Source organism: Somniosus microcephalus, chromosome 1 (assembly GCF_052327205.1).
Source record: "Somniosus microcephalus isolate GS21.2 chromosome 1, FLI_Smic_1.0, whole genome shotgun sequence".
Taxonomy (NCBI): domain Eukaryota; kingdom Metazoa; phylum Chordata; class Chondrichthyes; order Squaliformes; family Somniosidae; genus Somniosus; species Somniosus microcephalus.
In genome coordinates this window covers 124,377,709-124,449,797 of record NC_140987.1, presented here as the reverse complement: position 1 = coordinate 124,449,797, position 72,089 = coordinate 124,377,709, and the positions used below count along the sequence as shown (strand labels likewise).

Sequence of the window (72,089 nt, the reverse complement as noted above, 5' to 3'; positions counted from 1 at the left end):
TTACTCTAGTAGAGTATATACTGCTTCACCAAGGAGGTGTTCAAGAACTCTGCCACCTCCTGGAACCAGACCTGCAGCCTCAGAGCAGGATGATCACAGTGCAGCCAGTGGCCCTCAAGGTCACTGAGGCCCTCAGTTTTTTCACCACCGGATCCTTCTAGTCTGCAGCAGGCGACATAGCTAAAATCTCCCAGTTTGCCATCCATCACTACATCTGTGAGGTCACAGAGTCTCTGTACTCCAAGAGAAGGGACTTCATTGGCTTCTCTAGGAGAATAGACCAGATGAATGCGTGGCTGGAGAGATGGTGTAGGAGGGAGGGATTTAAATTCCTGAGGCATTGGGACCGATTCTGGGGAAGGTGGGACCTGTACAAGCTGGACGGATTACACCTCGGCAGAACTGGGACCAATATCCTCGCAGGGGGGATTGCTAGTGCTGTTGGGAAGGATTTAAACTAGTTTGTTAGGGGGCTGGGAACCTAAGTGTGGGCCCAGAATGGAGAGAAACAAAGCTGGAAGTGCAAGTTAGAAAAGTCATCAGCAAAACTAGTAGGGAGCAGAAACAAAGGCCAACAGTAAAGAGGGTCAAAGTGCAGAAAAATATTAAACAAGCAAAGATGAAGGCACTTTATCTAAATGCATGAAGCATTCGCAACAAGGTGGATGAATTAATGGCACAAATAGAAGTAAATGGGTATGATGTAATTGCCATTACAGAGACATGGGGCTGGATTTTCATTCAGGAGTCGGGTGGGAGGCGGGACTACAACTTTCGGGGTTGTAGTCCCGCCTCCATTGAGATGTGGCCAATCCACGTGATTTTAACTTGATTGATCTTGTTGAGCCCGCCCAGCGGGCTCAGCAGGCCAATTAAGGGCCACCCGGCAACAGGTGACGTCACAGACTGAAATTTCATCTGTCAAGAGGTTTTGACAGATGAAATATCAGCGTTTCACAGCTGTTTGAAGCTGTCAAACACTGACAGTCTTATTTCTAACCTGAGTCCTTCTCCATAGACTCAGTTAGAAATCTCTCCTGCGCAGAAAGCTGAAGGCTGTCACTTTTGACAGTTCGCAGCCATTCTGCTTTCTGTGCCGGTGAGATGAGGGACTCCCGAGACCTAAAGGAAGACTGAAAAGGTAGGAAAAGGTAATTTAAACTTCTTTAAACACTTTAGACACACCAAACACACTTACCTTTGCACTCATGCACACATCACTCACCTGAACACCGACAAGTCCTTCAACCCGACAGCCCGCTTCGCAAACTTGCCGTGGTTTGGAGCCATCGGGAATCCCACACTTCAGCATTAAAAATAGGGATTAGGCTAAAAACTGCCTGTTACCTACCTGTTAACAGGCAGTTAATTGGCACTAATCCCTTCCCGCCTCGGGTAGGCGGGTCCTAGTGCGGGGCGGGTACCCGCCTCCTTTGAAACTGGCATGGAGGCAGGTTGGGTGCGGGATGGGGTCGGGACCCCTGATTTCGGGATTTTAACCCCCCACACACCTCCAATCCCGACTCCACGGCCCAATGAAAATCCTGCCCATGGTTGCAGGATAACCAAAGCTGGGAACTGAATGTTCCAGGGTACTCAACATTTAGGAAGGACAGACAAAAAGGAAAATGAGGTGGCGTAGTGCTGTTAATAAGGGATGAGATCGGTACGGTAGAGATAAAAGATCTTGGCTCGGCAGATCGTGATGTAGAACTGGAATCAATTTGGGTGGAGCTAAGAAACAGCAAAGGGCGAAAACATTGGTGGGAGTTGTGTATAGGCCACCAAACAGTAGTGGTATTGTAGGGCACAGTATCAATCAAGAAATTAGAAGTGCATGTAACAAGGGCAATACGGTAATCATGGGGGACTTCAATCTACATATTGACTGGGCAAATCAAATTACCACTAATGGTGTGGAGGACGAATTCTTGGAATGCATGTGAGATGGTTTCCTGGATCATTATGTGGAGGAACCAACCAGGGAACAGGTGATTCTGGATCTGGTACTGTGTAATGAGAAAGGGCTAATCAATAATCATGTGGTAAGGGGGCCTTTAGAGACAAGTGACCATAATATGATTGAATGTTACATTAAGTTTGAGAGTGATGTAGTCCAATCTGAAACTAAGGTCTTCAATCTAAACAGAGGAAACTACAAGGGTATGAGGGACAAGTTGACCATGGTAGATTGGGAGACTACACTGAAAGGTATGAAGGTGGACATACAATGGCTAACATTCAAGGAAATAATGCATAATTTGCAACAAAGATATATTCCTCTAGGGCATAAAAACCCAAAAGGAAAAGTGATCCAGCCATGGCTAACAAAAGAAATTAAAGCTAGTATTAAGTCAAAGGAGGAAGCTTATAAAGTTGCCAGAAAAAGCGGTCAGCCTGAGGATTGGGATCTTTTTAGAAATCAGGAAAGGGGAACCAAGAAATTGATATAGAAAGGGAAAATGGAATATGAGCACAAACTAGCAAAAAATATAAAAATGGATTGTTAAAGCTTCTATAGGTATGTGAAAAGGAAAAGACTGGCGAAGATAAATGTAGGTCCTTTACAGACAGAGATGTGAGAATTTATAATGGGAAATGAGGAAATGGCAGCGAAATTAAATAAATACATTGTTTCTGTCTTCACGGAGGAAGACACAAAAACCTCCCAGAAATATGAGAAAACCAAGGGTGAGGCGAGAATGAGGAACTTAAAGAAATTACTGTTAATAAAAAAAACAGTACTAGCAAAATTAATGGGACTAAAACTCAATAAATCCCAAGGACCTACATCCTAGGGTTTTGAAAGAGGTGGCCATTGGGATAGGGGACGCATTGGTTGTCATCTTCCAAAATTCTACAGATTCTGGAACGGTTCCTGCAGATTGGAGGATAGCAAATGTAACCCCGCTATTTAAGAAAGGAGGGAGAGAGAAAACGGGGAACTACAGACCTGTTAGCCTCACATCAGTAGTTAGGAAAATGCTGGAATCTATTATAAAAGATGCAATTACTGGGCACTTAGAAACTAATATTAAGATTGGGCAGAGTCAACGTGGATTTATGAAAGGGAAATCCTGTTTAACAAACCTATTGGAGTTCTTTGAGGATGTAACTAATGGAGTAGACAAAGGGGAACCAGTAGATGTGGTGTATTTGGACACACTGACAGTCTGACTTCTAACCTGAGTCCTTCTACACAGACTCAGTTAGAAGTCTCACCGGCAATGAAAGCTGAAGGCTGTCACTTTTGACAGCTCGTGGCCATTTTGCTTTCAGTGCCGGCTGAGTGATGGACTCCTGAAACCTAGAGGAAGAAAGGCTGTTAAGGTAAGTACAGGTAATTTAAACTTCTTCACACACTTTAGACACACCAAACACTCTTACCTTTGCACTCATGCACCCATCACTCACCTGAACGCCGACATCGTGACCCCTCCAAGTCCTTCAACCCGACGGCCCGCCTGCTCTAACCTGGCGTGGTTTGGAGCCGTCGGGAATCCCACACGACACCCCTCAAAATAGGGATTAGGCTAAAAACTGCCTGTTAACTACCTGTTAACAGGCAGTTAATTGGCACTAATCCCTTCCTGCCTCGGGTCGGCGGGTCCCAGTGCGGGGCGGGTACCCGCCTCATTTGAAACTTGTGTGGAGGCGGGATGGTGTCGGGACCCCTGAATTTGGGATTTTTGCCCCCCCGCACGCCTAAAAGCCCACCTCACGGCACACTGAAAATCAACCCCATAGAGTCATAATGGCACAGAAGGAGGCCATTCAGCCCATCGAGTCTGTGCCAGCTCTCTGTAGAGCAATCCAGTCAGTCCCATTGCCCCACTCTATCCCCATAGCCCTGCAAGTTTATTTCCCTCAGGTGCCTATCCAGTCTCCCCTTGAAAACATTGAGTGTGTCCGCTTCCACCACTTCCGTTGGCAGTGAGTTCCAGGTCCTCACCACTCGCTGCGTAAAAAGGTTTTTCTTCACATCCCCCCCTGTATCTCTTGCCCAAAACCTTATATTTGTGTCCCCTAGTCCTTGTACCATCAACTAATGGGAACAGCCTTTCTCCGTCTAGACTATCCAAACCCGTCATAATCTTGTACAACTCTATCAAATCACCCCTCAACCTCCTTTGCTCTAATGAAAACAAATCCAGCTTCTCAAACCTGTCCTTGTAGCTAAGATCTCCCATCCCCGGAACCATTTGGGTAAATCTCCTCTGCACCCTCTCAAGTGCCTTCACATCTTTCCTAAAGTGTGGGGACCAGAACTGGATGTAATACTCCAGTTGTGGCCTAACCAGCGCTTTAGAAAGGTTCAGCATAACTTCTCTACTTTTGTACTCAATACCTCTATTTAGGAAGCCCAACTTCCCAAATACTTTGCTACCCACTCTCTCAACATGTCCCGCCACCTTCAGGGACCTATGCACATTAACTCCCAGGTCCCTCAGTCCCTGCACACTCTTTAAATCAGTGCCATTAAGTGTATATTGCCTCTCACTGTTCCTTCTGCCAAAATGCATCACCTCACACTTCTCTGTATTAAATTCCATCTGCCACTTGTCTGCCCAATCTACTAGCCTTTCTATGTCCTGTTGCAGTCGATTGGTATCAATCTCACTGCTTGCCACACCCCCAAGTTTGGTGTCATCGGCAAATTTAGAAATTCTACTCTGTATTCCAATATCCAGGTCATTTATATATATCACAAAAATCAGTGGCCCCAGCACTGACCCTTGGGGAACACCACTGTCTACCATCCTCCAGTCTGAAAAACAGCCATTTACCACAACTCACTGTTTTCTGTCCTTAAGCCAATTCCTTATCCAAGCTGCCACTGACCTACCTATTCCATGAGCCTCAATTTTGTTAACCAGCCTTCTATGTAATACTTTGTCAAATGCCTTCTGAAAATCCATGGAGACAACATCCATTGCATTCCCTTTATCAATCATCCCTGTTACTTCATCAAAAAATTCAATTAGATTAGTCAAACACGATCTGCCTTTTACAAATCCGTGTTGGCTCTCCTTAATTAACTTAAACCTCTCTCATTAATTTTATTCCTTGATTATTGTTTCTAAAACTTTACCCACCACTGATATTAAACTGACATGCCTGTAGTTACTAGGATTGTCCTTACACCCTTTTTTGAACAATGGTGTCACATTTGCCACTTTCCAATCCTCAGGCACCTCCCCCACATCTAGGTTTGAACTCACCTGTAGTACTGCATCACCTCACGGGGATCTTTCCCTGAAGAGAAGCTTCTTGGAGGTCGAAGTCAGAACGGCGGGCGTCGACCGCGGGCAACCGCCCAGGGATCCATCGGAGAGTTGCAGGGGAGGCTGTGGAGAGCTGGGCCTGGCTGCCCAGTCGAGGTGTTCCAGCAAGTCGTGCTGGTAGCAGGTAGTGCGCTGACCCTTCTGGACTGCAGCGGGCTCGGGCTCGATCGAGCGGCTCTGCAAAGGGGCCGTGCAGCGTCGTCGGGAGGAAAAGAGAGAGAGAGAGGGTGGAGCGCACAGGGCGCGGTCGGTGCTCAAGAACAGGGCAGCGTGGAGAGGATAGAACGCGGGGAAGGAAAAGTGAGACGCGCCGAAGCCGCGGGTCGCCGCCATTGCCCTGTAGAATGCTAGGAGCAGCAAGGGGAAGAAGGAAAAGCGCAGGAGGCACCATTTTATTCCATTGGGGAAGAAGGAAAAGCACGGGAGGCACCATTTTATTACATTGGGGAAGAAGAAAAAGCGCGGGAGGCGCCATTTTAAATCACCCAAGATGCCGAAGAGTGGCAGTGTCACTGCTTTCGACAACGAGGTAGAAGACTGGACCACGTATGTGGAAAGAATTGAAATGTACTGCAATGCCAATGAGGTGGCCAATGGAAAGAAGGCGTCAGTATTATTAAATTTGATGGGCGCGAGAACGTATGGCTTATTGCGGAATTTAATTACCCCAGCTAAACCAATGGAGAAAAGTTTTGAAGAGATTGTTAATATCTTACAGGAACACCTAAACCCTACACCGCTGCTGATAGCAGAAAGATTCAAGTTTCATAAAAGAAACCAACACAAAGATGAGAGCAATGCTGACTATCTTACGGAACTATGCAAGTTATCGAAGCACTGCCAGTTCGGAGCAGGACTGGCAGACACTTTACGGGATAAGTTTGTCTGCGGGCTCCAGAGTGAAGGAACCCAGAAACGACTACTTTCGGAAAAGGACCTGACGCTAGAACAGGCTTTCAGCGTGGCAGTATCCTACGAAGCAGCAGCACAGGGAGCTGCGGAAATACAACAGAAACCACTAGAATACAGCGCTAACGAAATGGCGTATGGAGCAGAAAAGTGCTATCGCTGCGGCAGAACAACCCATGATCAGAAGGACTGCTGGTTTAAGGACAAAGTATGCAGGCAATGTGGGAAAATGGGACACATAGCAAGAGTCTGCAGGTCGGGAAAGAAAACCAACGCTACAAGAACTACTAAGGAAAAGTACAAGAAAGTAAAGAAATTGACAGACAGTAGTTCGGAAGATCAGGAGAGTGATAAGGACTCCGGGAGCAGGAGACTAAGTTGTCTAAAGTTACACAACGTGATCGCAAAGGAGGATCACCGAACCATTTGGGTCACCCTCATGATAGCAGGGTCCCCAGTAAAGATGGAATTGGACACAGGATCAGCCCTAACTGTCATGAATCGATGAGACTATGAGCGGCTATTCCCATACATACCCTTGAAGGACACGTCCATTGTATTGAAGACATACACGGGGCAAAAAGTCTACCCCAGAGGAAAAATAAGGGTGCCAGTTGAATACAACGGTAAGGAAACACAGAAACTGTATCTATATATACTACCAGATGGAGGACCACCATTATTGGGACGTGAATGGATCCAAAAAATACAATTGGATTGGCATTCCATTCAGGCGCTAACTGTGACTGATAAAAAGGATGATGACGTCACACCTGGACGACTGTCAAAGATTCTAACTGACGCGAAAGAGGTGTTCCAACAAGGACTTGGGACTCTAAAAGGAGTAAAGGCAACGATAAAAATCGAAGATAATGCAAACCCAACATTTTTTAAGGCCAGACCGGTACCGTACGCGATCCGCCCAGCCGTTGAAGCAGAACTGGAGCGTCTGGAGCGTTCAGGTGTGCTGTCCAAGGTGGACTGGAGCGAGTGGGCCACACCAATCGTTCCTGTAATGAAGAAATCATTGAGCAGCACGCCAGGGGAGCCGAAGAAGGTTCGCATCTGTGGGGACTTCAAGGTAACTGTGAACCCAGTCCTGCACACAGTACAATATCCTCTTCCACGGATAGAAGATATTTTCGCCTCACTATCTGGAGGGAAACACTTTACGAAGATTGATCTGGCCCAAGCGTATCTACAAATGGAGGTGGAAGAAGCATCTAGGAAATACCTCACCATAAACACTCACAAAGGCCATTACCAGTACAATCGACTGGTATTCGGGGTAGCATCAGCCCCGGCTATTTGGCAGAGGGCGATGGAACAAGTCCTGCAAGGGATCCCGGGGACACAGTGTTATTTGGACGACATCCTGGTTACGGGCGAAAATGACAGTGAACACCTTGCCAACCTGGAGCAGGTGCTCACTAGATTACAGCAATATGGGCTATGAGCCAACCGCCCCAAATGCGAGTTCTTCAGGAGAGAAATCTCGTATTGTGGCCACATGATTGATGAGGGTTGCATAAGTCACCAGACAAGATTGAGGCTGTAGTCAAGGCTCCAGCACCGGAAAATGTGTCGCAACTGAGGTCGTTCCTCGGGTTGGTGAACTACTACCATAAGTTCTTGCCGAATTTATCTACAATTCTGCACCCACTGAACGCCCTGCTGCAAACTGGAGTAACATGGAAATGGAGTGATGAGTGTAAGCGTGCCTTTCAGAAATGTAAATGCCTAATCACTTCAAAAGAAGTATTGGCCCACTACAACCCAACACTACTGATTCGGTTGGCATGTGATGCGTCTCCCTACGGCATTGGAGCGCTGCTGTCACACAAATTCCTTGACGGTTCAGAGAGGCCAATAGCCTTTGCGTCGCGCTCGTTAACCTCAGCCAAGCGTAACTACGCCCAGATTGACAGGGAGGCCCTCAGCCTGGTGTGGGGGGTGAAGGAGTTCAATCACTATCTGCACGGGCAGAAATTCACCCTACCGACTGATCATCAGCCCCTGGTCTCCATTTTTAACCCAAAGAAGGGCGTTCCGGAGATGACGGCGCAACGGCTGCAAAGATGGTCACTTTTTCTAGGGGCACATCAGTACGACATAGAGTACAAGGGTACGAAACAGCATGGAAACGCTGATGGGCTGTCGCACCTACCGTTGCCTACGGTAGAGGAAGCACCTGCAGTGGACCCTGTTGAGATATTCCATGCGACCATAGTCGAATGTCTGCCCGTTACAAACTCAAGTATAGAGAAGGAAACCTGAAATGACCCGACACTCTCTCGGGTCTATGATTTGACGGTGAAGGGATGGCCAGCACATGGCGACTCACTGTTGCCAGCATTCTCGCCAAGAAGAGAACAGCTGTCAGTGTGCCGGGGGACCTTGATGTGTGGATCCCGAGTGGTAATTCCACCCAAGTTGAGAGATAGAGTGCTCAATGAGCTTCATGAGGGTCATCTGGGAGGGGTAAAAATGAAAAGCCTTGCCAGGGCGTTTGTGTGGTGGCCGGGAATCGATAAAGAAATCGAGGATATGACCAAGAGATGCACAGGATGCCAGAAGGTCCAAAACGCTCCACCACAGGCCCCGCTACACCCATGGGAGTGGCCCTCATCTCCATGGCAACGGGTACACATTGATTTTGCTGGTCCATTTATGGACTCAATGTTTCTAATCGCCGTGGATGCGCACTCAAAATGGCCAGAGGTCATCAAAATGTCCTCCACCACCACGGAGAAAACTATTGCAGTCCTACGGGTCTTCTTCGCCAGGAATGGCTTGCCAGAACAGATTTGCTCCGACAATGGGCCACAGTTTGTGTCCGAGGATTTCCGGAGGTTTCTGAGGAATAATGGGGTGAAACGTTACACATCTGCCTCATATCATCCAGCCACAAATGGATTGGCTGAGAGGTTTGTTCAGACCTTTAAAAAGGCAATAAAGGCAATGTATAGTGACGACATACCACTACAACACAAGGTAGATAATTTCTTAAATAGGGGGGTAGAGAGAAAGCAGGGAATTATAGACCAGTAAGCCTTACATCGGTTGTGGGCAGAATGCTAGAGTCCATTATTAAGGATAAAATAGCGGAGCACTTGACAAATGGGGAAAGGATCGGACAGAGTCAACATGGATTTACAAAGGGTAAATCGTGTTTGACTAATCTGCTGGAATTTTTTGAGGAAGTAACTGGTAAAATAGATGGGGGAGAGCCAGTGGATGTGGTGTACCTTGACTTCCAGAAAGCCTTCGATAAGGTTCCACACAAAAGATTATCATGCAAAATTAAGGCTCATGGGATTGGGGGCAAAGTATTAACGTGGATAGAGAACTGGCTGGCGGATAGAAAACAGAGAGTTGGAATAAACGGCTCGTTTTCGGAGTGGCAGGCAGTGACCAGCGGGGTGCCGCAAGGATCTGTCCTGGGACCCCAGCTGTTCACAATATATATAAATGATCTGGATCAGGGAATTGGATGCAATATTTCCAAATTCGCTGACGACACTAAACTAGGAGGAGGGGTGGGCTCTGATGAGGATGTCAGGAGGCTACAGTGCGATTTGGACAGGTTGGGGGAATGGGCGGATACGTGGCAGATGCACTATAATGTGGATAAATGCGAGGTTATCCACTTTGGGGGTAAAAACAGGAGGGTAGATTATTATCTAAATGGCAATAGATTGGGAGATGGGGAAGTGCAGAGGGACCTGGGTGTTCTTGTGCACCAGTCACTGAAGGAGAGCATGCAGGTGCAACAGGCGATTAAGAAGGCAAATGGTATGTTGGCCTTCATATCAAGGGGGTTCGAGTATAGGAATAGGGATACCTTACTACAGCTGTACAAGGTGCTGGTGAGACCGCATCTGGAGTATTGTGTACAGTTTTGGTCGCCCCATCTGCGGAAGGATGTTCTTGCCATGGAAAGAGTGCAACGGCGATTCACCAGGCTGATACCTGGAATGGCGGGAATGACCTACGAAGAGAGATTAAATAGTTTGGGCTTGTACTCACTGGAGTTTAGAAGATTGAGAGGGGATCTCATCGAAACATATAAAATTATGGCAGGCCTGGACAGGCTGAATTCAGAGAGAATGTTTCCAATGGCCGGGGAGCACAGAACCAGGGGCCACAGTCTAAAAATAGCGGGCAAATCATTTAAAACAGAGATGAGGAAGAATTTCTTCACTCAAAGAGTGGTGAGCCTGTGGAATTCCCTGCCACAGAGGGCTGCGAAGGCTAATTCAATAAATATTTTCAAGAGAGAATTGGATATATTTCTGAAGGCTAAGGGGATTAAGGGTTACGGAGAAAAGGCAGGGACGGGGTACTGAACTGGTAAGATCAGCTATGATCTCAGACGAAGATCAGCCATGATCTCATTGAATGGCGGAGCAGGCTCAAAGGGCCGAATGGCCTACTCCTGTTCCTATCTCTATGTTTCTATGTTTCTAAAATGCTGGAAATACTCAGCAGGCCAGGCAGCATCCGTGGAGAGAGAAACAGAGTTAACGTTTCAGGTCTGGGACCCTTCATCAGAACTGGAAAAAGCTGGAGATGTAACAGATATTAAGCAGGTGCAGAGACAGCGGGCGGGGGTGGGGGGGGGGGGCGTTAGGAGGGGAGGAAGAAATCGAAAGCAAAAACGAGAAGGGAAACTGAAAGCAATGAAGATGAACAAGGTTGAATAGATAAACGGAACTCCCGTCGGAGAGAAGAGCAGAACTTCTTCAAGGTAGGCATTCCTAGAAGAGAGGTGGCAGTGAACCAAACACTAATATAATTGCAAAATACTGCGGATGCTGGAAATCTGAATAATTTCTTGTTTGCTTACCGGAATGCGACACATGCAGTCATCAACCAAGCTCCAGCCATAATGTTCTTCAACCGAAGGTTAAGATCTCGCCTGGATTTGCTCAAAGCAAACATAAGACGAGATGTTGAGGATAAGCAATTCCAGCACATCAATGAGAAGCCAACCAGGAGCTTCAAGATAGGGCAACCAGTCTTGGCCCGCGACTACCGAACAGAAAAATGGCAGCCAGGAACGATATGCACACAGCAGGGACCACTAATGTACACAGTGGACGTTGGAGAGAGCATCGTGAGACACAATGCTGACCAGATTCTAGAGTCACAGGAACAATCCAAACCTATACCACGAGCATGTGCACCTGGTAATGAATCTGAAGTACAGATTGCGTCTACCTCAGAAGCAGTGGTATTGGAAGCTGACGAACCAACCAATGACAATGAGCCAGAATTGACTCCACCGCAAGAACAGGATACTCAAGAAAGGCGCTATCTAGTCAGGATCAGGAAGCCTCCTCAAAGACTGAACTTATAAATGATTATTTCAGTTGATGTATATAGTACAGAGAAAATTGTAATTGTAATTAGTTATTATTTAGTTGTTAAATGAATGTTATGTACTGTTTATCTAAAAGGGGAGGAATTGTTGTGTACATACCTTTAAGAGAAGAACTGATTTTATACTGCAGTACCAGCAGTGACCACACCTGTATAAAAAGCCCTGGCAGGCTTCTGTACTTCAGTCTTGAATTACTCTCTGTTCAGTAAATACCTGTTTTATTGTTCTCCTGCAGTCTGAGTATTATTGATCCTCGGACACTACATGCAGCGTGGAATTGCACATCGGTCGGTTGGAGGCTAGAGGTGTCGGTGCGATATGCCTGTGTTTCAGGGTCAGATGCCTGATCGGTAGCCATGAGGGCACAATCGATGTCCAGCTGGACCGCCCCTACGGTCGCGCGAGAAAGGCAATCAGCTACCAAGTTGTCCTTGCCAGCTACGTGTTGAACGTCTGTTGTGAATTCTGAAATGAAAGTTAGCTGTCGCTGCTGTCGAGCCAACCACGGTTCGGCGGTCTTGGCCATGGCGAAGGTTAGTGGTTTGTGATCTACAAACGCAGTGAAGGGACGTCCTTCTAACAAAAAACGGAAATGGCGGATAGCCAGGAACAGCGCCAGCAACTCCCGGTCGAAAGTGCTGTATTTGCGTTCGTTGCACTGGAGTTGGCGGCTGAAAAATGCCAGTGGTTGCCACGTCCCGTTGACCCAATGTTCCTGCACAGCACCTATGGCATAGTCGGAAGCGTCGGTGGTAAGTGCGATGGTGGCACCTGGCAGAGGGTGCGCCAACATAGTTGCATTGGCTAGAGCGGTTTTTGTGTTGTTGAAAGCGTTGTCCATTTCGACCATCCAGGCTATTGTATCCTTTCCGGCCTTGCCTTTGAGGGCCTCGTAGAGGGGCTGCATGAGTCGTGCTGCCTTGGGCACAAAGCGGTGGTAGAAATTCACCATGCCCAGAAATTCTTGAAGAGCCTTGGTGGACTGCGGCCTTGGGAATGATGTAATTGCTTCGACCTTTGACTGCAGTGGAATTGCACCCTCCGACGTAATGCGGTGGCCCAAGAAGTCAATCTGTTGTAGGCCGAACTGACACTTGGCCGGGTTGATTATGAGGCCATGTTGGCTGAGGCGCCGGAAGAGGGTGCGGAGGTGGCAGACGTGTTCCTCTTTGGTAGAGCTGGCTATCAGGATGTCGTCAAGGTAGACAAATAAAAAGGGAAGATCCCGCAGGACCGAGTCCATTAGTCGTTGAAAAGCCTGTGCGGCGTTTTTTAGCCCAAATGGCATCCGTAGAAACTCGAACAGTCCAGTCCAAAGGGAGTGATGACAGCCGCTTTCTGGACGTCCTGCGGGTGTACGGGAACTTGGTGGTAGCCACGGACGAGGTCGACCTTGGAGAAGATTGAGTTTCCCGCCAAATGGGCGGAGAAATCCTGTATATGCGGGATCGGGTACCGATCGGGAGTAGTGGCGTCATTAAGGCGTCGGTAGTCCCCGCATGGCCGCCATCCACCGCCGGGCTTCGGGACGATGTGGAGAGGCGAGGACCAGGGACTATTCGACCGGCGAATAATCCCCAGCCGTTCCATCGTGGCAAACTCTGCCTTCGCAGCCGCAAGCTTGCCGGGTTCCAGGCGCCGAGCTCGTGCGTAAACCAGAGAGCCAGTCATAGTAATGTGGTGTTCGACACCATGCTTAGTGGCCGAGGAGGAGAAAGTGGGCTTGGTCAGCTCTGGGAAGTCACCTAATAGGCGACTGAACTCGTCCGGCGAGGACAACGCGCAGGAGACAGTGTGCGATGTTGCTGAACTGCGGAAGCAAGGGATGGAGTGGAAGGTGGCCGCATTGACCAATTGACAATTTCTTACATCCACCAAGAAGCTGTTGACGCATAAGAAATCCACGCTGAGGATGGCTTGCGAAACCTTGGTTGTGATGAATTCCCACTGAAACCGTTGCCCGCCAAAGCACACCTGGACCCGCCGTTTGCCGAAGGAACGAATGGCCCCGCCATTAGCTGCCACGAGGGAGAGGCCGTACATCCCAGACTGAATATCGAGTGCTGAGGCAGGAAGGATGCTACACTGCGCCCCGGTGTCGCATAAAAAGCGCCAGCCTGAGAGGGAATCTGCAATGTAGAGGAGCTTCCCGGAATTTCCAATCGCCATCGCGGCCGCAGAACATCCCTCAGACTCGGTCCTCCTTTTCTGGAGTTGCTGCTGGTGTTGATGTCGTTTTTTTTTTTAGGTACGAAACTGCAGGGAGGGCGGCAGCCTCTGGTTTTCGCGCCGAAATGGGCATGGTAAAAACACAAGCCAGGGGATGGAGGCGTCGGGGCGGCGTTCGCAGGGGAGGGGTGCCTCGTGGCGGCGGCGCAGTTTTGCTGCATGACCGCATAATTCGTATCTGCTTCTGCAGCCAGTGCTGCGCAATCTGTGGCTTCCGATCTGGTGAGGGCAGCCTGAACCTGCTCGGATAATTGACTCAGGAATAACTCACGAAAGAGGAAACATTGTGGTTCTGAGCCAAGGAGCGTGAGCATCTGGATCATTAACTCAGATGGCTTGGAATCGCCAAGCCCGGGCAAAGCGAGTAGCCGGTGGGCACGCTCCACCTTCGTGAGCCCGAAGACCTGTATTAACCGCGCTTTAAGAGTATTATACTTGCTGTCAACCGGGGGGTTTTCGAGCAGGCTGATGATCCATGAAGCCGTGGAGCTGTCGAGTGCGGAGACCACGTAAAGGTAACGGGTCTGATCCGCAACGATGTTTCGGAGATCAAATTGTGCTTCTGCTTGGACGAACCAGGAGGCCGCCTGTTGTTCCCAAAACTGTAGGAGCTTCAAAGCCACGGAGTTCGCTTCCATGTTTCGTCGCGCTTCGCTTCTTCCGCGAAAATTGTTCACAAAAATTTGGGGTCACCAATGTAGGAATGGCTAGATTCCGAACTAAAGAACTGAGGTCGAGTCATTCTATCAAACATAAAAACATAAGAACATAAGAAATAGGAGCAGGAGTAGGCCGATCGGCCCCTCGAGCCTGCTCCGCCATTCAATAAGATCATGGCTGATCTGATCCTAATCGCCAATCTACTATCACAGAACCATCTCCTGAATCTAACAGAATTAGACGCACGAAATAGGAGCAGGATCAGGCTACACGGCCCCTGGGCCCGCTCCGCTACCCACAGGGCCATGACCGATCCGAACCTAGACTCATGTCCAAATTCCTGCCCGCTCCCGGTAACCCTTAATTCCCTTTACTTCTAGGAAACTGTCTATTTCTGTTTTAAATTTATGTAATGATGTAGCTTCTACAGCTTTTTGGGGCAGCATATTCCATGTACCTACCACCCTCTGAGTGAAGTAGTTCCTCCTCATCTCAGTTTTGAAAGAGCAGCCCCTTATTCTAAGACTATGCCCCCTAGTTCTAGTTTCACCCACCATCGGGAACATCTTCCCCGTATCCACCCGATCCAACCCCTTCACAATCTTATATGATTCAATAAGATCGCCTCTCATTCTTCTGAACTCCAATGAGTAGAGTCCCAATCTACTCAACCTCTCCTCATATGTCCATCCCCTCATCCCTGGGATTAACCGAGTGAACCTTCTTTGTACTGACTCGAGAGCAAGTATGTCCTTTCTTAAGTATGGACACCAAAACTGTACGCAGTATTCCAGGTGCGGTCTCACCAATACCTTGTACAACTGAAGCAATACCTCCCTATTTTTATATTCTATCCCCCTAGCAATGAAAGCCAACATTCCATTGGCCTTCTTGATCACTTGCTGCACCTGCATACTAACTTTTTGAGTTTCGTGCACCAGGATCCCCAGATCCCTTTGTACTTCAGTACTTTCCAGTTTCTTGCCATTAAGATAATAACTTGCTCTACGATTTTTCCTGCCAAAGTGCATAACCTCACACTTTCCAGTATTGTATTCCATCTGCCAAATCTCTGCCCACTTACTTAGCATGTCTATGTCCCCTTGCAGGATTTTATGTCCTCCTCACTCACTACTTTCCCTCCCATCTTAGTATCATCTGCAAACTTTGATATGTTACACTCGGTCCCCTCCTCCAAATCGTTAATATAGATTGTAAAGAGTTGGGGACCCAGCACTGACCCCTGCGGAACACCACTAGTTACTGATTGCCAGTCTGAGAATGAACCATTTATCCCAACTCTCTGCCTTCTGTTAGATAGCCAATCCTCTATCCATGCCAGAATATTACCCCCAATCCCGTGATTTTTTATCTTAAGCAATAATCTTTTGTGTGGCACCTTGTCAAATGCCTTTTGGAAGTCTAAATACACTACGTCCACTGGTTCCCCTTTATCCACCCTATATGTTACTTCCTCAAAGAACTCCAGCAAATTTGTCAAACAAGACTTCCCCTTCATAAAACCATGCTGACTTTGTCCTATTAAATTATGATTATCCAAATGTCCTGTTACTGTCTCCTTAATAATGGACTCCAAAATTTTACCTACCACAGATGTTAGGCTAACCGGTCTATAGTTTCCAGCCTTCTGTCTACTGCCCTTTTTAAATAAGGGTGTTACATTCGCAGTTTTCCAGTCTGCCGGGACCTTTGCCGAGTCCAGGGAGTTTTGGAAAATTATTACCAATGCATCCACAATCCCTACCGCCACTTCCCTCAAGACCCTAGGATGTAAGCCATCCGGTCCAGGTGATTTATCCGCCTTGAGTCCCATTATTTTACCGAGTACCACTTCCTTAGTGATTTTGATCGTGTTTAGCTCCTCCCCCCCCCTTTAGCCCCCTGTTTGTCCAGTGTTGGGATATTCTTAGTGTCTTCTACTGTAAAGACTGATGTAAAATATTCATTCAGTGTTTTTGCCATCTCCATATTTCCCACCATTAATTTCCCGGTCTCATCCTCTAAGGGACCAACATTTACTTTAGCCACCCTTTTTCTTTTTATATAACTATAAAAACTCTTACTATCTGTTTTTATATTTTTTGCTAATTTACTTTCATAATCTACCTTCCCTTTCTTAATCAATCTTTTTGTTATTTTTTGCTGTCTTTTAAAGTTTTCCCAATCCTCTATCCTCCCACTAGATTTGGCTACCTTATATGCCCTTGTTTTTAGTCGAATACTATCCTTAATTTCTTTACTTAGCCACGGATGGCTGTCTTTTCTTTTACACCCTTTTCTTCTCAGTGGAATATATTTTTTTTGCAAGTTGTAAAATAACTCCTTAAATGTACACCACTGATCAAGTATCGTCTTACCCTTTAATCTATTTTCCCAATCCACTCTACTCAGTTCCGCTCTCATACCTTCATAGTCTCCTTTATTCAAGCTTAGCACGCTTGTTTGAGATCCAACCTTCTCACCCTCTAATTGAATATGGAATTCAACCATGTTATGGTCACTCATTCCAAGGGGATCCTTTACTAGGACATTTTTAATTAATCCCATCTCGTTACACAGGACCAGATCTAAGGTTGCTTGCCCCCTGGTCGGTTCAGTTACATACTGCTCAAGAAACCCATCCCTAATACACTCAATGAACTCATCCTCAAGGCAGCCCTGCCCAATTTGATCCTGGCAGATTGGAAAACTGCTAATGTAACACCCTTATTTAAAAAGGGTAGTAGGCAGAAGGCTGGAAACTATAGACCGGTTAGCCTAACATCTGTGGTTGGTAAAATGCTAGAGTCCATTATTAAGGAGACAGTAACGGGACATTTGGATAAACATAATTTAATAGGACAAACTCAGCATGGTTTCATGAAGGGGAAGTCATGTTTGACAAATTTGCTGGAGTTTTTTGAGGAAGTAACATACAGGGTGGATAAAGGGGAACCAGTGGACGTAGTGTATTTAGACTTCCAAAAAGCATTTGACAAGGTGCCACACAAAAGATTATTGCTCAAGATAAAAAATCACGGGATTGGGGGTAATATTCTGGCGTGGGTGGAGGATTGGCTATCTAACAGAAAGCAGAGAGTTGGGATAAATGGTTCGTTCTCAGATTGGCAACCAGTAACTAGTGGTGTTCCGCAGGGGTCGGTGCTGGGTCCCCAACTCTTTACAATCTATATTAATGATTTGGAGGAGGGGACTGAGTGTAACATATCAAAGTTTGCAGATGATACAAAGATGGGACGGAAAGTAGTGAGTGAGGAGGACATAAAAAACCTGCAAAGGGACATAGACAGGCTAAGTAAGTGGGCAGAGATTTGGCAGATGGAATACAATACTGGAAAGTGTGAGGTTATGCACTTTGGCAGGAAAAATCATAGAGCAAGTTATTATCTTAATGGCAAGAAACTGGAAAGTACTGTAGTACAAAGGGATCTGGGGGTCCTGGTGCACGAAACTCAAAAAGTTAGTATGCAGGTGCAGCAAGTGATCAAGAAGGCCAATGGAATGTTGGCTTTTATTGCTAGGGGGATGGAATATAAAAACAGGGAGGTATTGCTGCAGTTGTACAAGGTATTGGTGAGACCGCACCTGGAATACTGCATACAGTTTTGGTGTCCATACTTAAGAAAAGACATACTTGCTCTCGAGTCAGTACAAAGAAGGTTCACTCGGTTAATCCCGGGGATGAGGGGGTGGTCATATGAGGAGAGGTTGAGTAGATTGGGACTCTACTCATTGGAGTTCAGAAGAATGAGAGGCGATCTTATTGAAACATATAAGATTGTGAAGGGGCTTGATCGGGTGGATGCGGTGAGGATGTTCCCAATGATGGGTGAAACTAGAACTAGGGGGCATAATCTTAAAATAAGGGGCTGCTCTTTCAAAACTGAGATGAGGAGAAACTTCTTCACTCAGAGGGTGGTAGGTTTGTGGAATTTGCTGCCCCAGAAAGCTGTGGAAGCTACATCATTAAATAAATTTAAAACAGAAATAGATAGTTTCCTAGAAGTAAAGGGAATTAAGGGTTACGGGGAGTGGGCAGGAAATTGGACATGAGTCTAGGTTCGGAATGGTCATGGCCCTGTGGGTAGTGGAGTGGGCCCAGGGGCCGTGTAGCCTGGTTCTGCTCCTACTGTGTTCTAATTCTGTGTTAGATTTCAGGAGATGGTTTTATTCCTGTTCCTGGCTGGGGTGGAGATCGCCTTTACAGAAGGTAAGTACTGTAGAAAATATAGGGACAGAGTGATCTCCTGGAAGAATTTCGATCGCCTAGATGGGTCGGAGAGGAATTTCCCAGATTTTTTTCTCCCAAATTGGCCATTGGGTCTTTATCTGGTTTTTCGCCTCTCCCGGGAGATCACATGGGTTCGGGTGGATGCACAGTGATAGAAGATTTGAGGTTAGGATCAGATCAGCCATGATCTTATTGAATGGTGGAACAGGCTTGAGGGGCCGATTGGCCTACTCCTGCTCCTATTTCTTATGTTCTTATGATTTGTCCAATTAATGACAGTTAGGAACGTCAGGAACTTGTTGGGGGGGAGAAGTCAGGAACTTTTTCAGGAGAAGGTCAGGAACTTGTTGGGGGAGGAGGTCATGGACTTGTTGGGAGGAGGTCAGGAACATGTTGGGTGGAGAAGGTCAGTAACTTGTTGGGGAGAAGGTCAGGAACCTGTTGGGGGGGAGAAGGTCAGGAACTTGTTGGGGGAGAAGGTCAGGAACTTGTTGGGGGAGAAGGTCAGGAACTTGTTGGGGAAGGTGGTCATGAACTAGTTGGGAGGAGGTCAGGAACATATTGGTGGAGAAGGTCAGTAACTTTTTGGGGGATAAGGTCAGGGACATGTTGGGCGGAGAAGGTCAGTTATATATTGGGGAGAAGATCAGGGACTTGTTGGGGGGGGAGAATTTCAGGAACTTTTTGGTGGAAAAGTTCAGGAATGTGTTGAGGGGAGACGGTCAGGAAGTTGTTGGGGGAGATGGTCAGGAACTTGTTGGGGGGAGATGGTCAGGAACTTGTTGGGGGGAGAAAGTTAGGAACTTGTTGGGGGAAAAGATCAGGAACATGTTGGGGAGACAGTCAGGAACTTGTTGGGTGGAGAATGTCTGGAACATGTTGGGTGGAGAAGGTCCTGAACTTTTTTGGGGAAAAGTTGAGGAATGTGTTGGGGGGAGAAGGTCAGGAACATGTTGGGTGGAGAAGGTCAGATACATGTTGGGGGGAAGATCAGGAACTTGTTGGGGGAGTAGGTCAGGATCTTGTTGGGGAAATGGTCAGGAGTCTGTTGGGGGGAGAAGGTCAGGAGCTTGTTGGGGAAATGATCAGGAAGATGTTGGGGGGGAGAAGGTCAGGAGCTTGTTGGGGAAATGATCAGGATGTTGTTGGGGGGGGAGAAGGTCAGGAACTTGTTGGGTGTGAAGGTCAGGAACTTGTTGGGGGGAGAAGGTGAGTAACTTGTTGAGGAGAAGGTCAGGAACTTGTTGAGGGAGAAGGTCATTAACTTGTTGGGAGGAGGGCAGGAACATATTGGGGGAGAAGGTCAGTAACTTGTTGGGGGATAAGGTCAGGAATATGTTGGGTGGAGAAGGTCAGCTATATGTTGGGGAGAAGATCAGGGACTTGTTGGGGAGAAGATCGGGGACTTGTTGGGGGGAGAATTTCAGGAAGTTGTTGGGGGAGATGGTCAGGAACGTGTTGGGAGAAGATGGTCATAAACTTTTGCGGGGAGAAGTTCAGAAATATGTTGGGGAGAAGGACATGAACTTGTTGGGTGGAGAAGGTCAGGATGATGTTGGGGAGAAGGTCAGGTACTTGTTGGGGGAAATGGTCAGTAATGTGTTCGGGGGAGAAGGTCAGGAACTTGTTTGGGGGGGGGTGGAGGTCAGTAACTTGTTGGGTGGAGAATGTCAGGAGCCTGTTGGGTGGAGAAGGTCAGGAACCTGTTGGGGCCGAAGGTCAGGAACTTGTTGAGGGGGAGTAGTTCAGGATCTTGTTGGGTGGAGAAGGTCAGGAACCTTTTGGGGGGAGGTCAGGAACTTGGGGGGAGAAAGTCAGGAACTTGTTGGGGGAAAAGGTCAGGAGCATGTTGGTGGAGAAGGTCAGGAACCTTTTGGGGGAGAATGTCAGGAACTTGTTGGGGGAGAAGGTCATGAACATATTGGGGAGAAGGTCAGGGACTTGTTGGGGGAGAAGGTCAGGAACTTGTTGAGTGGAGAATGTCTGGAACATGTTGGGGCAGAAGATTAGGAACATGTTGGGGATGTAGGTCAGGAACTTGTTGGGGGTGTAGGCCAGGAAAGTGTTGGGTGGAGAAGGTCAGGAACTTGTTGGATGGAAAAGGTCAGGAACTTGTTGGCGGAGAAGGTCAGGAACCTGTTGGTGGGAGAGAGAATGTCAGGAGCCTGGGGGAGAAGGTCAATAACTTGTTGGGGGAGGAGGTCAGTAACTTGTTGGGGCGAGAAGTTCAGGAACATGTTGGGGGTAATGGTCTGGAATGTGTTGGGGGGAGGTCAGGAACTTGTTGCGGGGAGAAGGTCAGGAACCTGTTGGGGGAGAAGGTCAGGAACTTGTTGGGGGGAGGTCAGGAACATGTTGGGTGGAGAAGGTCAGTTACATGTTGGGGAGAAGATCAGGGACTTGTTGGGGGGAGAAGGTCAGAAACTTGTTGGGGAAATGGTCAGGAATCTGTTGGGGGAGAAGGTCAGGAGCTTGTTGGGGGAGAAGGTCAGGAACCTGTTGGGTGGAGAAGGTCAGGAACTTGTTGGGGGAGAGGTTCAGGAACCTGTTGGGGGAGAAGGTCAGGAACTTGTTGGGTGTGAAGGTCAGGAAATTGTTGGGGCCGAAGGTCAGGAACTTGTTGAGGGGGAGTAGTTCAGGATCTTGTTGGGTGGAGAAGGTCAGGAACTTGTTGGGGGGAGAAAGTCAGGAACTTGTTGGGGGAAAAGGTCAGGAACCTGTTGGAGGAGAAGGTCAGGAACTTGTTGGAGGAGAAGGTCAGGATCATGTTGGGGAGAAGGTCAGGATCATGTTGGGGAGAAGGTCAGGAACTTGTTGGGGGGAGAAAGTCAGGAACTTGTTGGGGGAAAAGGTCAGGAACATGTTGGGGGAGAAGGTCAGGAACCTGTTGGAGGAGAAGGTCAGGAACTTGTTGGAGGAGAAGGTCAGGATCATGTTGGGGAGAAGGTCAGGGACTTGTTGGGGGGAGGTCAGGAACTTGTTGGGGAAGAAGGTCAGGGACTTGTGGGGAGAAGGTCAGGAACTTGTTGGGTGGAGAATGTCTGGAACATGTTGTGGGGAGAAGATTAGGAATTTGTTGGGGATGTAGTTCAGGAACTTGTTGGGGGTGTAGGTCAGGAAATTGTTGGGTGGAGAAGGTCAGGAACTTGTTGGGGGAGAAGGTCAGGAACTTGTTGGGGGAGAAGGTCAGTAACTTGTTGGGGCGAAAAGTTCAGGAACATGTTGGGGGGAAAAGTTCAGGAACATGTTGGGGGAAATGGTCAGGAATGTGTTGGGGGCGAAGGTCGGGAACTTGTTGGGGGGAGAAGGTCAGGAATCTGTTGGGGGAGAAGGTCAGGAACTTGTTGCGGGGAGGTCAGGAACATGTTGGGTGGAGAAGGTCAGTTACATGTTGGGGAGAAGGTCAGGAGCTTGTTACGGGGAGAAAGTCAGGAACCTGTTGGGTGGAGAAGGTCAGGAACGTGTTGGGGGGGGGAGAGGTTCAGTAACCTGTTGGGGGAGAAGGTCATGAATTTGTTGGGGGGGGAGAAGGTCAGTAACTTGTTGGGGGGAGAAGGTCAGGAACATGTTGGGGGAGAAAGTCATGAACTTGTTGCGAGGAGGTCAGGAACTTGTTGGGTAGAGAAGGTCATTAACTTGTTGGGAGGAGGTCAGGAGCATGATGGGTGGAGAAAGTCAGTAACTTGTTGGGGGATAAGGTCAGGAACTTGTTGGAGGGAGAAGGTCATGAAATTGTTGGGGGGAGAATGTCAGTAACTTGTTGGGGTGTAGGTCAGGACATGTTGGGTGGAGAAGGTCAGTAACTTCTTGGGGGATTAGGTCAGGAACATGTTGGATGGAGAAGGTCAGTTATATGTTAGGGAGAATATCAGGGACTTTTTGGGGGGAGAAGGTCAGGAACTTTTGGGGGGGAAAATTCAGGAATGTGTTGTGGGGAGAAGGTCAGGAAGTTGTTGGGGGAGATGGTCAGGAACTTGTTGGGGGAGATGGTCATACACTTTTGCGGGGAGAAGTTCAGGAATGTGTTGGGGAGAAGGACAGGAACTTGTTGGGTGGAGAAGGTCAGGAAGATGTTGGGGAGAAGGTCAGGGACTTTTGGGGGAAATGGTCAGGAATGTGTTGGGTGAGAAGGTCAGGAACCTGTTGGGGCAGAAGGTCAGGAATTTGTTGGGTGGAGAAGGTCAGGAGCCTGTTGGGTGGAGAATGTTTGCAACATTTTGGGTGGAGAAGGTCAGGAACCTGTTGGGGCTGAAAGTCAGGAACTTGTTGAGGGGGAGTAGTTCAGGAACTTGTTGGATGGAGAAGGTCAGGAACCTGTTGGGGGAGAAGGTCAGCGACTTGTTGGGGGGAGAAGATTAGGAACCTGTTGGGGATGTAGGTCAGGAACGTGTTGGGCGAGAAGGTCAGGAACGTGTTGGGTGGAAAAGTTTAGGAACTTGTTGGTGGTGTAGGTCTGGAAATTGTTGGGTGGAGAAGGTCAGGAACTTGTTGGATGGAGAAGGTCATGAACTTGGGGGAAAAGGTCAGTAACTTGTTGGGGGAGAAGGTCAGTAACTTGTTGGGGGGAGAAGGTCATGAACTTGGGGGAGAAGGTCAGGAACTTGTTGGGGGAGAAGGTCAGGAACTTATTGGGAGGAGGTCAGGAACATGTTGGGTGGAGAAGGTCAGTAACATGTTGGGGAGAAGAACATGCACTTGTTGGGGGAGAAGGTCAGGAACTTGTTGGGGGAAATGGTCTGGAATCTGTTGCTGGGAGAAGGTCCGGAGCTTGTTGGAGGGAGAACGTCAGGAACATGTTGGGTGGAGAAGGTCTGGAACATGTTGGGGGTAGAAGGTCAGCAACTTGTTGGGGCAGAAGTGCAGGAACTTGTTGGGTGCAGAATGTCAGGAACCTGTTGGGTGGAGATGGTCAGGAGCATTTTGGGAGGAAAGGTCAGGAACTTGGGTGGAGAAGGTCAGGAACAGGTTGAGGGAGAAAATCATGAACATTTTGGGGGAGAAAATCAGGAATTTGTTGGGGGCAAAGGTCAGGAAATTATTTCGGGAGAAGTTCAGGAACATGTTGGGAGAGAAGGTCAGGAACTTGTTGGGTGGAGAAGGTCGGGAACATGTTGCGGGGAGTTCAGGAACTTTTTGGTTGGAGAAGGTCAGGAACTTATTGGGGGAGAAGTTCAGGAATTTGTTGGGGGAGATGTTGAGGAACTTGTGTGGGGAAAAGTTTAGGAAGCTATTGGGGGTGATGTTCAGGAATTTGTTGGGGAAGGTCACGAACTTGTTGGGGGGAGAAGGTCTGGAACTTGTTGGGGGAGGACAAGAACTTGTTGGGGGTGAAAGTCAGGATCTTGTTGGGGGGGAGATCAGGAACTTGTTGGGGAGAAGGTCAGGAACATATTCGGGGCGAAGGTCAGGAACTTGTTGGGGATGTAAGTCAAGAACATGTTGGGGAAGAAGGTTAGGAACTTGTTGGGGGTGTACGTCAGGATCTTGTGTAGAGAAGGTCAGGAACTTGTTGGATGGAGAAGGTCAGGAAATTGTTGGGTGGAGAAGGTCAGGAACTTTTTGGGGGAGAAGGTCAGGAACCTGTTGGTGGGAGAATATCAGGAACTTGGGGGAGAAGATCAGGAACTTGCTGGGGGGAGAAGGTCAGGAACCTGTTGGGGGAAAAGGTCAGGAACCTGTTGGGGGAAAAGGTCAGGAACCTGTTGGGGGAAAAGGTCAGGAACCTGTTGGGGGGGGGGGAATATCAGGAACTTGGGGGAGAAGGTCAGGAAGTTGTTGGGTGGAGAAGCTCAGGAAGATGTTGGGGAGGTCAGAGACTTGTTCGGGGAAATGGTCAGGAATGTGTTGCGGGGAGAAGATCAGGAACTTGCTGGGGGGAGGTCAGGAACCTGTTGGGGGAAAAGGTCAGGAACTTGTTGGGTGGCGAAGGTCAGGAACCTGTTGGGGGGAGAGGATCAATAATTTGTTGGGGGGTAGTAGGTCAGGAACTTGTTGGGTGGAGACAGTCAGGAACATTTTGGGTGGAGAAGTTCAGGAACCTGTTGCGGGGCGAAGGTCAGGAACTGGTTGAGGGAGAGTAGTTCAGGAACTTTTTGGGGGAGGTCAGGAACTTGTTGGGGGAGAAAGTCAGGAACTTGTTGGGCGAAATGGTCAGGAACGTGATGTGGGGAAAAGGTCAGGAACATGTTGTGGGGAGGAGGTCAGGGACTTGTTGGGGGAGAAGGTCAGGAACTTATTGCGGAGATGTTCAGGAACTTTTTATGGGGAGAAGGTCAGGAACATGTTGGGGAGGTGACGGTCAGGAACTTGTTGGGTGAAGGTCGTCAAGTATTTTTGGGGGAGAAGGTAAGGAACTTGTTGGGGAGAAGGCCAGGAACATGTTGGAGGAGAAGGGTAGGAACTTGTTGGAGGAGAACGTTAGGAACTTGTTGGAGGAGAACGTTAGGAACGTGTTGCAGGGGGGGGGAGAAGGTCAGGTACTTGTTGGGTGGAGAGGGTCAGGAACATATTGGGGGAGAAGGTTAGGAACTTGTTGGGGCTGTTGGTCAGGAACTTGTTGGATGGAGAAGGTCAGGAATTTGTTGGGTGGAGAAAGTCGGGAACATGTTCAGTGGAGAAGGTCAGGAACTTGTTGGGTGGAGATGGTCTGGAACTTGTTGGGGGAGAAGGTCATGAACTTGTTCGGGGGAGGTCAGGAACATGTTGGGGAGAGGATCAGGGACTTGTTGGGGGAAAAAGGTCAGGAGCTTGTTGGGGGAGAAGGTCAGGAGCTTGTTGGGGGGAGAAGGTCAGGAGCTTGTTGGGGGAGAAGGTCAGGAGCTTGTTGGGGGAGAAGGTCAGGAGCTTTTTGGGGGAGAAGGTCAGGAGCTTGTTGGGGGAGAAGGTCAGGAGCTTGTTGGGGGGGGAAGAACGTCAGGAACTTGTTGGGTGGAGAGGGTCAGGAACTTGGGGGGAGAAGATCAGGAAATTGTTTCGGGAGAAGTTCATGAACTTGTTGGGGAAGAAGATCAGGAACTTGTTGGGTGGAGAAGGTCGGGAACGTGTTGTGGGGAGTTCAGGAAATTTTTGGGTGGAGAAGGTCAGGAACTTATTGGGGGAGAAATCCAGGAATTTGTTGGGGGAGATGTTCAGGAACCTGTTCGGGTAGAAGGTCAAGGACTTGTTGGGTGTGAAGGTCAGGAACTTGTTGGGGGCAGAAGGTCAGGAACTTGTTGGGGGCAGAAGGTCATGAACTTGTTGGGAGAAGGTCAGGAACTTGTTGGGTGGAGAAGTTTAGTAACTTGTTGGGGGTTAAGGTCAGGAACATGTTGGGTGGAGAAGGTCAGGAACTTGTTGGGTGGAGAAGGTCAGGAACCTGGGGGGAGAAGATCATGAACTTGTTGGGAGGAGGTCAGGAAGATGTTGGGTGGAGAAAGTGAGTAACTTGTTGGGGGATAAGGTCAGGAACTTGTTGGGGGAGAAGGTCATGAACTTGTTGGGAGGACGTCAGCAACATATTGGTGGAGAAGGTCAGTAACTTTTTGGGGGATAAGGTCAGGAACATGTTGGGCAGAGAAGGTCAGTTATATGTTGGGGAGAAGATCAGGGACTTGTTGGGGAGAAGATCAGGGACTTGTTGGGGGAAGAAGGTCAGGAAACTTTTTGGGGAAAAGTTCAGGAACATGTTGGGTGGGGAAGTCAGTAACTTGTTGGGGGATAAGTTCAGGAACTTGTTGGGGGGAGAAGGTCAGTAACTTGTTGGGGGATAAGGTCAGTTATATGTTGGGGAGAAGATCAGGGACTTGTTGGGGAGAAGATCAGGGACTTGTTGGGGGAGAAGTTCAGGAACTTTTTGGGGGAAATGTTCAGGAATGTGTTGTAGGGAGAAGGTCAGGAATGTGTTCGGGAGAAGGACAGGAACTAGTTGGGTGGAGAATGTCGGGAAGATGTTGGGGAGGTCAGGGACTTGTTGGCAGAAATGGTCAGGAATGTTTTGGGGGGGAGAAGGTCAGGAACTTGTTGGGGGGGAGAACGTCAGGAACTTGTTGGGGGGGAGAACGTCAGGAACTTGTTGGGGGAGAAGGTCAGGAACTTGTTGGGTGGAGAATGTTTGCAACATTTTGGGTGGAGAAGATCAGGAACCTGTTGGGGCCGAAGGTCAGGAACTTGTTGAGAGGGAGTAGTTCAGGAACTTGTTGGGTGAAGAAGGTCAGGAACTTGTTGGGGGAGGTCAGGAACTTGTTGGGGGGGAGAAAGTCAGGAACTTGTTGGGGGAAAAAGGTCAGGAATGTGTTGGGGGAGCAGGTCAGGAACCTGTTGGGGGAGAAAATCAGGAACTTGTTGGAGGAGAAGGTCAGGAACATGTTAGGGGGGGGGGAAGATTAGGAACTTGTTGGGGGTGTAGGTCAGGAAATTGTTTAGAGAAGGTCAGGAACTTGTTGGATGGAGAAGCTCAGGAACTTGTTGGAGGAGAAGGTCAGGAACTTGTTGGTGGGAAAATAAGGAACTTGGGGAGAATGTCAGTAACATTTTGGGGAGAAGGTCAGGAACATATTGGTGGGAGAATGTCAGGAACTTGGGGGAGAAGGTCAGTAACTTGTTGGGGGAGAAGGTCAGTAACCTGTTGGGGGGGAGAAGGTCAGTAACTTGTTGGGGGGAGAAGGTCATGAACTTGTTGGGGGAAAAGTTGAGGAATGTGTTGGGGAGAGAAGGTCAGGAAGTTGTTGGGGGGAGATGGTCAGGAACTTGTTGGGGCGAGATGGTCATAAGCTTTTGCGGCAAGAACTTCAGGAACCTGTTGTGGAGAAGGTCAGGAACTTGTTGGGGGATTAGGTCAGGAACCCGTTGGAGGAGAAGTTCAGGAACTTGTTGAGGGGAGAGTGTCAGGAACTTGTTTGGTGGAGAAAGTCAGGAACCTGTTGAGGAGAGAGGGTCAGGAAATTGTTGGGTGGAGAAGGTCAGGAACTTGTTGGGGGAGAAGGTGAGGTACTTTTTGGGGGGAGGTCAGGACCTTGTTGGTGGAGAAGGTCAGGAACTTATTTTGGGGAGAAGGTCATGAACTTTTGCGTGGAGAAGTTCAGGAACGTGTTGGGGCCGAAGGTCAGGAACTTGTTGAGGGGGAGTAGTTCAGGAACCTGTTGGTTGGAAAAGGTCAGGAACATGTTGGGGAGGTCAGAGACTTGTTGGGGGAAAAGGTCAGGAATGTGTTGGGGGAGAAGGTCAGGAACTTGTTGGGGAGAAGGTCAGGGACTTGTTGGGGAGAAGGTCAGGGACTTGTTGGGGAGAAGGTCAGGGACTTGTTGCGGGGAGAAGGTTGGTAACTTATTGCGGAGAAGGTCAGGAACTTGTTGGTGGGGTAGAAGGTCAAAGTGCCCAATCAGAAATCTGGTGTTGCAAATACCCAATGCCTTTATCATATCACCATTGTCAGTTTTTAAGGGGCTGACATTGTTCTTAACCACCCTCTTTTCCTAATATAATTGTAAACGTTTGTGTTGATTTTGATATCCCTTGCATGTTTCTTTTCATACTCCCTTTTTGTAGCTCTTACTATCTGTTTTGTCACCCTTTGCTGTTCTTTGTAGCTCTCCAATTCACCAGGATCTGTGCTAATTTTTGTATTCTTGCATGCTTTTCCTTTTAGTTTTATGCTGTCCCTTACCTCTTTAGTCATCCATGGCTGTTTTTTGGCAAGTAGAGCTCTTTCCTTTAGGGGTATAAATTGACTCTGTAACACATTAAATTATTTTTGAACACCTTATTAAAAATATAATCATAAATTAAATTATATAATTATATAATTAAAAATATAATAATATAAAAACATATATTATAATAAAATATATTATAAAAAAATATAATCAGATTAAAAAAGTTGAATCTTGAGAATAACTTTAAGCAACAGATTATGCTTTTAGAGAGCCTAATAGCTGAGAAAACTGCATTAGTGAAAGCACAACTACAGGAAAGAGCACTTCAGGAGAAAGAAATGGAAGAGATTAATGTAGGGCTAGTTACTGCTAAAGATCAGCTTGAAATCAAGCAGGCTGAAGTGGCCAGATTACAGGCAGAGGGCCAAGAGCTCAGGTCAAAGCTTAAATAGCAGCAAGTAAGACCTTGAAGAAGTATTCAGCCATTAGACGACTACAATCTTTCGATAAGATACCTGAAAGCCCGAGAAAGGCTTGTATCGGATGGCATGGGTGGCATGATATTGAGATACCGGTGTGCAAATGTGATTTGTTACCTATGAAGTAATTACCATCCAGGAATGTGTGGTGAATTTGCACTGAAGAACGGGTCTCAGACATGCTCAGTTACTTGACAACAGCAAAACATGAAATGGTTAATGTGGTTCAGGAGAGCGAGACAACTTTTAAAGCATTGACACATACTCCATCGAGAAACTATCTAATTGATGAAACAATCAGAATAGAGTTAAACCTGTTAGAGGGATTGAAATTGAAGTTGAAGTGGAGAGTTACATGGAATCTGGATTGGGACAATTGAGGGCTAAGGAGAAATCATGTTCTGCGCCCAAACGGCTGCCGGCGCTGCTGAAAGCTGTTAGCGCCTGAAAACTGGCGCTGTGCGCTGAATTTCAGCGCTATTCCGGCGCTGCGGCGCCCGCTGCGGTGCGGCAGGTTCGGGAAGTGCAGGCCTCCTCCTTCCCTTAAGGAGGAGCTGCCTGCACCCGGCCGCGGCCCGCGATAATCTTATTAAAAATGAGCCCGGCACCTCGGACAAGTGCCGGGCTTGCTTCTGTTCCGGGGGGGGGGGGGGGGGGATGTCCGGGGAGGGAGCTGCGGCCAGGCGGGCGGCGGGGAAAGCGGCCGGCCGCCGCGGGGCCTTTAATGCGCCGGCGCAAACTTGTGCAAGGCACCTCTGCCAGAACGTTGCTTGCGGCTGCCACGGGCGAGGCGGCCGCAAGTCAATTTCGGCGCTGGGGCCCGTCACCACGGCAACCGGGACGCTGCGCACACCGATGACGTCATCGGTGCCGGCGCAGCGCTACCGGTCTACCGCGGCGGAAGGGCCCCAGGCAATTTAGGCGCCGGCGCCAATTGCAGCGCTAGGCCCTCTAGCGCCGCAAAATCGGCGCTAAGGGCACTGAATTTCTAGGCCAGTGTGTTTTGTAGATAACAGAGCGTGGGAAAAACCGGTACAATCCAGTATGAGGTGGTTTTGGTGGTGCCTCCTGTGTCACTACTACTGTAATTACCATGCTTTACGGGTCTAACAGGACCTCTCCCATCAACCAACACGTTTTTAAGTATGAGCTACACAATTATGTGGCACAATTCGGATACTCGGATATGACATTCCCCTGTTGTTTGTGGGTTTCAGTGAGCTCATGATGCGACTGAACTCCTCCCTAAAGCATTTTTATGTTTTGGAGCAAGACAACTCGAGAATAGATATTGAAATTGACAGCATAGGGGACAACTCACATTGGTGGGATATTAAGCGAAATCAGCACTTTCATTGTTCTCAGTTTTTAAGCTAAATCATATTAAAATCTATGTTATTAAAATATTATATTCCCTAACACTCTCCCAGTGATCTTCTGTCTTTTTACCCATTGACAGATTTGCCCAGTTTCCGGTGAACAGTCTCTGTCTCATCCTGTTGAAGTCGGCCTTACCTAAATCTAGAATCTTAGTAGTTGTTTTGCATTTTTCCCCTTTCAAACGCTACGTTGAACTCAATCATCTTATGGTCGTTATTTGATAAATGTTCATGCACCATTAGGCTGTTAACTAAATCTGGCTCACTGCTCATTATTAAATCTAATATGGCTTGCCCCCTTGTTGATTCTAGGACATATTGTTGCCCTAACATTCTCGGCAAACTGGCATTCAGAGAAGTTGAGGGAATCTATGAATGGTACCATCCAATGTTCCCGGTAATTTTTTTTGGGTGCACGGGCTCTTTAACTGGCTGCGCCACCCATTCAATTTTTTGCACACGTGCGGTTATTTCCTTTCTAAAGCCAGTGAGCAGCCTGCGTGGGACCTCCAGACCGCTGCGTGGCTGCGCAGCTTAATGGGAATATTGGTACCATCACTGGTGCTGTGAGGCAGAGACGCGCTAGCTCCTGATTAGTCTGATGGGGTGATTAGCTGATGGAACACCCTGCTCTGCCAACGGCAACCAACAAAATTGTGCCATGTGATGCAGTATTGTCATATCATGAAACCACTGTACAGGTTCTGTGACATTTTGAATGGCCTGAGGTAACAAGCCAGTGCCCTTCTCCTGTGTGCTGGGGTCGATGAAAGGCCAGCCCAACTCACTATGTGCTGCTCTGTCTGTTCAAATAGATTTTCTACCTTGCATTGCAAAATCCAGAACAGGAGGATCCTGCCACAGATGTGAAAGCTGCCTGTTATTCAATAACGCAGTGAATAGACTGAACCCCGTATCCGTTGTCTTTGGCATCCATTGTGTGCTTCCCTTCACCAGGCTTTTCATTACTGTTGTGGTTATCATTCTCTTCCTGCAAAATCTGTTAGTTTTGAATATGGAAGAATTATCTGTGGAGATATGAAGGAAGTGTTTTCAGTCATTGAGTTTTGTCGATGAACTGAAGGGAGAAGGTTTTCCTTTCCGCTGTGTCTGGGGAACACGCTGTTCGCAATTACAGTGAAGAGGAAAACTGGGTAATACCTGTTTTGTCATATCCCTGCCCCTACCAGGCAGCCTGGAATTTCCTGGGGAACTTTGATTGGGAGTAACTGGACCTCCGTCTGAATTAGATTAGTATTAGCATTAAAATAAGGTAGGAGGGAGTGTTCATGACCTAAAAACAGAAAATGCTGGAAATACTCAGCAGGTCAGGCAGCATCTGTAGCGAGAGAAAAACAGAGTTAATGGGGTCGATTTTAACTCGGGTGCGGGGAATTGTCGGGTTCCCCGAATTTAGTGTTTCCCACACGAATCTAAATGGGTCTGTGAGATTGATGCAATTTTAACTCAATTGACCAATTGATTTCCAATGTGTGGGAAGCCTTGGCAATTGAGTATTTCCGGTCAGAAAGTCGCAGAATATGACGTCATCATTGCTGCTGCGTTTAAGGTCCACAGCAAGCCTTGCTTCTTCTGCAGGCTTCCAAACTTTACCATTAAGATGGCACAGGAGCCTGCAGGAGCAACGGCCAGCAGGAGGACAAGAGCGGCCCCCAAATTTGATGAGGCTTCACTCCAGACATTGCTGGATGGTGCTAGGGCCCACAGGGAGGTCCTGTTCCCTTCTTCAGGGAAGAAGAGGCCTCCCAGTCAGACCAAGGCTGTGTGGCTACAGGTGGCTGCTGAAGTCAACTCCTTGGGGCTCACACGGTGCACCTGGATGCAGTGCAGGAAAAGATTCCATGACCTTCATCGCACTGGAAAAGTAAGTACTATATGAAGTTTCCATCACCCTCAATCTGATCCCCATTGCCTTTCCTCATCAGCACTCAGCTTTAGCAATCTCTTCCTCCACATCCCACTTGACACTCACATCCATGCACCCTTACCCATTCCCCCTCTCTCTATGCTCACATTCACATAACTATTCCACCATGCAGTCCCCACACTCCCTTTCACTCTGATGCTTTGAACACAACTGACAACACACAGGGAGGGCCCTTGGTCTTGCAACCTCACTCCATCTTTGTCTCCTTCTAAGTATCTATGCTATGCAATCTCTGCACTCACTCCTTCATTCTCACTCAACCTCCACTTGTCTCCCTCATTGCAGGAAAAGAGAGCTCACAACAGGAGAGCGCGAGCCAGGACAGGAGGAGGGCCACCCTCATTAGCCCAGCTCACCCCCTGGGAGGAAGCCGTCCTGGAGATTGTCGGGGCTGACAAGAGATGCGGAAGTTGAGGAAGGACAGACAGGTGTATCCCTGCAAGCTGGTGACAGAATAGTTTTCCATCTCTCATCATTGGCATTGCATGAGTCGCTGATAATGATTCTGAAGCTATATCATATGGACTTATGATCATCTGCAAAATGCAATGTGCATGTAACCTTGGCATCACATCTTTAACTTTTTCCTTGACTCCCCACAGGACCATTGAGAGCCCCCGTCCGCACTGTGCAGGAGGAAGAGCCTGAGCAGCCAGACTCCTCAGAGGAATCTGCAACCTCTGAGGGCGCAGCGGCAGCAGAAATAAGCGCACCCAGCACCGACACTCACACCTCAGTGGGACCTTCGGGACATAGAGTAGAGTTGTCACCTGGTGTATCACGGCTCACAAGTGAGCATCAGCAGATTGTGGAGACAGGGACAGCAGTGGAGAGTCCTCGTCGGAGGGCACAGGACTCTGCCAGCTCGGCTCAGCTGCATGTCGACCCTCTGCCTCTGGGTCCATCCATAAGATCAGAGGTGGTGGAACTCCATGCACAGATGCAGGAGTCTCTGGCAGGTTTTGTCTCCAGGGTCGCTGCGAGTGTGGAGTGTGATGAAATATTCCATTCATCACTCATCAGTATTTCTCTGCCTGTGACTGTGGTTGGTTTCAGTTTCATTTCCATTGTATTGCACTGTGTGTAGGGCTCCGCCCATACCTGGCTCCTATGTAAGCTGGCCCAGCCTGCAGCACATCCAGTACGGCAGACCTCTGGATGGAAGATACATTCTCCTCTGTGTGTTACCTTCTAAGTCAATAAAAGCCTTGTTTTGTTTCGCTAACATCGAGTCTCGGATTTATTGAGGCACATCAATTTTATTGACTTAATTTTCAACACAATGGATCCACTCTTGAAACCCGAACGTTTGGATTTGGACCAGCATGCTTCGGACGCATCGGCACGCTTCAGACACTGGTTTATGTGTATGGAATTCTTCCTGTACAATTCCGCAGCCGTCAAAGACGCTACGGACGCTGCGAGTATGAAACTCGGAATTCTGCGGAATTGGGTAAGCCACCGGGTTTACCCCCTCATTCAAGACGCTGACACGTACCCAGCCGCCTGCGACATCTTAAAGGCGCATTACCAGCAGCCTACGAATGAGGTGTATGCTAGGCATCTGCTCGCTACTCGCGCACAGCGACCTGGGGAATCGGTGGAGGAGTTCCTAGGCACCCTGAAAACGCTTGGCAAAGACTGCAAGTGCCAAGATGTAAAAGCCGCAGTGTACACTGACGAGCTTGTTCGCGATGCCTTTATCACAGGCCTCAGCTCCACTTACATCCGGCAGAGACTGCTGGAAAAAACGGGATTGGACCTGAAACAGGCTGCGGACACAGCACGATCCCTGGATGTGGCCCAGAGAAACTCGGACGCCTACTCTTCAGCCCACGCCGCCACGTGTGCACCAAGGGCGCCGCCATCTTGGAAGGCATCTTCCCCGCCCGGCAGCCCGACACCGTCGGGGCCCCGCTCTCCCCCCAGAAGCCCTACGACAGCCGCGACGCGTCGGGGACCCAACTGCTACTTCTGCGGGCAGCCGAAGCACACCAGAAACCTGTGCCCGGCGAAAGGCACCACCTGCTTTAAGTGCGGTAAGACGGGGCACTTCGGGAAGGTGTGCAGAGGGAACCCCGCCGGAAAACCTGCCACCGCCGCGTGTGCGTCGTGGGAGCGGCCATCTTGGACGCCATCTTGCCCGACCTTGTGGGGTCCGCCATCTTGTGAGCAGACAGCGTGGACGCCATCTTGTCTCGATCAGGGCCCTACAGTGGCATCGGTCACAGTGGACCAGACCAGGCCGCACCCGCTATCCAAATCAATGGTGGACATCGAGGTAAACGGGTGCAGGGTTAAATGTTTAATTGACAGTGGAAGCACGGAGAGTTTTATCCACCCTGAACTGGTACAACAACTCTCCCTAAAGGTGGTCCCTACTCGGGGTACCATCTCTATGGCTGATAAAACCCAGACATCGACCATTACGGGTTACTGCACGGTACAATTGTCCGTTAACGGAACTGTATACGATAATTTTAAAGTATTAATCATGAAGAATCTATGTGCGAGCGTGATCTTGGGCCTGGATTTCCAGTGCTACCACCAAAGCATCACGCTCAATTACGGTGGGTCCCAGCCGCCCCTCACAGTGTGCGGCCTGGCTACCCTGAAGGTAAAGCCGCCTTCGCTATTCGCGAACCTTACCCCTAACTGCTGGCCAATAGCGACCAAAAGCAGGAGGTACAGCTGGGAGGACAGGCGGTTTATCGCGACCGAGGTAGACAGGCTCCTGAAAGAGCGCATTATTGAACGCAGCAGTAGCCCATGGCGCGCCCAAGTGGTGATGGTAAGGGGTAGCGAGAAGAAACGGATAGTGATCGACTATAGCCAAACGATCAACAGGTACACCCAACTAGACGCCTACCCGTTACCCCGCATATCAGAAATGGTGAACCAAATCGCCCAATACCGGGTGTTCTCCACCATCGACCTCAAGTCAGCGTACCACCAGCTCCCTATCAGACCAGAGGACCGCCCGTACACCGCCTTCGAGGCGAACGGACGCCTCTACCAATTCCTCAGAGTCCCCTTTGGGGTGACGAATGGGGTCTCGGTCTTCCAGAGGGAGATGGACCGCATGGTCGATGACCACCACTTGCAGGCAACCTTCCCCTACCTCGACAACGTCACCATCTGCGGTCACAACCAGCAGGATCACGACTCGAACCTCGAGAGGTTCCTGAAAACCGCACAAAAACTCAACCTCACCTACAACGAGGACAAGTGCGTTTACAACACCACGCGCCTCTGCATACTAGGCAGCGTGGTGGAGAATGGGGAAATCGGACCAGACCTCGACCGATTGCGCCCCCTACGGGAGCTGCCCCTGCCCAACACTCCCAAAGCCCTGAAAAGGTGCCTGGGGTTATTTTCTTATTATTCCCAATGGGTCCCCAACTACTCCGACAAAGCCTGCCCCCTCTTGAAAGCATCCTCTTTTCCGCTCTCTGCTGAGGCCTATGCCGCCTTCAAAAGCATTAAGCAGGATATTGAGCGGGCCACGCGACAGGCAGTGGACGAGAACACTCCCTTTCAAGTGGAAAGTGATGCGTCTGATTATGCCTTGGCGGCCACCCTCAACCAGGCGGGGCGGCCCGTAGCTTTCTTCTCGAGGACCCTCCAAGGGCCCGAGATCAGACACTCCTCTGTAGAAAAGGAGGCCCAAGCCATCGTGGAGGCAGTGCGCCACTACCTAGCCGGCAAACGCTTCACCCTACTTACCGACCAGCGGTCGGTAGCGTTTATGTTCAATAATAAAGAGGGGGAAGATTAAAAATGATAAGATTCTTAGGTGGCGGATCGAGCTCTCCACCTTCGATTATGACATCATTTACCGGCCAGGGGCCCTTAACGAATCCCCCGATGCCCTCTCATGAGGGATGTGTGCCAGCGCCACCGGGGATCGGCTACAGACCCTCCACAATGACCTCTGCCACCCAGGGGTCACGTGGCTGTTCCACTTCATAAAGTCCCGCAACTTACCCTACTCGATTGAGGAAGTTCGGTCCCTGACCAGGAACTGTCGCACTTGCGCTGAGTGCAAGCCTCGGTTCTACCGCCCAGATAGAGCCCACTTAATCAAAGCTACACGGCCCTTTGAGCGGCTCAGCTTAGATTTCAAGGGCCCCCTCCCGTCCGTCGACCGCAATGTTTACTTCCTGAACATTGTGGATGAATACTCTCGTTTCCCATTCGCCTTCCCCTGCCCAGACATGACCAGCGCCACGGTCATTAAATGCCTCAACTGCCTGTTCGGTATGCCGAGCTACATCCATACGGATAGGGGGGCGTCCTTCATGAGTGAAGAGCTACGCCAGTACATGCTGTCCAGGGGGATCGCCACGAGCCGTACCACCAGCTACAACCCCCGGGGTAACGGTCAAGTGGAGCGAGAGAACGGGACAGTATAGAAAGCAGTCACTCTAGCTCTAAGGACCAAAGGCCTCCCTATCTCCCGCTGGCAGGAAGTCCTCCCAGATGTGCTCCATTCGATACGGTCGCTATTGTGTACTGCCACCAATGCCACGCCTCACGAGCGAATGTTTGTCTTTCCCCGGAAATCCACCTCTGGCGTATCCATGCCGTCATGGCTCTCCACCCCAGGTCCGGTATTCGTGCGAAGGCATGTGAGGGGCCACAAGACGGACCCTCTCGTGGAGTCAGTGCACCTACTCCACGCCAACCCCCAATACGCGTATGTCTGGCACGCCGACGGAAGGGAGGACACCGTGTCCATAAAAGACGTCGCCCCAGCCGGTAACGACAACAACCACGACAACAGCAGCAACAACGACCACAGCAACTCTTACCCACCCACTACTCTTTCATCACCCCCGGAAGAACATCGACCAATGGTACCCCCACCAACTACCCCTTCAACAACCCTGGCGGCACCCCCGGCAGAGACCCAGGAGGCCACCGGGGACACCCAGCTGACACCCGCGGCACCACAACAGCCACGTCGGTCGCAGAGGACTATCAAACCCCCGAACAGACTAAATCTATAGAAGGGGTGAATGTGATGAAATATTCCATTCATCACTCATCAGTATTTCTCTGCCTGTGACTGTGGTTGGTTTCAGTTTCATTTCCATTGTATTGTACTGTGTGTAGGGCTCCGCCCATACCTGGCTCCTATGTAAGCTGGCCCAGCCTGCAGCACATCCAGTACGGCAGACCTCTGGATGGAAGATACATTCTCCTCTGTGTGTTACCTTCTAAGTCAATAAAAGCCTTGTTTTGTTTCGCTAACATCGAGTCTCGGATTTATTGAGGCACATCATGGAGCGAATGGAGGAGTCCATAGCAAACATGAGCAGAGCCTTTGTGGAGTCAGTGGCGCATGAACGCATCACCACGGAAAGGATGGCTACCTACGTGGAAATGATTGCTGCCTCCATGGTAAGGCTGGCTACCGTAGAGGAGAGGATGGCTACGGTAGAGGAGAGGAGGGCTATGGTAGAGGAGAGGAGGGCTACGGCCATGGAGGAGGTTAGTTGCCAGGGTATGGAAAACATGGTGAGTGTTCAGAATAGAATGACATCTCTTGAGGAGTGATGGGCTTCTATTGAACAGAGAAACCAGACCTTCATGGAAGTCCTTCTGAGTAGGACTGCCATTGCAGATACAGGTCCCCATGGCCCCCATGATGTGCAGCAAGGTGCTCTCAAGCCACTTGCAGGCACTGAGGGGGACCTGACCCATGAGAGGGAGGCTGGTGGCAGACCTCAATGAAGTGGGGGTTCCTCTCCAAGCGCTCACACTTCCATGCCACTGCAGAGCCCTCGGTCAGAGCCCCGCCGGAGTCCACGCCCAACTGAGATAGACGTCGCAACTCCTGCACAGCCGCAGGAGCAGCAGACTGCTGACGAGCCCTCACAGGCTCGCCACCCCAGAGGACGCCCGCCAAAGGTGTCGAGACAGGAGCAGCAGGAAAGTGAGCAAGGAGCCTCCACATCTGCTGAAGCCACAGGGGAACCACTATGTAGGAGCACGTGTAAGAGGAAAATAAGGCACAAATAGTCACAAGGGTAGTCACTTGGGTGAAATGTTGTGTATTTTGTTAAAATGCCATCAGTTGTTTGTTTTGCATAAAAATTCTAATGGCAACTGCTGCAGCTCTGGCATGTGTCATTTCGCAAATGGGGCTGGAGGTCCTCTAATGCCATGCTTCTGGTAGATGCCTCAGTTGAGGAAGCGCTGAGTGAGGGTGGCGAGAGGGGTTTCACAGGAGGTCACACTGGAGAAGTGTGTGAGGCTCCAACCTTCCACAGGTGTGGTTAAGCCTGGTAAAAGTTGCCCCAGGCCTGAGACAACAAAGTCCTGCCATCTGCAAATGATGACTGATCAAATATCCTCTTTAATGGTTGACCTGCAGCTGATAGTCAGTCAGCAAGCCAATAGTGCTCATGCCAGGTTTCACAGGCGTGATCCCCACCAGGCGTGTTTTACGTGGGAAAAGGGTTAAATAGGCAAGGGCCTGTTAAAATGGAATTACAAAGGCCAAAGGCTGTTTAAGGGCCCTAAAGAGAAGTCCCGCCTTCAGGACCATCAGACACACCTGGGTTAAAATGGCTAGGTGTCGGGAACCAGGCGGGGGGGTCCCGACCCCCAGGTTTTGCGATTTTAACCCCCCACACGCCTCAAAGGCCGCCTGATGGCGGAGTTAAAATTGAGCCCAATGTTTCAGGTCGATGACCCTTCGTCAGAACTTGAAAAAGTTGGAGATGCAAAAGGTTTTTAAGCAAGTGTAGGGGCAGGGAAAGGTGGAGCCGAGGAAAGAACAAAAGAGAAGGTCTGTAATAGGATGGAAGGCAGGAGAGATTAAGAGACAAAAGGGATGATGGTGCAAGGCAAAAGGAGATGGTAATGGGACAAGTTAAGAAACAAAAGATGAGTCTAGGTAAAGTGTAAATGGCAATAGCAGAATCACCAACAGCTGCCATGTGAAAAAAAAATGGGGCAGAGGTTATGGCTGAAATTGTTGAACTCGATGTTGAGTCCAGAAGGTTGTAAAGTGCCTAATTGAAAGATGAGGTGCTGAACCTTGAGCTTACGTTGAGCTTCATTGGAACAGTGTAAGAGGCTGAGGGCAGAGAGATCAGAGTGGGATTGGAGCGGAGAATTGAAGTGACAGGCGACCGAAAGCTTGGGGTCACTTGTACTACTTTCAATTTAGTATACTGTATTCACTGCTCACGATGCAGTCTCCTCTACACTGGGGAGACCAAATGCAGGTTGGGTGACCGCTTTGTGGAACACTTCCGTTCAGTCCGTAAGGGTGACCCCGAGCTTCCGGTACACCACCCGTTTTACACTATTGCACAAAATCAAAATTTACTCCAATGTGCTTATCATTCACTCAACACTGTATATGAACAGTAATGTCAACCTCACCGTCTCATAAATCATGAGGCAAACCCTTAAAAATCATGAGATTTGATAAGAAATCATGAATTGCTATTTTTTGCAAACATAAACCAATATAGATTGACAAATCATTTATAAACCTCATTAGTGGCTTTATTTAATCTCTAACAGGTCACAGCTCTTTACAAAAACGATATTACTGCAAATTTTTAAAAAATCCTACCCGTTATCACCATCGTTCACCTAGTGCCCAACAACCACCACGCAATGCATTCCCTGCAGCTGCTAACCAAAGGTATTCAGCCCATAAAAGCTCATCCCTCTTGAACCTAGCCTGTCCGTCCAGCTTTAATTTGAACTATAAAATCAATTAAATCATAGAAATGATTATTTTCTCCATTGTGCCACATTATGGTACTAACTTTTCAACTGGAGCTATCCTAATCCCATTTCCTTTACCCAGATGATTTTGTATTCATTCCTTTTCAAATACTTATCCAATTTCCTTCTAAGCAATGTTACAGTGCCTATCTCAATAGCCACTTGTGGTAAAGCACCCTATGTTCCAACAACCCTGTGTGAAAACATTTCTAACTTTGTCTTTGATACTAACAATTACAGTTGTTACCAATTTACCAATCAATCTTCCGCTATTTACCCTCTCAAAACCATCCATAATTTTGAAAACTATTAGATTTCTCTTTAACCTGGAGTGAGAACACCTCTCATTTATTGGAAGCTAGTACATGGCTGCACATTACAGTACCCAGGGCCTGGCACAAGGCTCAGCACTGTGCTGCTGGGGGTCAGGGCCTGCCGGTCTCTCCATAATACTGTACTCTCCACAAACCAGGATAATTTAAGGCTTCAATACTTGATTTGGTTCAAAAAAAAAAAGACCGTCAAATACGTTTGACGATAAAATTCTTCTGTTTGACCATCCTCGGCTCCTTCGCTCACCCACCTCCTGCTCCAACCGCTTTGCGTTGCCTCTCCATTACCATGGCAACCCCCCAGGAGGCGCAAGATATCGCAAAATCTCTTGGCATTCACGAGAAGGAGGAAGGGGTCCAAGGTCACGGAGCCAATCATCGCAACAGGGGCCGCTGCGTTGTTGTCAGCCGAGCCGGAGGGGAGGAAGCGGAACATGGCTCCCTCCTCTTGAAGGGAGGAAGTGGTTCGCTCGGTTGATTGTTCGTTATGGTTGTTATGGAAAGCCCTCTGAATCTGCTGGTTTTTTTGCGCATGTGCAAATCTGCATACTTTTTCTAAATAAAATCCCAAGATTTAGGCATTCCATCATGAGTGAAGCTTTATTTCACTCCTAAATCGCGTGTCTTGCGATGGAATTGCGAGAGTTGGCAATACTGTTATGAACACATTTGTTAAAGTGATGACTCTTATATTACAAGGCAGTATAGCCTGCATTAATTAAATATTAAACACCATACCGAAACCCTGGCGTAAAACACCAGCTGACGTGAGTTCGGTGCCAAGCAGGAATGCAGGACGCTGCCTCTATTTTAACCCCCCGCACACCCCATTCTCGTTGGGCATGTAGAAATAAATCTACCCTTAAAAGTCCCAGTGAATATTTTTCTTCTTTTAGAAATAATTATTAAACTGCACCCATTTATTATCATGATGAATATCACCTGTGAAGGAAATGAGGGTTGCGTCCTGGTTTTCTCCTATTGGACTTGTTCCTTGCAAATTGGATACTCACACCCGGAAACAAAAATTAATCAGCATACACCTGCACTGATGGTCGGTGTGCTACTTCTCCAGCAACTAAAGGACTGCTTCACTACTTGAAAAGTAGGAATATTACACATACCTAAAAGTAGAGAAACCACACTGCTAACAGGAGATGTTCATATATCCCAGTTTTCTCCTTGGGCTTTGTATGTTGTCCTGCAGGTAATTACTACCAGTCATCATCTGATCCTCGTTATCACTACACAGCTCTTTGCTGCTTTATTAGCCCTTAGCAATCCCGGTTCATGCCAACTCTTAGTGGTACCATCCCTTGGCACCCCGACTGATTACTGTTGTATCCGTGCGTTAATAGCGACACTGAAGACAGGAGTTGGTTTCACAGATGTTTACTGAACAAAGTCTGGAGGGGAACTAACTGATACAACACAATATACAGGCTTATATAGCCCGAGTGGCCATTACCGGCATTACAGCACACAGGAGCTCTTAAAGGCACATACACTACAATTACCGCAATGGCAGTGAAGGCCTCAATGACAATCCATTCAAAGAAATGAACTATGACAAGTCAGCTGCAACTTGAGTCATTCATAAATTCCAGAAACGGACACTTTAAAAAATATGAATTGCTCTCCATATTAGGAATAACTAACCTTGTGGCGTGGCCACATTGGGGAAACACTGTGTGTATGTAGATAAACCTGTATAATCCCCTTTTAACTGCTGTATTCCCCTCCCCCCGCAAGACAGTTGCAAGCTGAGAGGAATAAGGCACGTTCAGACTTGCCTGCTGCTGATAGAAGGAAATCCAATCAGGTTCCAGCAGGTGACCAATCCGTCAGTCATCACAGGTTCACGGGCTTCACGAATTCAGTACTGTATTGTGAGAGTTGGAGTAAAGACCTATTTCTTGTAGCTCGCTGTGTTGCCTATTTCTTTACGCGGGAGACCGTAGTCCCTGGGACTAGGGACAGGGTCACTGGCAAGGCTTGTGAAGCTAAGCAGAGCCAGGCCTGGTTAGTATCCTGGAGGGGTGACCATCAGGGAAGACCAGGTGCAGAAGGTCACGGAAAGAGCCCCGAGGAGGGGCGGTTGGTGAGAAGGTCACAGAAGGAACCCCGCGAGGGGCGGCTGGTGAGCAGGCCCGGGTGTTGGGCTGAAGATTGTCGGACAGGAGGAATGGTGGAAATGGAATGGCGGCGCGCACAGACGCAGCGGCTTTGCTTCTCCCAGGACGGTGCTATTTACGGTTAATGTTATTTGTACTGGACTCATGGGAGCTTGCAAGATCACATTTCGTCGTTCATGTACTTGTGCATTGTACAATGACAATAAAGTTGAATTTATTATTATTATTATTGGTGACCCTGAATGTCGGTGGCCGAAGCCCCCGACTCACGCAGCCCTACAGAGGCCAGCAACGACCCGATGGCAACCAGCAGCAGCCTGATGTCGGCCGGCGCCGCGTCCTTGAAGCTCCCCACCTTCTGGGAACACCAAGCACCAGCTTGGTTCGCGCACTCGGAGGCCCAATTCACCCTTCGCAGGGTTCAAGACGATGAAGAAAGGTACCTCCACGTAGTCTCAGCACTAGCAAGCTCTACCGCTGCCGAAGTTCTCGACCTGCTGGGGAACCCACCACAGACCGGCAAGTACTCAACCATTAAGGGCCGCTTGCTGCAGGCTTACGGCCTGTCCAAGGAGGAGAGGGCCCGCAGGCTTCTCTCACTACCAGGCCTTGGCGATTCTACCCCGACCCAGTTGATGAGCCGGATGCTTGCGCTCCTGGGCTCTGAACCGCAGTGCTTTTTGTTTCGGGCCCTTTTCCTCAGCCTGCTTCCTCAGCAGGTACAGATTGCCCTCACGGCGTCCCCGATCACGGACTGCGTACAACTGGCAGCCGCCGCGGACAAAGTTTTCACCGTCGCCCAACTCGGCTGTGCAGCCGCGAGGCTCCCCGACACCACCGAGCGCGCGCCGCCACGCCAGGCCGCAGAACTATGCTACTACCACGCGCGTTTCGGCCACAAGGCCCAACGCTGCAGAGCACCCTGCTCTTTCGATCAAACCAAGATGGCCGCCCGGTCCAACGCACCAGCCCCGCGCCGCCGCCTAGGCCCGCTCGACCACACCCCCACCGCCACGATGGCCATCGGCACCGCAGGTAAACTGCTGTACATAACCGACTCTCTTTCAGGGCGCAGATTCCTTTGCGACACCGGAGCCCAATGCAGCATAATTCCTGCCTCCCAGCTCGACATCCAGGCAGGCCGCAGTGGCCCACCCCTCGTGGCGGCAAATGGTGCAGCCATCGCTACTTTCGGAAAGCGACGGGCCGAGGTTTGTTTCAACGGCCAGCGATTTACGTGGGATTTTGTGACGGCCTCGGTGGCACATCCTTTGCTGGGCGCCGATTTTCTTTGCGCCCACGGACTCCTGGTCGACGTCCGTGAAAGGCGCCTGATCAATGCAGCAACTTTCGCTTCACTGGCCTGCCAGCAGAGCAACAGCTTGGCCCTCGTCGGGTCCTGCTCCGCCCCGGCACATGACGACTACGCCCGCCTACTCGCAGATTTCCCGAGGCTCACACAACCGACCTTCTCAGCCGCGGCAGCCAAGCATGGGGTCGAGCACCACATCGCCACTACGGGACCACCAGTGTTCGCTCGAGCCAGACGCCTGGACCCAGCCAAGATGGCGGTGGCCAAGGAAGAATTCGCCACGATGGAAAAACTGGGCATCATCCGCCGCTCGAACAGCCCTTGGTCGTCCCCCCTCCACATTGTGCCCAAGCCGGGCGGTGGCTGGCGCCCCTGCGGTGACTACAGATGGCTCAACGACGCCACCACGCCCGATAGATACCCCATTCCGCACATCCAAGACTTCTCGGCACACCTAGCAGGAAAGTCCGTCTTTTCCAAGGTCGACCTGGAAACGACCAAGGTACCATCAGGTCCCCATCCACCACGCAGATGTCCAGAAGACGACGGTCATCACCCCCTTTGGACTGTTCGAGTTCCTGCGCATGCCCTTCGGGCTTAAGAACGCCGCACAGGCCTTCCAACGGCTCATGGACTCCGTCCTACGGGACCTGAACTTCCTGTTCGTCTAGCTGGACGATATCCTCGTGGCCAGTACCAGCAAGGCCGAGCACATCGCGCATTTGCGCTCCCTTTTCCAGCACCTCAGCCAACACGGGCTAATCGTCAACCCGGCCAAATGCCAGTTCAGAGCAGCCCAAATTGACTTTCTCGGCCACAGAATCTCGCCAAGGGGAGCCATTCCCCTACCTTCCAAGGTGCAGGCGGTGGCGGACTTTCCCCAGCCCACCTCGGTTAAGGCGCTGCAGGAATTTTTGGGGATGGTCAATTTCTATCACCGGTTCGTGCCCAAGGCCACCGCACTCATGCGCCCCCTCTACGAAGCCACCAGGGGCAAAATGGGCAAAGAGCAACTCACCTGGTCCAGCGAGATGGCGACAGCCTTCCACCAGACCAAAAGCGCCTTGGCCAACGCCACACTACTGGCCCACCCCATCCCGGGCGCCAAGACCGCCCTCACCACAGACGCCTCGGATTACGCCGTCGGCGCCGTCCAGCAACAGTGGGTCGAAGGCGCGTGGCAGCCACTGGCATTTTTCAGCCGACAGCTGCGCAAGAACGAGCAGGCCTACAGCACATTCGACAGAGAGCTCCTGGCCCTGTTCCTGGCAATCCGATACTTCCGTTTCCTTCTGGAAGGCCGTCCGTTCACCGCATTCGTGGACCACAAGCCGCTCACTTTCGCCATGGCCAAAGTAACCGAACTCTGGTCCGCGCGCCAACAGCGCCAACTCAACTTCATCTCGGAGTTCACCACGGACATCCGCCACGTCGCCGGCAAGGACAATTTGGTGGCCGACTGCCTCTCAAGACCCTCGCTCCACGCAGTGCACCTGGGCGTCGACTACGCCAGCAGGGCAAGAGACCAGGCTGCCGACGCGGAGATCCAGGCCCTCAGGACGTCAACTACCAGCCTCACCCTGGCCGACATCCACTTCCACGCAGCCGGCACAACCCTCCTGTGCGACGTCTCAGTCCCCTCGCCGAGGCCAGTCGTTCCATCCGCCTGGCGCAAGCGAGTTTTCGACATCATCCACAGCCTTTCACATCCAGGGATGCGTGCGTCTCAGAAACTTATGTCCGCCAAGTTCGTCTGGCCTGGACTCCACAAGGATGTGAGAGACTGGACCAACACATGCGTGCCGTGTCAGCGCGCTAAGGTCCAGCAGCACACCAAGGCGCCATTGGAGTGTTTCCCGGTGCCCGAGAGGCATTTCGACCACGTCCACGTCGATCTGGTAGGCCCCTTGCCGCCGTCGCATGGTTTTACACACCTGCTCACGATCGTCGACCGCACCACCAGATGGCCCGAGGTGGTTCCCCTCACCTCCACCACCACGACCGACGTCACGCGAGCATTCATCTCGACATGGGTGGCCCGGTTCGGCGTGCCGACCGACATATCCTCGGACAGAGGCCCCCAGTTCACCTCCCACTTGTGGAATGCCATCATCGCCGGCCTCGGCACCAAGTTGCACAGGACAACAGCCTACCACCCGCAGGCCAACGGGCTCTGCGAGCGCTTTCATCGTTCTTTGAAAGCCTCCCTCCGCGCCAGCCTGGCCGACACCAGCTGGATTGACAAACTACCCTGGGTTCTTCTGGGATTGCGTACTGCGCCCAAAGAGGACCTCCGCGCCTCTGCGGCCGAGATGGTCTACGGCCAACCGCTCAGAGTACCAGGCGACTTCCTCCCCCTGACAACGGAGCTGTGGTCGGCCGCCAGACAGCTTTCCCTGCACCAGGACGTGGCCCAGCAATTCCGTCCAGTGCCCACTTCGCAACACGGCCCGCAGTCGTCCTACGTGCCTCGAGACTTACGACATGCGGAGTTCATCTTCGTGCGCCGGGACGCGCACAGAGGCCCGCTGCAGGCACCATACACCGGCCCTTTCCCAGTATTGGAGACGGGGGACAAAGCTTTTCTTATCGACGTCGGCGGGAAGCCGGACCTTATTTCAGTAGACCGCCTCAAACCGGCGCACCTGGACCTCAGCTTCCCGTTTCAGCCAGCTCTTCCCCCACGGCGGGGCAGACCTCCCGCGTTGGCGGCGGCCCCACAAGAGGACCAAGACACGCCAGAACCTTACTTCCCGGCCGCCGCCCCACCTTTGCCGGCAGCCCGTCCAGCCAGCCCACCGGCAGACCAGCCGCCAGACCAGCCGACGAACCAACCGGCTGACCTCCCAGACAGCCCTCCTCACACGCCAGATGGCTACTACAGCCGCTACGGCCGCTTGGTCAAACCTCCGCAGAGACTGACTTCTACAGTTAACGAGGATTCTGGGGGGACGTATGTGGCATTGCCACATTGGGGAAACACTGTGTGTATGTAGATAAACCTGTATAATCCCCTTTTAACTGCTGTATTCCCCTCCCCCCGCAAGACAGTTGCAAGCTGAGAGGAATAAGGCACGTTCAGACTTGCCTGCTGCTGATAGAAGGAAATCCAATCAGGTTCCAGCAGGTGACCAATCCGTCAGTCATCACAGGTTCGCGGGCTTCACGAATTCAGTACTGTATTGTGAGAGTTGGAGTAAAGACCTATTTCTTGTAGCTCGCTGTGTTGCCTATTTCTTTACGCGGGAGACCGTAGTCCCCCACAACCTGTTCATGAAGTAACTGTTGAAAAGTCAGTCATCTTAACTGGAATTGATAGCCATAAATGGGGTTATTTATATAAACTGTGTGTGGCATTACATTTATACACACATAGGTACATATGTGCACACAGGTAGCAGAGATATTCAGTTACTCTGCCTGCACAACCGTTACTCTGTCTGCATCACAAGAAAAAATAGCAACAGGTGAAACTGAAAGCTATATTCATCAGGGGAGACTGGAGGCACAGTGGGTGTTTGGTATGTGGGTTTTAATACAGCATCCTCTTTGATAGCTTTAAGAAAATATTGTAAGTAATTGCACTTAGGCTATTCCACAGCATAAAACTGCACATATTGTGGCACGAATTGGCACTAAATTGACAATCTCATTCAGAAAGGCCACATTGAGGGCTGGTGTGGGAGAAGGATAAAAACACATATATTAATTTAAGATTGTGGTTGAGACATTTTGTTGAAGCAGATCAGAGTGAGCATTACTCTGTTTCTGGCTGTGCTATACCAGACCTGAGACAGCTCAGACATCTGCGCTACACATCTATGACCACTAATTTTGTGATAAGCCAGAAGGGGGCGTCTGCAGGGTACAGATAAGGAGAAAACACTTCTAATGCTGGAAATCTGAAATAAAAACAGAAAATGCTGAAATACACAAGACCATCTGAAAATGAAAAAGATAGGTTAATGTTTTAGATTGCCATCCTTCAGTCTGTGTTCTGGTGAAAGGTCTCTACCCAGAATGTTAGCCTATTTTAAAATTTTCAGATGCTAATGGTTCTGTTGTGTATTTGCAACATTTTCTGTTTTGAAGTGACCCTGTCAGTTTTTCCTCAGCCCTGGAATGGATCTCTCGACTAACAGGAAATAACCCATTCAGCTGGCTTTCAAAATCCTGACCAAAGTTAAATTTAAATGTTAGCCAATGATGAGATTTGAACTCAGACCCTCCATTAAAAGTACAGAACATTTTTTTAAAAGTTGAAAAAACTTAAATTGAGAGAAAAAAATATCCCGAGATCAATTAGCAGAAAATACTGGTGACTTTCAAAGATGACAGAAAAGGCAGCAAATCCATATCAGATACTAAAGATCTAATAGTTCCCTGGGTATTTCAGGCATGTGTTCTCCCTGTTAAATCTAGTCCCTTAATGACATTAACCTATTCCCAATGCTTCCTCGTTCTGCTTCCTCTCCCTTTCTTCTGCTCTCTTGCTGCATCTATCAAAACCTTCTAATGTCACCAGAGGGAGAAAATTCCTCTGTGATGTATTTTTGGATGAATGGGAGAAAGATGGGAAAACAGGAAAATTGTGTTGCCACAGTCTGGAATGCTCATGACTGACAACATTATCTTCCCATCAGCTCCTTCCTACTTACCAGGTTCATAAGCTCTTGTCAGCTGCTCACATCTTTAGAGTTTACAGGCAGAAGGTGAGTCAACTTAAGAAAACAAAGCAGCAAACATGAAAGGGTTTTCCTTGAGTTTGGTATGCAACACATTGACCTTGAAGCATTCGTCCCATTTCATTTCAGTTGGCATTATTTCAATGCTAGTTAAAAGGGTATACTGTAGAGACTACTTTACACACCAGTTAAGTGCAAGTTCTACTTAAGAGGATATTTTTCCCATGCACTAGATTTTCTTCATTCCATTTATATTACATTAAATTTTGATCAGGTACAATCTGGTTTTCCAATGAACAAGTTATTTATTTCCACTCCGGTGATTTGGTATGAATTTCCAACCTATGGGTCTATGTTCCATTAACTACAGATCAATGACTCATGGTCACATAAAAAAAATTCATATGGGACAAAAATACATTCATTTCAACAGCATTGCCTTCCAGGAAAAAACATGAGTCCGCAATCCTGGCATATGTACTAGGATGTGCTTGCTAGGAACCTCAACCGCTGAGCCTGCCAGACTTCCTGCAGTCAGAGGGAGGTTCTGGACTCTGTACTTTTCTGTTGGGCGCCTGAACCACTATGAGCGCCCATGTTTGTGGAGGGACTGGTAAAGTGGCACTGGAATGTCACTCCAGGGTACTGGCGCCTCTGGCCAGAAGATTAAAATTTATGAAGGGAGCTGAAAAACTCGGAATAAAAGCCATTTTTTGCAGGGAGAGACCCAAGCTTGGACCTCCCAGGTGGGGCTCATATCAGTTTCTGTCTCTAACATCTGCCCACCTCCCTCCGCTCCCCCCCCCCAAAGAACACAATATAAATGGCATTAGGAGGATGAGAACAGTGCCCCACTGGCGGTACTGTAAAATGGAGATCTTAATTGATGCAGCACTTGCCGCTCTCTCAGACATTACTAGGACAACAATTTTATTTGCTGCAGCACCTCTGAACAGTTCTCCTACTATTTGAAGTAAGAACAAATTGGAATGCTTCTATTTCTTTATTTCAAAGAGGAGGATGATGAGGGTATGGAAAAGGCAAGAATGAAGAAAATGAAAGTGAAGCTGTAGCCACTCACTGCACAGGGCCTACCGGCTCATTGGCCATTCCTGTTTTCTCAACCCAGCGATGCATTAGTTGCACATCCCCTACCCCAGAGGTAAGCTTTTCAATTTATCATGTTTCTTATGAACGCTGCTAAACAAAAAGACTGAGCAGTCAATTTTTACAGACTAGCTGGGTTCCCAATGCAATGTGCCATTAACTGTGCTCTTGTGGACTTGAAAGCCCCATGAGAACCCCCTCAATTTCCCCTCTACGGGGAAAGGGTGGGGGCATGGGACTAGCTGAACTGCGCTTGCAGAGAGCCGGCATGGGCTCAACGGGCCAAATGGCCTCCTTCTGTGCTGTAACCGTTCTATGATTCTATGAATTTCATCAATCGGAAGGGCTTCCATTCCATTAACATCCAGTGACTGACCTTCATTATGCAGTGGCGCAGAGCTGCTTGACTAATATGACATAGGTCATCCAATGCCTGTAAGGAACTACTAGCAAAGAAATTCAGTGCAGTGTGACCACTTTGACAGCCACAGATTGAATGGAATGCTCTATTCCTTGTGGATGTGGACTAAAGTCTTTGGCCAGAAGTTGACATGATTCTCCTAAAAAGCATCCATTTTTAGAAGGGGACATGAGATATAATGAGGTTATAATAAGGCCCGTGGAATAACTAGAATTGTTATTGAAGAGACTATGGCCGTTCAAATGTGCGGCTGTCCCGGCATATTCCCACCGCAACTTTTACTGGAAAGGTGGAAACTAGGCAGGGGCCCAGAAGTGCTAGACCCCTGCCTAGCACTGAAGAATCTGAGATGCCCTTGTGGGACTGGAGCCTTTGTCTGCACTTGTATGGTGCTGGTTGTGGATAATCTTTTCCTTTTCAAGGAAAAATTTGATGAGAAAGGAATTTGGTAAATACACTTGTTTTCACTCAGGTTCCTGCATCTATAACTTGGTGATAATGCTTTGAGGTGTATTCTGATTTTAATGACCTCTTCTTTGAGACTCCCACTACCAGCCTGTTGCCCAGCATTGAAAGAATATATAGTAGTATGACGTTAAAGAGAGTGTGTGTGTGTGTGTGGTTCCTTTAAATTCTCAGCAAGTTTCACAAAGTAAATGTTCAGAAGCTGCAGTTTCTAAGTAGTGGAAGTGACTCCCAGTCACTTAAAGAAATCTTTAAAGAAAATCCAGGCCTATCTGTCACCAGCCATCTGTCCCTTAATTTCATAATTGATCCAAATCCTGCTGCAGATCCTTGGCTACATCCTCAGTTTTTACTACTGTCCCAATTTTCGGGCCATCTGAAAATTTAGCAATCTTGGCCAGTAATTTCCTCTAATTGAGAAACTGAGAATTGAGTAAGTCGGCGGGGTCGGGGGTGGGGGTCGGCGGGGGTGGGGTTCGGCGGGGGGGTCGGTGGGGGTCAGGGGTTGGTGGGGGTCGGGGTCGGCGGGGGTCGGGTGGGGTCGGGGGTGGGGGTCGGCGGGGGTCGGGGTCGTGCGCACGACTTACGCTGAGCGATTTCGGTTTTCAGAAGTCATGCTTTGCGCCACTTTCGGCTTTCAGAGGTTTTCTGGTTTCGGATGTGCGGATAAAGGCTGGTACACTTACGCTGAGCGATTTCGGTTTTCAGAAGTGCGGAAAAATGCTACACTATCCCTTATCTGGCTAGGCCTGTAAGTCGTGCGCCACTCTGGTCATGTCGTGCGCACGACTTACGCTGACCGAAAAAACCTTCGGTTTTTAGAGGGTTTCCGTTTTCGGAAGTCCGGATAAAGGGTAGTCTACCTGTATCATGTTCGTTGCCTGTGATCTTTGCAGAAAGTTGTAAACATCTAAAAGATCCTAACGTGCAGTTATAAACCTGAGAAGGTTGGGTGAAGGGTCCAGGCCCATAGTGCAAGATACAAGCAGAGTTGAAAAGAATGAAGAGAATGAGATAAAATCAGGAATTAGGGATTAGAAAACACCCATCTTGGGCTTAAAACCCTGTAGAATGTAAGAGAATGTAGGAAAGGTAAGGAGGTCAACACTACTGAGGTGTTATAGAAAAAAACATTAAGGGGGAAAAATTTGGTTGGTTAGTGCCACCTGTTAGCACCTCTGGGGGGCGTTAGCGGTGCGCTAACAAGTTACCGCCTGTGCGCGGCGATTTTAGCACCGCCCGCGAAATTCAACTGGCGGTTTGTGGTGGTGCTAAACACTACCACCACGATCTCCTGTGCCCAGAGATTGTGACATCATCCAAGCGCGCATCGCCCCGGTAGCGCCCCGGACCGGAAATTGATTCTCGCCCCCTGCCTCAGCGCCTGCCGCTAGGAACGACAGGTAGCGAAGGACAGTTTGCAATCGGCTGGGAGCTGGGGGAGCGCTATTTAAAGGCGTGCACTTCCTGTTTTTTCCTGTCAGCAATCAATGCTGCCTTCGCACATTGACAGAACCAGTGAGGCGTTTGGACACATTTGACGGTTTGCTACTTGAAGGAGATTTGCTCGTGACAAAAGCTTATCAGGTTCCATTTCTCTTACTTTTTGATGCTGCAACATTTACAACAGTTAATGGGAGCCTTGCCCTCCAGCTTCACCATCGGAGGCAGCGGAGGTAGAGAGAAAGACTAGAAAACATGGCCGGCCAGAGGGAAGCGGGCCAACAGGGCTCTCCACAAGGGACCTTACCCTCCCAGGGTATTGTGGGTGCAGTTCTCATACATTCATCTGTCAGAGGAACAGTGCATTAGAAGGCTCCGCTTCAGCAAGGAGGTAGTCACAGAGGTCTGCCACCTCTTGCAGCCGGAGCTTCAGCCTCAGCTCAAGACCAGGACGTCTCTCTCGGTGAAGGTCACAGTCCCTCTCAATTTCTATGCCAGTGGCTTCTTCCAGGCTTCAACAGGGGATATTGCAAACATTTCACAGTTTGCTGTCTATTGCTGCATCCGGGAGGTCACAGATGTTCTGTACAGAAGGAGAAGGGAGTACATCTCATTCCCCATGACCCAAGACAAACAGCATGAACGCTCATGTGGCTTTGTAAGGATAGCGGGCTTCCCCGTGGTTCAGGGTGCCATTGACTGCACCCACGTGGCATTGCGGGCACCTCATCACAATGCAGAGGTGTTCCACAACCGCAAAGGCTACCACACTCTGAATGTGCAGGTGGTGTGCGACAACAGACAGCACATCCTTGCCGTCAATGCCCGCTATCCTGACAGCAGCCATGATGCATTCATCCTGCGCCAGACTGATGTCCCAGCACTGTTGTAACCACCACATGAAGCTTGCGGCTGGCTCCTTGGGGAGAAGGGTTATCCACTCGCCACCTGGCTGATGACACCCCTCCATAACCCCAACACTCCTGCTGAGCGCGCATACAATGAGAGCCATAGTGCCACCAGGAACCTGATCGAACAGACTATCAGCGTGCTAAAGCAATGGTTCCTCTGTCTTGACCGCTCTGGAGGAGCCCTGATCCAGTCTCCGTTTCCATTGTTGTATGCTGCACGCTGCACAACCTGGCCATTCTGAGGGCCCAGCCATTGCCACCAGGGATTGCAGGTCCACCTCAGGAGGAGGAAGAGGGTGAGGAGTTGGAGGAGGAGGATGAAGAGGAGGAGGAGCAGCACCAACATAGGAGGGAGCCACTCAATCTTGCTTCTGCAAGGGCCGTTCATGAACACTTCATTACACAGCGCTTCCAATAAATGAGATAGCAGATGGCATTTGTGCAGAACAACCACATCATTACAGCAAGCTTGCAGCCCCTATTACCGGCCAAAGTTCCAATGAGAAACATTACAAAATTTGTAACGTTGAAATAAAAATGTATTATTCTGCACAACTCTGTCTTATTAAACACAACCAATAACAAACTAACCCAACAATTTATGAACAAACAGAACCGGTTCTTAGCAAACAGAAATACTTCTTACCAAACTGAACAATATATTTACAAACACATCGGCCTAGAAATTGGGTATAGCCCCGCTAGAGGCGTTAGAACTGGCACTGCGCAAAGTTTATAGCCAGACGAAACTTATCGCCGCCTGGCGCGATATTGGGTTGCATCGCCCCCAAAGGGGATTGTGGCACGAATTCAGATGTTGCACGGGCCTCCTAAGGCGCAAAACTTCCGGCGCTACCCAATATCGGCGCCGACGGGCGCAGCGCAGGTGATCTCAATTACCGATAACCACGAGACTTCCAGGCGCCAGCCGGCTCTTAAAGGGGTGGGTCAGTCAGCCTCAGCTTCCACACTCAACGCCCTGTAGGCCTCAGAATCGGCGCTTGCCCTTCTCTGGCGCAAAAAACTTGGTCAGGATGGAGAAGGTGAGACAGAGAGCAGAGCGCTTCAGCACTGAGGCTCTGGAGGAGTTGGTGTCCGTAGTGGAGCGCCGTTGAGATGTTCTGTATCCTGACAATGGCAGGAGGCCGAATCAAAAGGATTACCGCCGAGCTTGGAGGGATGTTTCTCAGAGGGTCAACTCCAACAGCATGGCGACCAGGAGCCCTGTTCAGTGCAGGAAGAAATTCAACGACCTCACTCGGGTCGTTAGGGTGAGTGTTGTTTATGCAAACTTCTGATTCCCTCCATCTGCACCTGACTTCGCACATCCTGTTGCCATGATGCCCCAATGGCCATCTGTCAGCAAGCACCCATGGCCCTTTCTGGGCACACACATGGACATTTGACTCAAGGCATCATGTAAGGGCTCTTGCACCATGGGGGGCATGAGATGATCTCTCAAGGCATCGTGTAAGGGCTCTTGCACCATGGGGGACATGAGATGACCTCTCAAGGCATCATGTAAGGGCTCTTGCACCAAGGGGGGCATGAGATGATCACTCAGGGCATCATGTAACAGAACTTCCCCTTCTTTCCCCTGCAGTCCAAGCTGCCGACAATCCGCAAGGACCAGCGTCGAACCGGTGGCTGACCTCCACAAGTGGTCACTCTCACGGATCTCGAGGAGAGAGTGCACCAGATTCTTGGAGGACGTCTGAGTGGTCCTGTTACCACTGCAGCTGCCGACCCCATTGTCGACAGCGAGGGTAAGGCTCTCACCTTTTTTAGCTGTCTCCTTCTACTTGGTCCCCCCGCCAGCATGCTTTCTCAGTGTGTAGCCATGTCAGAGCCTTGCCGCAATCTGGCATGCCTTGCCGCCAACCTGTCCTTTTGCTAAAGCCACTCTTCCACCTCCCTGCTTTCAGATGCTGCATCACCAACTCGGGATCTGCACCCTGAAGCTGCCAGTGCCAGTGCCTCCGGAGGCGAGGATCAGGAGGAAGCCGGAGCATCCGTTCCAACCTCAGGGGAGCCTACACATCTGCAGACTGGGGATAGTAGTTCCTTGGAGGGGAGGGGGGGCGGCTGTGATGATGAGCCAGTTGCCGGAACAAGCGGCATGCAGCAACGCGAGGGGGGTAGGCAAGTTCGGCCACCGGCTCCCCGGAGGGCAAGGCAGGGAGTGATGACTGCTGCACAGAGTGCAGAGGAGGTGCATAGCCTGGCTGAAATGAGCACCCAGGCCCGGCTCAGGCACACTGAGCTGGTGGCTGCAGTGGGGAGTGTTGTGTATGCACCTTTAAGGGAATAACTGGTCTCAGACTGCAGTACCGGCAGTGACCACCCCTGTATAAAAGACACTAGCAGCCTTCTGTAGTTTCAGTTTCCAGAGTGTCTCCATTCAGTAAAGACTTGTTAAACCAACTCCTGCATTCCGTGTCTCCATTAACACACGGATTTAATACTGGCGACGAGTAAGAAACGAACTTACCTGCAACTCGGCAGCACCTCAGACGACGTTATTGAAGGTCGAAGCCAGAAGAAAGAAAAAAAATATAATCCAAAGAAACTCGAGAAACGGGCGTTGGCCGTGGGCAACCGCCCTCCAAATCATCGGATTGAAAACTTGCAGGAGAGACTGTCAAGAGCCAGGCTTGGTTCCCCAGTCTGTGGTTTCCCAGCTAATCGGGCTGGTGGCAGGTAGTGCACTGATCCTTCCTGGGCTGCGGCGGGCTAGAGCTCGATCGGGTGGCTCTGCAACGGGGCCGGGCAGCGAGTCGGGAAGCAAAGAGAGAGAGAGAGGGTGGAGCACACAGGGCGCGGCCGGTGCTTTGCAGCCGGGCAGTGTTCGGACCTAAGAAGAGGGAGGGAAGTGTCCCAGAGGGTCCGCTCCACAACGGTAACGGTTAAAAATAAAAATACCGCAGAGAGCGGCGTTGACAGCAGCGGCAGCAGCGGGAAAGCGCGGTAGGCGCCATCTTAACTCGGCGGGGAAGGAAAAGCACGGGAGGCGCCATTTTGGTCCATCGGGGACGAAGGAAAAGTGCGGGAGACGCCATCTTAGATTTTCAAGATGCCAAAGACTGGCGATATCACTACCTTCGATAATGCAATAGAAGACTGGACCACGTATGTGGAAAGAGTCGAGGTATATTGCGAGGCAAACGAAATAGCCGAGGAGAAAGAGGCATCGGTATTGCTAAATTTAATGGGTGCAAGAACGTACGGCCTATTGCGGGACCTGATTACTCCAGCCAAACCGAAGGCAAAGAGTTTTAACGAAATTGTTGCTATCCTACAGGAACACCTAAATCCTACACCGCTGCTGATAGCAGAAAGATTTAAATTCCACAGGAGAAATCAGCATAAAAATGAGAGCAATGCTGATTACCTTACGGAACTACGCAAGCTATCAAAGCACTGCCAGTTCGGAGCAGGACTGGCAGATACCTTACGGGACAAATTTGTCTGTGGACTCCTGAGTGAAGGAACCCAGAAGAGGTTACTCTCAGAGAAAGAGCTGACGCTAGATAAGGCTTTCAGCGTGGCAGTATCATACGAAGCAGCAGCAAGGGGAGCTGCGGAAATACAACAAAAAGGCTACTAAGGAACCGTACAGGAAAGTACAAAAGATGACGGACAGTAGTTCCGAAGACCAGATGAGCGATAGTGAATCCGGGAACAAGAGACTAAGCTGTCTCAAACTTCACAACGTAATCGCAAAAGAGGATCACCGAACCATTTGGGTCACCCTCACGATAGCAGGGTCCCAAGTCAAAATGGAATTGGATACAGGATCAGCTCTAACCGTCATGAATCGACGAGACTACGAGCGGCTATTCTCACACATACCCTTGAGAGAGACATCCATTGTCTTGAGGACATATACGGGTCAAAAAGTATACCCTAGAGGAAAAATAAGGGTGCCTGTCGAATACAACGGCAAGAAAATACGGAAATTGTATCTCTACATTCTGCAAGATGGTGGACCACCGTTATTGGGACGTGAATGGATCAGAAAGATAAGTTTAGACTGGCACTCCATTCAGGCACTGACGGTGGCTGGTAAAAAGGATGACGACGTCACTCCTGGACGACTGTCAACAATCTTAGCTGACGCCAAAGAGGTATTTCAACAAGAACTGGGCACTCTTAAAGGCGTAACCGCCTCGATAAAAATAGAAGAGAATGCAATTCCCAAGTTTTTCAAAGCAAGACCGGTACCATATGCAATTCGCCCAGCCGTCGAGGCAGAGCTGGAGAATCTGGAGAATGCAGGCGTATTGTCTAAGGTAGACTGGAGCGAGTGGGCGACACCCATCGTTCCTGTCATGAAGAAAACGTTAAACAATAAGTCTGAGGAGCCAAGGAAGGTTCGCATCTGTTGGGACTTCAAGGTGACGGTGAACCCAGTCCTTCACACAGTACAATATCCTCTTCCAAGGATAGAAGACATCTTCGCCTCACTATCTGGAGGGAAGCGTTTTACAAAAATTGACCTAGCACAAGCATATTTACAGATGGAGGTTGAAGAATCCTCTAGGAAGTATCTCACGATAAACACTCACAAAGGTCTTTACCAGTATCATCGATTGGTGTTCGGAGTAGCATCGGCTCCGGCGATATGGCAAAGAGCAATGGAACAAGTCCTGCAAGGGATTCCGGGGACTCAGTGTTACTTGGACGACATCCTAGTAACAGGTGAAGATGACAGTGAACACCTTAACAACCTAGAACAGCTGCTCATTAGACTACGTGAACATGGGCTACGAGCCAACCGCCCCAAGTGCGAGTTTTTTAAGAAACAGATATCGTATTGTGGCCACGTGATTGATGAAGAGGGGTTGCATAAGTCCTCTGACAAAATTGAAGCGGTTGTTAAGACCCCAGCGCCTGAAAATGTGTCGCAACTGAGGTCATTCCTCGGATTGGTGAATTACTACCATAAGTTTTTACCGAATTTGTCCACAATTCTGCACCCACTGAATGCCCTACTGCAAACGGGAGTAGCATGGAAATAGAGCAATGACTGTAAGCAGGCCTTTCAGAAGAGTAAGGACTTAATCACTTCAAGAGAAGTATTGGCTCACCACAACCCATCACTACTGATAAGACTGGCGTGTGATGCGTCTCCCTACGGCATTGGGGCGGTACTGTCACATAAATTCCTTGATGGTTTAGAGAGGCCGATAGCTTTTGCGTCACGCTCGTTAACTTCAGCTGAGCGTAACTACGCCCAGATTGACAGAGAGGCCCTCAGCCTAGTGTGGGGGGTGAAGAAGTTCAATCACTACCTGCACGGTCAAAAATTTACTCTAATAACTGATCATCAACCTCTTGTCTCCATTTTCAACCCTCAGAAGGGTGTACCGATAATGACAGCACAACGGCTGCAGAGGTGGTCCCTTTTCCTAGGGGCACACCAATATGACATCAAGTACAAAGGAACTAAACAGCATGAGAATGCTGATGGATTGTCGCGCCTGCCGTTGCCGACGGTGGAAGAAGAATTTGCATTGGATCCAATGGAGATATTCCACTCGACCATAGTCGAATGTCTCCCTGTGACGAATGCAAACATAGAAAAGGAAACACGAAATGACCCGACACTATCCCGGGTCTATGATTTAACGGTGAAGGGATGGCCAGCACATGGCGAACCACTGCTGCCAGCATTCTCGCCGAGAAGAGAACAGCTGTCAGTGTGCAGAGGAACCTTGATGTGTGGATCCAGAGTAGTGATTCCACCCAAATTGAAGGATAGAGTGCTCAATGAGCTTCATGAGGGTCATCTGGGAGGGGTAAAAATGAAGAACTTAGCTAGAGTGTTTGTGTGGTGGCCGGGAATCGATAGAGAAATCGAAGAGATGACCAAGAGCTGTACAGGATGCCAGAAGGTCCAAAACGCCCCACCACAAGCCCCTCTACATCCATGGGCGTGGCCCTCATCTCCATGGCAAAGGGTGCACATTGATTTTGCTGGTCCCTTCATGGACTTGATGTTTTTAATTGTGGTGGATGCACATTCAAAGTGGCCAGAGGTAATAAAATGTCCTCAACCACCACAGAAAAATCTATCACAGTCTTACGAACCATATTCGCCAGGAATGGGCTGCCTGAACAGATTTGCTCTGACAATGGACCACAGTTAGTGTCTGAAGAGTTCCGGAGGTTCTTAAAGAACAATGGTGTTAAGCATTACACATCCGCCCCATATCATCCAGCCACTAATGGATTGGCCGAGAGGTTTGTTCAAACATTCAAGAAGGCTATCAAGGCAATGTGTAATGAAGATATACCCCTACAACACAAGGTGGACAACTTCTTGTTTGCCTACCGGAATGCGACACATGCGGTTACCAACCAAACTCCTGCCATGATGTTCTTCAATCGAAGACTACGATGCCGCTTGGATTTGGTTAAGCTGAACATCAGAAGAGATGTGGAGAACAGACAGTTTCAGAATATGAATGAAAGGCCGACCAGGAGTTTTAAGATAGGTCAACCAGTTTTGGCCCGGGACTACCGCACAGAGAAATGGCAGCCAGGAACGATCTGTACACGGCACGGACCTCTCATGTATACCGTGGACGTTGGAGAGAGCATTGTAAGACGCCATGCTGACCAGATTCTAGAGTCACTGGAAAACATCAACTCCACACCACGATCTGATACACCTGGCGATGAAACCGACGTACCAATTGCATCTACCGCAGAATCGGTGATATTGGAAGCAGATGAACCAAACAACGACATTGATCCCGACTCAACTTTACCAGAAGAACCTGGTACCCCAAAGAGGCGTTATCCAGACAGAATCAGGAAGCCTCCTCAAAGACTGAACTTATAATTGCTTAACCTCAACCAATGTATCTAGCAACCGTAATTGTAATTGTAATTAGTTATCATTTAGTTGTTAAATGAATGTTATGTACTGTTTATCTAAAAGGGGAGGAATTGTTGTGTATGTGCCTTTAAGGGAATAACTGGTCTCAGACTGCAGTACCGGCAGTGACCACCCCTGTATAAAAGGCGCTAGCAGCCTTCTGTAGTTTCAGTTTCCAGAGTGTCTCCATTCAGTAAAGACTTGTTAAACCAACTCCTGCATTCCGTGTCTCCATTAACACACGGATTTAATAGGGAGGATGCCTCAATCGATAGAAACACTGGCAAAGAGTGTGTTGGGCTTTGGAGCAGCAATGGAGAGGACTGTCCAGGGCTTCGGGGCAGCAATGGAGAGGACTGTCCAGGGCTTCGCGGCTGCTATGGAAAGGACTGTTCAGAGCTTTGGACAATCCCTGGAAAGGTCTGTCCAGGGCTTGTCCGAGGCAGTGGAACGGACTGCTCCGGCCTTGTCCGAAGCAATGGAAAGAACTGTCCAGGGCTTCTCCGAAGCACTGGCACCTGCCACACAGGTCCTCACTGCTGCCACGCAGTCACTTGCTGGCCTCACCCACACGCAGATTGAGGCAATGTGAACTCTCACTGCAGCCACCCTATCTGCATCAGCTAGGATCACCCCGGGCCCTTCCAGTACCATACAAGGCCAGGAATCAGTGGAGCAGGCGATTGTGGCGGATGAGCCGAACCGGTCCCCTCAGAGAGCCAGTGTGTCGTCCGACCATGGTGCAGGTGTCCTCTCTCGGCAGGTGACCATTGCTCATGCCACCGCTGGAACATCTGCAGTGCAGCTGCCACCACCTGCAGGGCACACTGCTTCCAGCCATGCTCAGACCAAGCAGCCTACGTCCGCACCCTCCAAGACCAGAGGTCGGCCAGGCCGTCCCTCAGGGGCTTCTGCGCTTCCACAGTCAGCAGGCGTCCCCCAGCCTTGACCCCGCCACTGGGGTTCAATTACGTAGGAGCAGCAGGGAGGGAAGGGGCCAACCGCGAAAGAGAAGTCGTTCTCCATCAAAGGGCCAGCAGTAGAGGGAGGTGCTGAGACGTTTCTTTGGCCAAATTCAAGGACTCCCTCACCTGTAGTGATTGTTGGAAATGGTTTGTTTAGTTTTGCGGCTTTGCCGAAGAGTTAACTGTTATTTTGTTAGTTATGGTTTCTGTTGACATGACGTTGTTATGCTGGAAGGAAGGACTTTTGTGACAATAAAGAAAAGTTTTAATTTGCAATGGTACACGTTACTATTTACAGTCATGCTGGCCTTCAGAGGCTTTCAAAGATCCGAAGTGCGCAGGACGAATGACACCCATCATTCCGCCAGAGGGGCCTCGAACCGAGTCCTGATGAGCCTCTGACGGATGGCCCTTCCACTTTCAGGAGCCCTCCCATCTTCCTCCTCCTCCTCCTCCTCCTCCTCGTCCGCATGCTCCTCCTCCTCCTCCTCCTCCTCCTCCGCATGCTCCTCCTCCTCCTCCTCCTGCTCGTCCGCCTGCTCGTCCTCCTCCTCCTCCTCCTCCTGCTCTGCTGGACCTTGAGGGACAGCTGGCATTGGCTGGGTGCGTCGAATCGCCAAGTTGTGGAGCATGCAGCAGACGACGACGATGTGACCCACTTGCTCCGGCGAGGACTGCAGGGCTCCCCCCGAATGATCCAGACAGCGGAAACGCTGTTTGAGCACACCAATAGTGTGCTCTACAATGTTCCTGGTCACCTGATGGCTGCTGTTGTACAGCTCTTCTGCTGCGGAGGCGGCCAAACGGAGTGGTGTCATGAGCCATGGGCAGAGAGGATAGCCCTTGTCCCCAAGAAGCCAGCCTCGTGGGCGAGCCGGCCCCTCAAAAAGGTCACAAACTGAGGTCTGCCGCAGGATGAAGGCATCGTGGCTGCTCCCTGGGAATTGGGCGTTGACTGCCATGATCATTTGGCGGTGGTCACAGACCAGCTGCACATTAAGGGAGTGGAACCCCTTGCGGTTGCGGAAGTCCTCAGGATTCAGTAATGGCGCCCGCAAAGCCACGTGTGTGCAATCAATCGCCCCCTGCACCATGGGGAAGTCCGCAATAGCAGTGAAGCCCTGCGCGCGCTCCGCCTGCTTCTCCAGGGTCAGAGGGAAGGTGATGAATTGACGCCTTCGTCTATAAAGGGCAGCTGTAACTTGCTGGATGCAACAATGGACTGCAAACTGAGAGATATTCGCAATGTCCCCAGTGGCTGACTGAAAGGATCCGGTGGCATAGAAATTGAGGGCAACAGTCACTTTAACAGACACCGACAGAGAGGTCCTGCACCGTAGACGCGGCTGCAGATCCTCAGCAAGCAGGTGGCACATCTCAGTTACAACCTCCTTCCCAAATCGGAGCCTTCGCACACACTGCTCCTCCGACATTGCAAGGTATGACACCTGCTGCCTGAATACCCTCGCAGCGTACCCTCGGATTGGCCGACCTCCATTGCCCCTCCTCCTTCTGGCCAATCCCGGCCCTCTCTCCCGCCGTCTCTCTGCCCCTTCACAGTGTCCGGCCATGAGGACGTGGCCCTCCAAAGCAGCTCCCATTCCGATGCCAGTCAGTCAAAACGCTGTTAGGTGTAGCGCTTCAACTGCTCCGGACAGGTTTGAAGGTCCCAAGTATTCTAAGGCTAAATTCAAAAAAATCTGCTCCACAGTAGCTCACCAACTCTCTCCAGCAACGATCACAATGAACAGGCCAAGTGGCTGCAGCTTTTATACTAGAGCTGTCCCCTTTAAATAGCGCCCCCCGACTCCGAGAAGGCCCTGGTAACGTTCCATCGAACTGTCACTAATAGCGCTAGGCGCAAAGGTTCCGGGCACCACCGAATATCCGGTCAGGGGCGCCTAAAAGGCGTTGCACACTGAAATGACGTCATGATCTGCCTGCGCACGCGGGCGCGCGCTAACACTTAGTGCAGGCGTTAAATGTATAGTCAATATGGGAGGTGTCGCTATCTTCATTGCGCCCGCCCGAACATTGGGTAACACCCCAATTCTCGGGCTCTTTAGGCGCTAATCGCTGGCGCTACCAACCGAATTTCTAGGCCATCAACTTTTGTACACACACTCCCCCCATTTGCTATTAACATTTTATTTACTGGGCCTTCCTCAATGATTTCCCTCCCCTTTGCAATTCCCTCCTCCATAATGTGACCTCAGTGGCTGCAGCAAGGCTGGTGGAAGGCTGCTGAGTCTGGGAGTCAGAGACTGCAGATGCCCTTGCAGGACGCCCTCGATCAGCTCTGGGCCTCGAAGGCCCGGCTGCAGACTGCACCAACTCTGCATGGGCGGCAGCAGTTTGGGATGGCTGGGTTACAGACTGCAACAAGTGTAATGGCGGAGTGGCAGTGGTGGGAGAAAGAATGCTGTCATCCTGAGAGAGGACAGCACCTTCCTGCTCGACTGACACACTGCCAGAACCTCAGCATCTGAAGCAATCTGCTCGAGCACAGATTGCTGGCCTGCTGCGGCACCGTGAGATCCCCGGTGGACAGTGGGTGACCCAATGAGGATGGCAGCAGTTAGCGCTTGTGTGGCATCAATCTGAGATTGCATCAGAGCAGTCTGAGATTGGATGGCACCAACCACTGAATCTATTACAGCACTAAGTCATTGCGTTGCCTCAGTCTGTGCTGCAATAGATGCTGCCACCTCATCCATGACACGCAGCATGGGGTCTGGGTCCCCACGGTCTTCCTGCAAGTCAACCATCCTCTGCAAAGTGCCAAGGATGGGTTCGAGGGTTTGGGCACAGATGACAGCTGTGCTGGCTGCGGACTCCTCCACGCTCCTAGCCAGTGTTTCCATGCTCTCGGGCACCCTTGACATTGCACCCATGAGCTCAGTATGCATGCTCATCGCCTGTGTAGTCATCGCCTCGACATCGAGGTCTTCATCCAAGTCCAGTGCAGCAGAACTCATGTGCGCACTCACCCTCCGGGGAGATGGCCCCAGAATTTCCCTTTCCCCATGGTGTTGCTGCACCTCGCTGGGTCCCAGAGCTTCACCCACATTAGAGCCATTACCACTGCTCCCCTCCAGCGACCGCGTGGCCCCATTATCGGTTGTCTTGCCCTCAGGAGACGCAGACAGTGAGGATCCGGCTTGGTGTTCCTCCTCCTCTCCCGCGTCGCTGCCACTGGGAGGCTGAGGGACAGGCTGGTCAGATGGTGGCTGATTATCTGAAAACAGGAAGGCACAAGAGTGGGTTTAATGTGAGGGGAGGGGGGCAGGAAGGGAGCAAGGAATGGAGACAGTATACTTAGATGGAAAGTGGGAAGGACTCGTGTTGTGAGGGAGAAGTGGTATGAGAGAAGAGGAAGAGGTGATGAACATACCATTGTTGTCCCCAAGGGGGTCGACCTCTCTGACTGCCACAGCGCCCACGACATGGCTCGCGATGATGCTGCGCACTCTCTCCTCCAGCTGTGTAAGGGGGTGCAGCTCCGCCTGACCTCCTCCCGTACGTTGTTGCTTCCTCCTTTTATGAGCAAGCTTCGCTTGCAATAAAAAGGACAGCGTGTGAGTGAGTGTGCAGCCATGTGTTTGGCACATGTGCCTACCATAGTTAAATAGCTGTTAATGTCTGCAAGTTGTGAGATGTGGATGTGACTTTTAGTAGATGGGCATAGTTGGTGGGTGACTGTTGGGGATTTGGTGGTTTATACCGTCTGTGCACAGAGTCAGGTTGAGATGGTGGGATGTAAAGGTTTTTCAACCATGTACTCACCCTGACCACCCGAGTGAGGTCATTGAACTTCTTACAGCACTGGATGTGAGTCCTTTGGAACACGCTTCCGGTCGAGACGTACTGGGCCACCTCCCTCCACATCCTTCTGAACTCCTGCGGCAATGGCCTCCTGCCAGTGTCTGGGAACAGCACTGCCTGTCGGCGTTCCACAGCTGCAACCAGAGCCACCAATGCCTAAGTTCTCTCCCTGGGCCTCTGAGCAGCCACGAGATTCCCGGTTGAAGGTTTCCACCTCCTTGCAGGCCCAGGTCGCAAGCAGCAATGATCAGAGTGAGGCTGTGCAGCATGATTGAACCTCCCCTTTAAGAACTGGAAGGCGCCAGTCTGTCTGAGTACTTGTAATTGACAGCGCCTGAACTTGAGTAGCACTCTGCGGTAGTGCCCTGCTCCCCGACGTTAGCGCTCTAAGAGAAGTGTGTAGCGCTTGATTTAGTGCTCCAATCGCCTCCATGGGCACTAAAGCCGAATTTCGCATTTGCCAGTGTTAATTTGCGCAGGGCGCTAAAGTTTGCAGCCGGCCGATGTTAGCGCCCCAAAATGGTTGATACCGAATTTCTCCCCCTAAGAGTAGGACTGTGATGAATCATGGTTTTACCACTGTGAGATGCAGAGAGGAGGAAGTGTATGGAGGATGGCATATTTGGAGCGTGAGTAGAAGAGAGGAAAAGTTGGGGGAGTGATGACTACCATAATATCAACAAAATAGAGAGAGACAAGAAAGAATAGAGGGGGAGAGGTCAGAGGCTAGAGATGATGGAAGGATGATAAGCTTTTTTTAATGTCCTGTATGGTTTTCCTGTAAATCAAGTTCCATCACTGATGAACTCCTGCCTTTGTTTACCATTAAGAATACTGGACAAAAGTTTCCACTTCGGGCGCAAATTACACTCAAAATTGGGCTAGTTTTGTTAAGTGAATTTTTGGCTCAAGTTTCCACTCAAATTCATTTGCATATTGCCAAATGTAAAATCTTCCATGAACCAGCGCAATCAGGTAGGGTTTTAGAACGTCATTTTGAATTTTAAAATTTGCAATAAAAAATATTCTGATATATTTAAGAGTGGTAACCTGGTGTAGTTTTATTAATACAGCTGAAAATGGGCTTTTCACAAAAAATAAGCATTTATAATCAGAGCGTCTAATCTACCATTTCTGAGTCACCCGATTTTAAATAACTGAAAATGATGTTCTAAAACTATACAGGACCATTTACTAGTTACATTGGTGTACACTAGTCAGTTTCTTAGTCAATTAAAAAAAATAGCTTTTAATAGGTGCCTAATAGAGCCCTTATGCCTAAAAAAAAGTTTAATTTTAAGAGCCTCCTCGAAGGCCCGAAAGAACATAAGAACATAAGAATTAGGAGCAGGAGTAGGCCATTTGGCCCCTTGAACCTGCTCCGCCATTCAATAAAATCATGGCTGATCTTTGACCTCATATCCACTTCCCTGCACTATCCCCATATCCCTTGATTCGCTTAATATTCAAAAATCTATCGATCTCTGTCTTGAATATACTCAATGACTGAGCCTCCACAGCCCTCTGGGGTAGAGAATTCCAAAGATTCACCACCCTCTGAGTGAAGAAATTTCTCCTCATCTCAGTCCTAAATGGCCGACCCCTTATTCTGAGACTGTGATCCCTGGTTCTAGACTCCCCAGCCCGGGGAAACATTCTCCCTGCATCTAACCTTTCAAGTCCTGTAAGAATTTTGTATGTTTCAATGAGATCACCTCTCATTCTTCTAAACTCCAAGGAATATAGACCTAGTCTACTCAATCTCTCCTTATAGGACAATCTCCCATCCCAGGAATCAGTCTGGTGAACCTTTGTTGCACTCCCTCTATGGCAAGTGTATCCTTCCTTAGGTAAGGAGACTAAAACTGTACACAATACTCCAGGTGTGGTCTCACCAGGGCCCTATATAATTGCAGTAAGACGACTTTACTCTTATACTCAAATCCTCTTGTAATAAAGGCCAAGATACCATTTGCTTTCCATGGGCGCGATCTTGTCAGCCATGGGGAGGCGAGTATGGAGACGGGACTGCCGGGAAAATGGCAGAATTTGGGGGTGGGTTCCCAACCCGCCTCCATGCCATCTTGCCAGAAGGCGGGTAGCCGTCCCGCGCCAGGTCCCATCTCCTTGGAGGCGGGAAGGGGATTAGTGCCACTTACCTGCCTGTTAACAGGTAGTTAACAGGCAGATAAGAGGATTATCCCCATTTTACCCACAAAAGTGCAGGCTTCCCGAAGGCTCCGAACCCCGCCATGGTCACGGAGGTGAGTAGTGGGTCTGCGGGGGTTGGAGGGGTCCGAAAGTGTGCTGTGGAGTAAGTGATGGGTGCAAGTGTGGAGAGGTGAGTATCTGAGGTAAGTGGAAAGTGTTAGAAAAAGTTTACTTACCTTTGTTTCTTCCTGCAGGCTTCAATCGGTGGGTATGCGGAGAGTCTCGCACCTCCGTGGCAGAAATGACAGATGGCCATTGCCGTCTCCAATGCAACAACCATCTAATTTCTGCAAAAGAAAGAGGTTTGATGAGGTCTTGAATTCAAGAACTCATCAAACTACAGAGAATGTCAATGTTTGACAGCTTCACAGAGCTGTCAAACGATGACAATTCATCTGTCAATAATTTTTGACAGATGTATTGTCATACGTTGATGTTCTCTGTAACTGGCTTCCCCTTAATTGGCCTGCTAAACCCGCTGGGCGGGCTTAACAAGGTCAATCAAGGGAAAATAGCGTGGGTTGGCCACAAATCGATGGAGGCGGGACATCAACCTGCCAAGCAGCAGTCCTGCCACCATCGCGCCACCATTGGCAAAATATTGCTTGCTGTACCTGCATGTTAACTTTCAGTGATTCATGTACAAGGACACCCAAGTCCCTCTGAACACCAACATTTCCCAATCTCTAACCCTTTAAAAAATACTCTGCTTTTCTATTTTTCCTACCAAAGTGGATAACTTCACATTTCTCCATATTATATTCCATTTGCCATGTTCTTGCCCACTCACTTAACCTGTCTATATCACATTGAAACCTCTTTGCATCCTCCTCGCAACTTACATTCCCACCCAGCTTTGTATCATCAGCAAACTTGGATATTTTACATTTGGTCCCTTTATCCAAGTCATTGATGTAGATTGTGAATAGCTGAGGCCCAAGCACTGATCCTTACGGTACCCCACTAGTTACAGCCTGCCAACCCAAAAATGACCCATTTATTCCTACTCTCTGTTTTCTGTCCGTTAACCAATCCTCAATCCATGCTAGTATATTACCCCCAATCCCATGAGCCCTAATTTTGTTTAATAACCTCTTGTGTGGCACCTTATCAAATGCCTTCAGAAAATCCAAATACACCACATCCACTGGTTCTCCCTTATCTATTCAGCTAGTTACAACCTCAAAAAACGAACAGATTTGCCAAACACGATTTCCCTTTCATAAATCCGTGTTGACTCTGCCCAATCCTGTTATTATTTTTGAAGCGCCCTGTTACCATGTCCTTAATAATAGATTCTAGCATTTTCCCTACTACTGATGTCAGGTTAACTGGTCTGTATTTCCCCATTTTCTCTCTCCCTCCTTTCTTAAATAGTGGGGTTACACTCCGTGGGAACCATTCTAGAGTCTATGGAATTTTAGAAAATGACAGCCAATGCATCCACTATCTCTATAGCCAACTCTTTCAAAACCCTAGGACGTAGGCCATCCAGTCCAGGGAATTTATTGGCTTTCAGTCCCATTAATTTCTTCAGTACTATTTTTTTACTAATACAGGTAGACTATCCTTTATCCGAAAACCTCGGGACCAGCCGTGTTTCGGTTTTCGGAAAATTTCGGATTTCGGAAGGTGAGCGAAAACACTTCGGTTTTCAGAGTAATTCAGTTTTCGGGAGTGCGGATAAAGGATACACTATCCCTTATCCGAAAGGGTGGGGGTCGGCAGGGGGTCGGGGTCGGCGGGGGGGTCGGGGTGGGGGTCGGCGGGGGGTCGTGGTCGGGGGGGTCGGGGGTGGGGGTCGGCAAGGGTGGGGGTCGGCGGGGGGTCAGCGGGGGTCGGGGTCGTGCGCACGACTTATGCTGAGCGAAAACACTTCGGTTTTCAGATTAATTCGGTTTTCGGGAATGCGGATAAAGGATACACTAGCCCTTATCCGAAAGGGTGGGGGTCGGCGGACCTTATGAATACCTGAGTGGGATAAATAAAGACTATAAATACTGTAGTCAAAGAGAGCAGCAACAATCAAACAGAGCAGCATAACACCTGCGTGGGTCAAGCATCGGCAGCGTCGGGTCATGTTTTGCGCCACTTTCGGCTTTCAGAGGTTTTCTGTTTTCGGATGTGCGGATAAAGGCTGGTACACTATATCTTATCCGAAAGGGGGCGGGGGTCGGGGTCAGGGTCGGCGGGGGGGTCGGGGGTCGGCGGGGGTCGGGGTCGGGGTCGGCGGGGGTCGGGGTCGGCGGGGGGTCGGCGGGGGGTCGGGGGTGGGGGTCGGCGGGGGTCGGGGTCGTGCGCACGACTTACGCTGAACGATTTCGGTTTTCAGAAGTGCGGAAAAATGCTACACTATCCCTTATCCGGCTAGGCCTGCAATCTCCTACCCAGGAGGGAACTCAGTGACACTCTGCCCTGCTCAGCGTAAGTCGTGCACCACTCTGGTCATGTCGTGCGCACGACTTACGCTGACCGAAAAAACCTTCGGTTTTTAGAGGGTTTCGGTTTTCGGAAGTTCGGATAAAGGGTAGTCTACCTGTACTAATTTCCTTCAGTTCCTCATTCTCACCTTAGTTCGCCACTATTTCTGGGATGTTTTTTGCGTCTTCTTCCGTGAAGACAGACACAAAGGGCAGAATTTTGCCAGTGCTCAGAGTGTGGATTTGGAGGTGGGTCCGCTGTCAAAATCGAAATGATTGACAGCAGGTTGGGAACCCGCTGTGAACCCGCCTCCATGTAAGTTTCCAGAATGTCGGGTCTGCGATTTCAGAACAGACCCGACACCAAGAGGCATTTAAGATACTTAACTGCTTGTTAAGTGCATGTTTACTACTATTTTACCAGCCTTTTTCTATTTTACCACATTTTTAACAGGGTTCATGTCGTTCGGAGATCACGTCAGGTAAGTAGGTTGGGTTCTCTATGTCTCCCCATTGCTGTGAACAGGTGACAGCTGCAAATGTGGCATGAAAGCTTCCATTTCACAGCTGGTCACTTTCCAATGTCAGAAGCTTGAGCCTTCATGACTTGGAAGAAACTTTTGAGCTGTATGCAGTTTGGAAGTGTTTGGAGTAAACTCTCTATCCACTGCCACCTCCTTGGAGCAAGCTCTTTCACCATTGACAGATCGCTTCTGTCATCTCAACTTCAGCTGCAATCTATTCCAGCAATATCGGTGCCCTTGAAAAAATCTCACCTTGGTCCTCAGAATCCCAACACCAACATCAACTGGGCACACCAGCATCACCAACATCCACACCAACCTTCTCCGTAATCAAATGATGCTGTACTGGACACAGGGCATCATCACCCATGCACATTGCTGCCCGGGATGCCAGCGATGGTCTCACCATGTCCAGATTTGCTTCACTTAACACTGTACACCCTGGATGTCACATGATGCGCCAGGTTGGCACCACCCCACACCAGCACCATAAAGCATTCCTACAATGTCCAAGCCATTCCTTTCACACTCATCAATATTGGGGATGGCAGGAACATTATGTCTCACCATTCACTGCAATGCACTAAGCCACTTCCAAAGGTGCACAGAAATCTGTCCAAGAACTCAAAGTGTTCAAAATAAACATTTCAATGTTTGACAGCACATTACCAGTAACTTCACATGACCATTGGATAAACCATCCAATTGCCTACCATTGTGTGTTGTTAGTTGGTATGCTTGCAGTAGGATGAGGGTGAGTGTGAGGGGTGGCTAGTGAGATGGGGAAGTGATAATGTAGATAGAGAGGGATGGGTGCAGGTGCAAGGAAAGTTGCTGTGAGTAAAGATGTACAGGAGTATGGTAGGGAAGACAGAGTGATGGGGATGTGATGAATGGCACAGCATAAGGTTGAGTGTAGCTTTGCAGTAATGTTTCGTGATCTACTGAGATCATTGAAAGGTTTGCGCCACTGCAGCCTGGTTCTCCTGATGACAACCAGGCTGCGTTGATCTCCTGGGGAGGCCTCTTCCGCCCATTGGAAGGGAAGAGAACCTCCCTGCGTGCTGTGACTCCCTCCATAAGCATCTGGAGGTAATCATGCGAGAGCCTGGGTGCAGCTGTGCATCTTTGTGCAGTGCTTGTCAGTGTTTACAGCACCTCAGTGCTGTAGAACACTAACAGCACAACTGTCAAAATGAATGCGTCCATGGTTCCTTTAAGGAAATCGGCTGATGACGCATCATCAAATGATGTCATCAGACCCGCTTCCTTTTAATTGGCCGGCAACCCCGCAGGGCGGGCTTAACAAGTCATATTAACGGAAAATCCTTTTTGCAGAGCGGTTGCAACCGGGGACAGGACTGAAATCCGCCAACCACCTCTCCCACCACCATCCTGCCTCCGCTGGCAAAATAGCGGCCAAAGTATTTGTTTAATTTCTCTGCCATTTCCTTATTCCCCATTATAATTTCTCTTGTCTCAGCCTGTAAGGGACCCACAATTACTTTTGGTAATCTTTTCCTTTTTACATACCTATAGAAGCTTTTACAGTCTGTTTTTATGTCTCTCGCTAGTTTACTCTCATATTCTATTTTCTCTTTCTTTATCAATTTCTTGGTCCTCCTTTGCTGACTTCCAAAATCCTCCCAATTCTCAGGCTTACTACTCTTTTTGGCACCATTATAAGCCTCTTCCTTTAATCTAATACTATCTTTAACTTTCTCTTGTTGTGAATGAAATGAATGTATATTTGTTGTAAATTATGTATTAATCCTTTAAATGCTGCTTGTCTACTGTCATACCTTTTAAAATAAAAACAGAAAATGCGGGAAATACTCAGCAGTTCAGGCAGCATCTGTGGAGAGAGAAACAGAGTTAGTGTTTCAGGTCAATGACCCTTCGTCAGGTTCTGGCCAGCGGGCTCAGCAGGCCAATTAAGGGCCACCCGGCAGCAGGTGACATCACAGATTGACATTTCATCTGTCAAGAGCTTTTGACAGATGAAATATCAGCGTTTGACAACTCTTTGAAGCTGTCAAACACTGACAATCTGTACTCCAAGTTAATTCCTTCCTCTTAACCTGAGTTAGAGATCTCTCCAGAATAGAAAGCTGAATGCTGCAACTTTTGACAGCTCGTGGCCATTCTGCTTTCTGTGCCGGTGAGATGAGGGACTCCTGAGACCTGAAGGAAGGAAGGCTGTAAAGGTAAGTAAAACTTCTTTAAACACTTTACACACACCAAACACACTTACCTCTTCACTCATGCACCCATCACTCACCTGAACACCGGATATCTCGAAACCTCCAAGTCCTTCAGCCCGACGACCCGCCTCGCTAACTTGGCGTGGTTTGGAGCCGTCGGGAATCCCACACTTCAGGAATAAAAATAGGGATTAGGCTAAAAACTGCCTGTTAACAATAATTGGCACGAATCCCCTTCCCGCCTCGGGGAGGTGGGTCCCAGCACAGGTCGGGAATCTGCCTCCTTTGAAACTGGCATAGAAACATAGAAGATAGGAGCAGGAGTAGGCCAT

The 72,089-nt window shown here is 49.5% G+C and overlaps 1 pseudogene; it reads right to left on the bottom strand.

Annotated features, from left to right (window-relative positions):
- Positions 1 to 31,088: 31,088 nt before the first annotated feature.
- On the bottom strand, positions 31,089 to 63,551 carry LOC147124344 (uncharacterized; annotated as a pseudogene).
- Between the last annotated feature and the right edge of the window lie 8,538 nt (positions 63,552 to 72,089).